The sequence below is a fragment of the Aedes albopictus genome, chromosome 1 (genome assembly GCF_035046485.1).
Source record: "Aedes albopictus strain Foshan chromosome 1, AalbF5, whole genome shotgun sequence".
NCBI classification, from domain to species: Eukaryota; Metazoa; Arthropoda; class Insecta; order Diptera; family Culicidae; genus Aedes; species Aedes albopictus.
Genome location: NC_085136.1, coordinates 336035791 through 336096738, shown reverse-complemented (window position 1 = coordinate 336096738; position 60948 = coordinate 336035791). Strand labels below are relative to the sequence as shown.

Sequence of the window (60948 nt, the reverse complement as noted above, 5' to 3'; positions counted from 1 at the left end):
CGCTCCGGTGGCAAAGCAAGTGACCTTCCGGACGTTGCTGACGATCGCCAGCCAGAGGAAATCCATTGTCAAGCGCGTCGACGTCAAGACTGCGTATCTGAATGGCGAACTGGAGGAAACGATTTACATGCGGCAGCCGGAGGGGTACGCTGCCGGTGACGACCGCACCTTGAGTCGTTTAAGGAGGAGCCTGTATGGATTGAAGCAGTCCGCTCGCGTTTGGAATAGGAAGGTGGATTCCGTTTTTAAGGCCATGGGGTTTGAGCAGTCCAAGCTGGATCCGTGCCTGTACATCCGCAGAAGGAACGGCAAGACTGCGTACATCCTCATTTACGTCGATGATATGCTGATCGTTACGTAGACCGAGGAGGAGTTCAAGTCAATTTTGAAGAGTCTTCAAGCTGATTTCACCGTGTCAAATCTCGGTGGTATCCGTCACTTCCTGGGAATCGAGGTGGAGAAGGGCGAAGCCGGGTACAAGCTGAACCAAGCGGCGTACATCCGGAAGCTCGTTCGACGGTTCAACATGGAGAATGCGAAACCATCGAAGACCCCTCTGGATCCGGGCTACTTCCAGCATAAGGAGGAGATGGATCGACTGCCAGACAACAAAGACTATCTGAGTCTGATCGGTGGTCTGCTGTACGTAGTGGTTCAGACGAGGCCGGATATCGCTGTCAGTACGTCTATCCTAGCGCAGAAATCGAGCTGTCCAAATCAGCAAGATTGGAATGAGGCGAAACGGGTTCTGCGCTACCTTTCCACCACAAGCTGCAACTAGGTTCCACTACGGACGGACTACAAATGTTCGTTGATGCTGACTGGGCAGGAAACTACCGCGATCGGAAATCAAACTTCGGTCACCTGCTGTTATTTGGCGGCGGCGTCGTTGCGTGAGGATCGCGAAAGCAAAATTGCGTGGAACTGAGTTCCACCGAAGCGGAATTCGTTGCCCTATCCGAAGGATGCCAAGAGCTTTGCTGGACCAGAAGATTGCTTGAAGAAATCGGAGAAGCTCAGCGTCCAACAATAGTGCTCGAAGACAACCAGAGTTGTATCAAGCTGGTGGAGAGCGACAAAATCGAGCGGCGCAGCAAGCATATCGAAACCAAGTACTTCTTTGTTCGTGATCTGCAAGAAAAGAAAATCATCAGTCTACGCTATTGTCCGACGGAATCGATGCTTGCAGATATGCTGACGAAACCTCTTCAGCGAGTTCGATTCCGGCAAGCCGTGTTGGCATACCAGCAGTTGCTTTAATACAGCTTCTAGCAGTAATGAAATTGCATAACGGCCTTCAAAGCGCTGCTGGTTTGGGGATTTGTCAGTATAACGAACTGTACTGTATAGTAGCAGCTGTTTTGTTAGTGGGGAGTCTTATTCGATTTGTTCAAGTTTTCCCATCACCCGGGAAATTTCCCGGAGTTGGAATAGAGTGGAGTAAAGGCAACTCCAGTGACAAGTGATGGATTTCTGAAAACCGAGTTTGGTAGCTGTATGGTGCTTGTTTTGCAGTCGTGTATTAGCTTATGATTTATATTTGACTAGCTTCCTTTTTATTCAGCGTTGACTGCTTTTATTCAATGATTATACAACAGAAAGCAAATGACTGAAGCTTCCCAACTAACAATCGCCAGCCACAAACAAGCATGCATGCTGAATTGTTGCTTTATAATAGTAATTATAGCTGAACTATAATTATGCTGTACACATTACTGTACAAATGCTATTCCAATTGAAAAAGTAGCCAATGTATAACTTTTCGTATTGGTATCAACAATGACAACTTAAAACACTTTTCAAGCGTTTAATAAGATTTTTATTCGACTCGCAGTAATTCCGTTACAACATAGTTCAACAAGACTTTTTTCTGCTTCTTGTTAAGTTCGTGTACAAATTATGACATGTATTTGTATAATGTGTTTTTCACAAGTCAAATAAGCGCTTTCGTTTCATCCTACTTCGACTTAGAGTACATGATGAAAAACACGTGTTTTTACTGAACAACAGCTGAATTAATCTGTTGTTCAGTCGTTAACCATAATGTTGTGCTAATTCACCACTGCTGAATAGGAGTCGAAGTCTGATCATTATTAACCCTTAAAAGCGCAATGTTGTTTTAAAACAACATACCTAAAAACGCTCCAAAATAATTGAAATTCACTTTTATTATTAATTATTAATTTATTTTTTAAATCAGTTTTTTATTGTCGTGCGCCTTTAAGGGTTAAACCACGGGAAGTTTATGTTTTGATTTGAGCGCTTCAATTCATCATCTCTAGGATGGCGCAGATAGGAAGGCATGCGGCTGGCAATCTACGAGTCTCGAGTTCGAATCTGGATTTAGGTAAATTTATATGTAGTTATTATTCCACAACATTTGTTCACAGCATTAAGTTCCAATCATTTACTCTCGTGGAAATTCCCTGCCCTTCGGTTCAGAAAGGGGTATGGGCGCGTTCTGCCAACTTGGTCGAGGCAGATTTCATGTGAGAACAAGTTGCATACGGACATTCAAAAGTGCCTGAACGAAAGATGCTGCTTGTGAGGATCACTTGAAGATCAGATGGAAGATCATTCTTTTTTTTTTTTTAGAATATTCGCGTTCGTCTATTTGTTGCTCTTCGTGTTCGTTTATTTCAAGTTTCATCTTCAACTGAGTTTCATGAACGCTGCTAGTCAGCAGGGATGATCTTCGCATCTGCATCCGTTGAACCATTCTGAATGGCCGTCGTGAAAGTATCACCAAAAGCGCTACTAACATTTCTTTTATATTTTCATGTATCTGAGTATCATGAGTGATAGCAGTAAGCAGGGATAGCTGTGAAGAATGGAAGTAATGCAATACGACGGTGGTGCGATGCTGGTTAAAAATATCGCTGGAGATGAGCATTGTTTGTACTCAGCCATGTCTAAGACGTGCTCCGAAGTCTCAGGAAAGGAAGCATGCATAAAGCACTAATCTACAAAATCCCGGGAAAAAGTTGAAAGACTTTATTTCATGTGGAAATTCAGCGGTAGACAAGAGGTAGATATGGACGGATGTTCGTTGGAATTGGAAGGACATTGGTAATGACAGCCGAATTTAAGAAAGCGACGAAGCGATTGTAGCAGGAGATGGTGAAGTTGGACTACGAAGACGATTTGCTAGAAACCGCAGGCAGCAAATGACATAGGCTTATCGTATTTCGATGCAGATGGCGATGAGGACGAAGCAGCATTCCAAGAACATAACCAAAATTTAATTACAACTACCTACCACAAAAAACAACACGATCGAACGAAAATAGGAAAGAGCAACCCAGCAAAACCAGCATGTATGTTCAAAACGCTTACCCCAAACAAGCGACCCAAAGGTAAATTACGTTGACCATTTAACTAACAACACATTCTCTTACAGCTCAATACACCACATCGATTTCCCACCTTTCCCAATCCTTAAGGCCACGCAAAACTTAAAAGCCGCAGAGCTAAAGAGGTTGCTATGCCTACTCCCAAATTCAAAGGTGTATTATAAGTTCTCGGACTTGCATTGGAGACTTGGCCCTATGACCCCCTTGTGCATCAATAAAATAAAATAAAATAAAATAAATCATTTACTCTCGTGGAAATTGAAAAATTTTGCTTTTTTTATTTTTAATCATTTTTGCTAAAGCTGAATAACAGCTTTACTATGTTGTAAAACGATTTAACAACAAACAGTTCAGTTGGTACACAACACTATGCTTTAAAGTTTCTCCAAATTTGTGTGAATAAAACCCGAACAAAGGTTGTGCCTGAAAATTATACAAATTTTATTCAGCATCATGCTGAATCAATTCGTCGTAAAGGTGCTTGTAAAATGATTGATTGTTAGTTGGGTTATAGCGCTGAAAATGTTAGTTGGGAAGGTTGTTGAAGATTTTTTGGAGTAGACGAATCCAGGAGCGGCAGATCTAAAATGGGCGATCGGATGGTTTGGTTCCCGAAGTTGAACGGCTCGAATTTCGACAACTGGAGTTTCAAAATGAAGTTGCTTCTGACCAAGGAAGGTTGCTGGAAGGTCGTCAATGAACCGAAGCCGAACCCTGCTCCTGCAAATTGGACCGAAAAAAAACGAGCAAGCCCTAGCGACAATTGGTTTAGCCGTGGAAGACAGTCAGCTCGTCCATATTAGGAAGGCCAAGACTGCAGCTGAAGCCTGGAAAAGTTTGGAGAATTTCCATGCGAAGCGGACTCTGAGTACCAAGGTCTCGATCATGCGTAGGATTTGTGTGATGCGATTGGAGAATAACGGTGACATGGAGATCCATATCGGAAGATTGGTGAAACTGTTCGACAAACTGAACGGACTTCAGCCCGACAAGGTCCTGGATGAAAGTTGGCTGGTGGCAATCATGTTCAGCAGTCTCTCTGAAGAATACGTTACGCTTGTGACTGCATTGGAGGCTAGATCTGAAGACGATTTGATGCTGGATCTTGTAAAAGATAAGCTAGTTGACGAGTGGAGCAAGCGGAGAAATCGTGGAAGCATTGAAGACTCAGAAACGGCGCTTCAAACCGGTCCAAAGGTCATGAAATGTTTTTTTTTCTGCAAGAAACCCGGTCATCAAAAGGCGGATTGTCAGAAATGCAAGTCCTGGAGAGAAACCCAGGAGAAGAAAATGAAAATTCCTAAAAGAGAAAGCCAACAATGCGCATCAAGGCGACGATGACGAGTATTGGGGATTCTGCGTTGAAGATTCAGGCGCTCCAGGTGAACGTTGGATCCTGGGCTAGGTTGCTACGTGTCAGATCGCAAACTACCGGAGTTTTTTTATTCGATTCAATTGATGAAGGTATACGTGAAGGTAGCAAACGGAACCAAAGTGAAGTCCACTGGCCGTTGATCTGGAAAGCTTGAACTGCTGGATCAGGCTGATAAGAAGCAAACGGTTACGAAGAAGTTGATTATAGGCGAACGGCGTGAAGTACGGGAGGTGCGACTGCAACAGTGAATGTGAAGTTTGCATACAAGGAAAAAAGGTACCGTCTCCCGTTCCCGAAGGAATCCCAGAGCAAATCAAGCGAAATTCTGGAATAAGTGCACAGTGACGTTTGTGGTCCCATGCGAACTATAACTCCAGGAGGAAGGAGAATTTTTCTAACGCTGATAGACCATAGCAAGTATACAACAGTTGATGTTCTGCGCAAGAAGTCAGAAGTACTATCGAAGCTACTGAAAGAGTTAGTAGAAATGACGAAGACTCAGTTTGGACGAAAACCCAAGATCATGCGCTCGGATCGAGGCGGCGAGTACATATACCGGACATGATGTGAAAGCCTATCTGAAGCAAAATAGGATCAAATGTTTCAGTACACTGCACTCCGAGTAGAATGGAACAGCAGAACGTAAGAATAAAAGTATGGTCGAGATGGCAAGGCGTATGTTGATCGAGACTGGTTTGCACAAACGTTTTCGGGGAGAAGCAGTGATGACAGCGAATTATCTACAAATTCGCCTACCGTCAAAAGCAATTGAATTAGAAACAATGGTTCGGATCGAAACCAAGTCTTAAGCACATCCGTCGTTTTGGTACTGATGGGAGGAGATATTCATGGAACAACAAATTTGAAGTCAAGAATGCCGAAAACAAGGTTTGTCGCTTGAAGAAAAGCTTATACGGATTGAAACAGGCGGCCCGTGCCTGGATTCAACGGCTTCAAGAAGTATTGCTGTCCATTGATTACCAACAAGGCGAAGCTGACCCATGCTTACATCGGAAATGCGCGAATGGCAAGTGGAGTTACGTGCTTATTTATGTGGATGACCTCATAGCGGCCAGTGAAGATCGGACGATCGTAGATATCGTGGAAAAAACCTTGAAGAGCGAGTTCGAAACTAAAAGGCTTGGAGATAATCGATGGATGTAGAACGTAATGAAACGGGCGATTACTTCATCAGTCTTCGCAAGTACATAGCTGATGTAGATCGATGTGCAAGCCTTCAAGAAGCAAAGCATTCGGGAAGTATTCGGCTGGGTCCTAATTACAAGAAACATGATGATCAAGGAAATCCACTCCCGGACAATCAGTTGTATCAACAGATCATTGGAAAGCTTGTTTATTTGGCAGTGAACTCAAGACTATGGCACTATGGCAGCAACGTTTGCTCAGAGACGTCGAAGAAAATATATTGTCGGGCCGCCACCAAACCGGACGTCGCACAACTGAGTTGCGACGCGACCCGACTCGCGACGTTTTCCGGAACATTTTGGAAGTAGTGCGCATCTATCTCTTTGTCATTACAAACACACGGCACTAGTCGCAAAAAAGCTGTGTAACTACGAAGACTTACAGGGCTACAGGGCTCCCAAATTACTCCCGGACAAACTCAGTAGCATGAGACCCCTCGAACTGGGCCTCAGGGCCGGCATGCTACTCGGTAATCGGAGAGGTTTGCCTTCCTTCTTGACGTAATCGGAACAGCCCAGGACGATACCGGAACGACCGTACCGAGAAAGGTCCTTCCATGGCGATTAGGGCCAACGGCCTGAGGGAATCGCCCGGGAATGGACTATGGCGGATCCTTTGCTATTACGCTCGAAAGCTATCTTGACTCCCGAGTCGCCGAGTGTGGACCCTTCTTTACAAACGGATACGAAGTCCTATATAAAAGGAATTAGAACACCATTTTGTTCGGAGGTGTAGGATGGCCGCCTCATAACCTGTAGCTTGCGTCCTGTTTGACGCTCGGTCATAGACTTGCCCCAAACGCTTTGCTTTTACGATCCAGGAAATAGAGGAACATTTTCCGGCTCGCATCGTCGATGAAAGTCATCACGTCACGGTTGTCAGCGAGAGATGGAACTTCGATGGGTCGAGTGTACTAAGTCCAATAGCCCTTGGGCTCGCTGAATATAGGAACGAGAAGGATTACGTACATTCTTACCCTCGATACAAGCGATACACTCCGAAATAGCGCCATCTCGCAATTCGAATTCGTCCGCCATTGCCACCAACTTCCGCAAGCTTTGGCGATTCAGACGACCTAGCCACCTATGCCAGATAGATGCGTTTGGTGTCATTCACTGTCATAAGCGCCCGATCGTTGTTCCGGTTCAGCTTGTCAGGCCACCCACGTGTGTGCCGGATGCGAACATGTTTCCATGTTCCCATCGTTCTAGCGGACTCCGCATCGAAAAACACCGTCAATCGCTTCTGACAGATTTTGCCGATCGAAAGGAGATTGGTGGCCAGTTCCGGAATCGCAAAAATGTAGCCAGCCATGAGTCGTCCAACTTTAAGCCGATTCCCGCAAGTTTGTGTGCAGTGGATATCAGCTCATCGACGTGCCTTTTTTTCCATGGACTTTGTGGCGTATCTGCAAGTTCGGACGTTTTGCTACGGAACAATCCGTCATAAAGTCCTGGGACATTATGGCCTCGGAAGTTATGCTACTGCGCCGTACGATTCCATGCTTCCGCATTCCAAACGAATCGAGGTTAGCTTTCTTCACAAAAAGCCGACTTTCCTCGTCAGGCCGTTGTCGTGGAAAGCATTCCGCAGCTGCTCCCAGGCTTCCTTCGCGTCTTGCACCAGACTGTTGTGCGGTCATCTCCAGGTTCAAGCAAATCGTGGCCAACGCTCGCAAATTAACCTCCTTGTCAATTTGTTGCCCCGCCGGGGGCGATACCGCTTACGAAGTGCCTTCGCGAATGAGCGTCATTTTCTTCGCAAACGCCCACGTGGAGTAATTTTTGCGTCCTTTCAGCTTCTCGATGATGGGCATAGCGTCAGCGCTGATACGTCCACTCCCCAAACAAACGGTTTGGTTCGTTGACTAAAGACTTATGAAATACATTTTATTTCAATTTAACCGCGTACTCGTGACTGGGCGTTGCTATGGTTACAGTATGTACTGTAAAGCTAGTTCATTGGTTGACGTGGGTTATACATACACTGGCTTTGGGACATTTCCCCGAATTCCATTACCCCGAATGACATTACCCCGAATTCCATTACCCCGAATGATCCATTTCCCCGAATGGCCCAATATCTGTATGATTTATCCACAAGCCTACCACGATACCTGCCATGGGTAATCAACGGTACACCAAGTGTTTCACCACATTTAAAAAAAAATCCTTCTTTTAGCATATGTTGTTCTCTTTGACCTTACTATTAAAGAGATTCTAACTACTATGTGTAGGGGTTGAGAGAGATAGAGAGAAAAAGATTAATAGGGCATATAGCGTCAGTTGCGGTGATGCACCACCGGAAAAACAAAGCAAACGATCAACATGAAATGAAACGTCAGTCTTGTAAAGCATTTTGTGCGAGAAGGTATCACTCCTCCTCGTTAGCGTGCGTTTGGCTGCAGGATTCGGCTGGTGTGCTCGGAAGTGTCCCTCCGGACACTACAATGGCACAGCCGGTAGGTAAGCTCCCGTGTTGTGGTTTTGTGGCCTCGAGAAGGAGAAGTGGCGGCGACTGAAAGCGGGACAGGGTGTCCGTTTGTGTTGTGGACTCCATTCGCCTTGACGGAGGCTCTCTGAGAGAATTGCGCTGTGCGTGAAATCAATTTTTTTTAACATGGGAAAGGATAGGAGCTGCATTTTCAAATGCTTCTAAAATATTTTAGGGACTTCAGATTGAAAAAAGTGTTAATGTTTTGCAATATACTTTCAATTAGCTACATTATAACTGGTTTTAGACAAAAGTTTTTAAATTACAATGTTATGTCTATAATATAGCGTATCAAAATCTCATTCGATAACATTAAGAACGTTTTGCTTGAAAAAAATTCTATAAAGAATTAGAAGCATTTGAAAATGCAGCTCCTATCCTTTCCCATGTTAAAAAAAATTGTTTTCACGCAAGCGCAATTCTCTCAGAGAGCCTCCGTCAAGGCGAATCCAGTGTTAATTTGGCTTCCGTAGCTGCAGGTATGTGCCGGCGGCGTGTGGGGCTGGTGCAGTCGGTGCAGTACGGGTGATTTTTGTTTTGTTTGTTGATTGACGGAGCTGGTCTGGTCGATGAGACAGTGACGGGTTGCGGTTCCGTCCTGCTATGATTGTTTATTTGTCATTTGATGCTTGATGGGCTGGTGAACGGTTTTCTTTATTAATTTTTTTCACACCGAATTCAGGCATTGGTTTCATGGCGTGACTTTGGTAGCGGTCGGCTAGGGGCAGGACAGATCTAACGAGAGAAAATCTGTGCTCGAAATGTTGTTCAGAATTCCTCACAGTTCCTCAGATTTCCTCCCATTTATACCAAAGTGTGATCTGGCACCAATGTCAAACTGCAAAGTGTTGCGTGTGCTGAATGAAAATTGCAGTTTTGGGGATGTCTTTCAACAAATTTTGTCGATCATCGACAGAAAGAGTTACTCAGAAATTCTCAGAGTTGCTCTCGTTTGCACAGTGTCTTGCCCCTAGGCGGTCGGTCACCGAGTGGTCGCTGGATGTTCTCTGGATAGGAGATGTTGGCAATTATTTGGCCCACTGTTATAATTTGCATGTGGATAGTGGATGGAGATGACAGGATTTGCAGCTTCGTTTTCATTTGGAGCATTGCTAGGGGCAAGACACTGTGCAAACGAGAGTAACTCTGAGAAATTCTGAGTAACTCTTTTCACCGATGATCGACGAAATTTGTTGAAAAACACCCCTAAAACTGCAAGAAAAGCTAGATATCGGGCAATATTGTTTTGATTTTGCGATAAATCAGGCAACACCCAAGCAAAAACGGGAGCAATCCAGAGAAATTCTGAGCAACTCTGTGAAGGAAAATGTACTCTCCAGCACAGTGTCTTGCCCCAAGGAGCATTGTGTTAGTTTTCGGTGGTTTGTAGGTGTAAGACCGAATGGCCTGTTGTAACAGGATGGAGTGGGGTTGGTACATTCTATGTATAAAGAACACATAGAAAAGGTCCTTCATGTTTTTGGTGTACTTGTGTATATGTGTATGAAGTTTGATTCAAGGCTTTATTAGTTGTAATTACCGAAGAAGAGCGGCAGAAATGAAATAATTGGCAACAGAAAAGCGAATTCCCCCGAGAGGGTAAGCTTACAGTGTATTCCCCTGAGAGGGTAAGCTGCAACAGTAAAGCGAATTCCCCCGAGAGGGTAAGCTAACAGCGAATTCCCCCGAGAGGGTAAGCTGCAACAGTATAGCGAATTCCCCCGATAGGGTAAGCTGCAACAGTAAAGCGAATTCCCCCGAGAGGGTAAGCTAACAGCGAATTCCTCAGAGAGGGTAAGCTGCAACAGTAAAGGGAATTCCCCCGAGAGGGTAAGCTGCAACAGTAAAGCAAATTCCCCCGAGAGGGTAAGCTAACAGCGAATTCCCCCGAGAGGGTAAGCTGCAACAGTAAAGCGAATTTCCCCGAGAGGGTAAGCTAACAGCGAATTCCCCCGAGAGGGTAAGCTGCAACAGTAAAGCGAATTTCCCCGAGAGGGTAAGCTAACAGCGAATTCCCCCGAGAGGGTAAGCTGCAACAGTAAAGCAAATTCCCCCGAGAGGGTAAGCTGCAGCAGTAAAGCGAATTCCCCCGAGAGGGTAAGCTAACAGCGAATTCCCCCGAGAGGGTAAGCTAACAGCGAATTCCCCCGAGAGGGTAAGCTGCAACAGTAAAGCGAATTCCCCCGAGAGGGTAAGCTGCAACAGTAAAGCAAATTCCCCCGAGAGGGTAAGCTAACAGCGAATTCCCCCGAGAGGGTAAGCTGCAACAGTAAAGCGAATTCCCCCGAGAGGGTAAGCTAACAGCGAATTCCCCCGAGAGGGTAAGCTGCAACAGTAAAGCGAATTTCCCCGAGAGGGTAAGCTGCAACAGTAAAGCGAATTTCCCCGAGAGGGTAAGCTAACAGCGAATTCCCCCGAGAGGGTAAGCTGCAACAGTAAAGCGAATTTCCCCGAGAGGGTAAGCTGCAACAGTAAAGCGAATTCCCCCGAGAGGGTAAGCTAACAGCGAATTCCCCCGAGAGGGTAAGCTGCAACAGTAAAGCGAATTTCCCCGAGAGGGTAAGCTAACAGCGAATTCCCCCGAGAGGGTAAGCTGCAACAGTAAAGCGAATTCCCCCGAGAGGGTAAGCTAACAGCGAATTCCCTCGAGAGGGTAAGCTGCAACAGTAAAGCGAATTCCCCCGAGAGGGTAAGCTGCAACAGTAAAGCGAATTCCCCCGAGAGGGTAAGCTAACAGCGAATTCCCCCGAGAGGGTAAGCTGCAACAGTAAAGCGAATTCCCCCGAGAGGGTAAGCTAACAGCAAATTCCCCCGAGAGGGTAAACTGCAACAGTAAAGCGAATTCCCCCGAGAGGGTAAGCTAACAGCGAATTCCCCCGGGAGGGTAAGCTGCAACAGTAAAGCGAATTCCCCCGAGAGGGTAAGCTGCTACAGTAAAGCGAATTCCCCCGAGAGGGTAAGCTAACAGCGAATTCCCCCGGGAGGGTAAGCTGCGACAGTCAAGTGAATTTAGGTTGAAGGATGTTTATGATGATAATGTAGGGTGGAAGATGTAGAAAGGAAGATGAAGGATAAAGGATGTAGAATGATGGTGATGATGATGATGAAGGATGAAAAAATGTAGGATGAAGGAAGATAGATGTAGGATGAAGAATGAAGGATATATGATGTAGGATGAATGATAGAGGAAAGTTGTTGGATGAAGTATGAAGGATACAGGATGTGAGATAAAGGATGTAGAATGATGGTGATGATGATGATGATCAAGGATGAAGAATGTAGGATGAAGGAAGAAAGATGTAGGATGAAGACTGAAGTATATAAGATGAAGAATGTAGGATGTAGGATTAAGGAAAATGGTGATGATGATAATGATTATGATGTTTATGATGATGAAGTATGAAGGATATAGGATGTAAGATGAAGGATAAAGGATAAAGGATGTAGAATGATGGTGATGATGATGATGAAGGATGAAAAATGTAGGATGAAGGAAAATAGATGTAGGATGGAGAATGAAGGATATATGATGTAGGATGAAAGATAGAGGAAAGTTGTTGGATGAAGTATAAAGGATACAGGATGTGAGATGAAGGATAAAAGATAAAGGATGAAGAATGATGGCGATGATGATGATGATCAAGGATGAAGAATGTAGGATGAAGGAAGAAAGATGTAGGATGAAGACTGAAGTATATAAGATGAAGAATGTAGGATGTAGGATTAAGGAAAATGGTGATGATAATGATTGTGATGATTACGATGATGAAGTATGAAGGATACAGGATGCTGGTGATGATGATGTGAATGGAAGATGAAGAGTATAAAGAATGGATGATGTAGGATGAAGGATGAAGAATTAATGTTGTAGGATGAAGGATGATGAATGTATGATGAAGGAAGATAGATGTAGGATGAAGAAGGAAGGATATATGATGTAGGATGAAAGATAGAGGAAAGTTGTTAGATGAAGTATGAAGGATAGATATAAGATGAAGGATGTAGGATTAAGGAAAATGGTGATGATGGTAATGATTATGATGATTACGATGATGAAATATGAAGGATACAGGATGCGGTGATGATGATGTGAGTGGAAGATGAAGAGGATAAAGAATGAATGATGTAGGATGAAGTATGAAGGATGAAAGATTAAGGATAAAGAATTAATGTTGTATGATGAAGGATGAAGAATGTATGATGAAGGAAGATAGATGTAGGATGAAGAAGGAAGGATATATGATGTAGGGTGAAAGATAGAGGAAAGTTGTTAGATGAAGTATGAAGAATACAGGATGTGAGATGAAGGATAAAGGATGTAGAATGATGGCGATGATGATGATGAAGAATGTATGATGAAGGAAGAAGTATGTAGGATAAAGGATGAAGAAAGAAAGATATAGGATGTAGGATGAAAGATGAAGGATAAAGGAAAGATGTTGGATGAAGTATGAAGGATATAGGACGTAAGATGAAGGATAAAGGATAAAGGATGTAGAATAATGGCGATGACGATGAAGGATGAAGTATGTAGGATGAAGGATGATGAAAGATGAAACATGAAGGATGAAGTATAAAGGATGTAGGATGAAATGTGCTGGGATGAGTGATGAAGAATGTAGGATGTAGGATGAATGATGATGATAATGATGATAATGAATATGATTATGATAATGGCGAAGGATGAAGGATAAAGGATGAAGGATAATGAATTTATGTTGTAGGATGAAGGATGAAGAATGTATGATGAAGGAAGAAGGATGTAGGTGTAGGATGAAGGATGATGATGATTAAGATGAATGATGAAGGAATGATGAATGAAGGATGAAGCAAGAAAGATTTAGGACGAAGGAAGAAGGATATACGATGTAGGATGAAAGATAGAGGAAAGTTGTTGGATGAAGTATGAAGGATATAGGATGTAAGATGAAGGATAAAGGATAAAGGATGTAGAATGCGTGATGATGATGCAGGCTGAAGTATTAGGATAAAGGATGATGAAAGATGAAGGATGATGATGATTACGATAATGGTAATGAAGTATGCAGGATAATGGTTGAAGGATGAAGGGTGAAGGACTAGGGGCAAGACACTGTGCAAACGAGAGCAACTCTGAGAATTTCTGAGTAACTCTTTCTGTCGATGATCGACAAAATTTGTTGAAAGACATCCCCAAAACTGCAATTTTCATTCAGCACACGCAACACTTTGCAGTTTGACATTGGTGCCAGATCACACTTTGGTATAAATGGGAGGAAATCTGAGGAACTGTGAGGAATTCTGAACAACATTTCGAGCACAGATTTTCTCTCGTTAGATCTGTCCTGCCCCTAGGTGAAGGACGCAGGATGAAGAATGAAGGATGATGATGATTATGATGTTGATGAATGATGTAAAATGGAGGATGCAGGATGTAAGGTGAAGTATGAGAAATGACGAATGAAGAATAAGTAGCATGATAATGATGATGATGGAGGATGATGATCATGATGAAAAACTTACTTTAAAGGATCTGAATAACAAATGGGCTTTTTGGACAGCTAACTTACCCAAAGGTCGCAAAAAGCTTATAAAAGATTTGCATAACAATGCCAATGTGGCCAAGGTTTAAAATAAATATAAAAAGATTTAATCAAGGTGTCGAACAAATTGGTTGGAATTAAGAAAATGCAATGATGATGATCAATTTTATTACTTTTGCTTTCTAACGAAAACAATTATAAGTTTTGCTTCAATAAATACAGGTTTATAATGTTGGTAGAAAGTCATACATTTTTTATTGTTTTTTATTCTTACTTTTTGAATTTTTAAAGCAATTAGAGAGTAGGACAGGGGGAGAATGTAGGGGTTGAGAGAGATAGAGAGAAAAAGATTAATAGGGCATATAGCGTCAGTTGCGGTGATGCACCACCGGAAAAACAAAGCAAACGATCAACATGAAATGAACAGGGGTAGAAGCTGACTGTCAACTGGGAACGAATTGCGCCTACCCTCTATCATGTTTTAGAACCAGTAAAAAGACGTAACTGCCAAACAAGAAAAGTTCAATATTCGATTGAAAAACTGATGTTAATACCGTTTTATCATGCTAAAAGCAAGTCAGTATGTGATTCAAACATAAAGAATGTTATATTCAGCATATTAGATTGATCAATTTCATTCCGAAAAAACAGTATTTTGTTTTCACCATTATGAAATATTAGCCTCTACTCTCGTTTGTTTTTGTTGTTGTTTTGTTTGAAGTGCGAAAATCGACTGAAAATTTAAAACTCCCTGAACGATTATTTGTCTCCAATGTGAGGATAGTTTAATACTATGACTCAAGAAATGTCGGTAATTACCGAAAACACTGATCATAGGCATCAAAATTGAGAGAAAAACACTGATGTTTGTGCTACTGTTGATGTTTATAAAACCATTAAACAAAAGATGTTTACAAATTAGAACCAACAGTAGATGGCGCGCAGGTGGGCATGTTTGGGTAGGCGTAAAGGGTAGGATCTTCTACCCCTGGAAATGAAACGTCAGTCTTGTAAAGCATTTTGTGCGAGAAGGTTTCGCTCCTCCTCGTGAGCGTGCGTTCAGCTGCAGGATTCGGCTGGTGTGCTCGGAAGTGTCCCTCCGGACACTACACTATTGTCGTTTTCGTTTTTGCGGTGGTGCTACACCGGTGTAGCACTTTTGCACCGAAAGTGTTCGTTTTTGATTTTCGTGCTGCACCGGTGTAGCACTTTTTCTGCACCGCTCAAGATAGTGCAGCACTCAAAAATTCGAAAGTGTAGCGGGTGTACACCGTGTCCACCAATCAACGTTTGCAAAGTTGTAAATATTTTGGTTTTTATTCACACACACCAATGCAACTGCACCGAAAATGTTCGTTTTTGTAGTGAACAGTGTAGCACGAAGCGGTGTAGCACCGCCACAAAAACGAAAACGACATATGTGATCATCAAATATGTATCCTTCTTTCAAACATAGGCTATTCTTTCTAATCATCAGTTTAAGCAATTTGTTGGCGTCGCAACTGTTATTATTTTTATCACAGATTTTCCCTTCTTTTAATCATAGGCAGTTCTTTCAAGTTATACTGTTATATAGAAGAGTGAAATGATCACATTAGTTTATTTTTTTCGTCCATATGATTCGAAACCAATTATTCAGTAGAGATTTTTTCCTTCTTTTGGTTATTGCCTGTTCTTTTAATCATACTGGTCATGGATCTGTTCAAAGGGTCCCAGGAGATCGTATGCTTGGGTATTCTCACCGCAAAAAAATAGGCAGAATAAAGGTTTATCAACCAAGCTAGTTCGTTCCGGGATAAACGTCATGATTTTCCTTCGTATTGGAAAATACGAAATTTATAGTTGAAAAAAATATTCGGGGAAATGGGTCATTCGGGATAATGTCATTCGGGGAAATGTCATAGAGTCGCAACTCGTACCCACAACCTAATTGGTTCTAGGTTTACTCTATTTTTCCTCCTTATTTTGGGTGCTGCATTACTGAGTATTGCAACGATTCCATATTATTGGCGGGTAGTGTATGACTACTTCGATTACAAAAGTTCATTCAACAGAAGTTTACGTCATGTAGACGGTCGTCCAACGCGTCTTCCGATTGTTTATGAATATGTGCTATTTACTGACTGAGCGTTGCTTATTAGGTACTTATTTTACTCTACAAGGAATGGTCATCGAAACAAAATCTTCGTAAAAGTGGTAGTTGCTATTAATCTTAACTTTTATAACTTCTAACAGTTAAAAAGCAATGTTCCAGCCACAATGTCCTTCACTGCTAATATTACACTTTAGACTTAGTATTCCTACGTTTAGCAGCGTTGTACCCAACCGACCTACGCATCCTCGTAACCCTCGGTCTTCATATCGTTCAAGCCGAGTTCCTCGTTCTGCTCGTGCGACCGATGGTACCGGATTATCCGCAGTGCGTCGTCTGGCGTTCCGTCGTCATTCAACGACTGCACATAGCTGTTCCCGGTGGGGTCATCCAACACAATCGTCAACGGTTTGTCCCCGGCGATGGCCGCATCCAGCTGTGCAAAGAAACTGTCCATCCGGTGCTGGGTGGCCTCATCGTTCGAATCCATAAACATTCCGGTGCTTTCGACGAGCTGGTCCTTGATGGCCGTCAGAAGGCCCTCGATCGTGGTGAAGCGTCCCCCTAGGGCACCGGCACCGACCTCACAGTCCAGTTCCCGAATGCGTAGATCGCACGATTCGGACTTGAGCACATCCCGGGAAAAGTCCACCCTTCCGCGGACCGTTATTTCGATCCGGACGCCCTTCTCCTCGATACCTCCACCGGGCTTGACTTCGTTCGTCCTCACGCCGCAGTTCTCGCACACCGTGGCCATGATGACCACCTCCTTGAAGTGCGGAATGTTTGTCACCTTCATGTTGGTCTCGCAATCGGCCGCACATTCCGGACACTTGGTCTGAAACTGCAACACTTCACCATGAAGTTCCTCCAGTGGCCAGGCGCCCTCGGATATCATTTTTAGCATGTTGTCCTCTTCTTCCGGGATGGGTGCAGGTTTTGTCGGTTTCTCGTCCGCCACCTCATCGTGGGTAAATATTCCCAGCAGATGGTTCTGGTCTTTGTTCCGCACGAAGTGCGAGATGGTCGTGTTCGGATCCGGCTGCGGTGCCAACGGATTCTCCACGAAGCTGTTCCCGGAAATGTCCTCGATTGTGACCGTAAACGGTTGCTTCATCTCCTTTAGGTCTTTAAGTCGGCCTACGAAGGCGTCGATCTGTTCCGCAGCTTCCGGGTGCTGTATCCGGCGAACAGGCTGATCCTGTTCCAGTCCCCTCACCACCCGGTCGATGATTCCCTCCAATGTGGTCACCTCACCCTTCTGCGACTGTGCCGGAATGTCGAAATCCAGCTCCTCTATCCGCACGCTGGAAAAGTCCGATTTGACGACGCGCCGGTTCAGGTCCTTCGGCGTTTCGATCTTTACACTGATCCGGATGCCCTTGGGTGCCATCTCACCACCCGGTTGGATCTCGTTGTTCTGGAAGCCGCAATTATCGCAACTGAACGACATCAGGACCACCTCTTTGTAGAACGGAATGGACGTCAGCAGGAGACGGGTTGTTCCCTGAAACCAGAAACCAGTGTTAAGGTTCAAAAATTCCTCAAAACATCCCAACTCACATTCTCATGGCAGTTCATGCACATGGACTCGATCTCGGTGGCGCCCAACTCCGGTTCTTCCTCGACGTTCAGCTTCGGGAAGATCGGTGTCGCTTCCGTCGTCATGATTCCTCTCGTTGCACAAGCTAGGGCTACACGTCACGCGGGAAGTAGGTAATCACTTCGAATCCTTTCCGAATAAAATCCTCTAAAATCGCGGAGAAATTCGCCAAAGAACGTGGTGCACGACCGACCGACTGCAGTGAGACGAATGTTTTGTTTTTATTCGCTTTGACAGTTCGGGATGTTTCTCGAACACACCCACACAGAGAAAGAGCTGCGCTCTCGGCGCTCTCACGCGCAGTTTCGTTCAGTCGCGTCCACACCGGTCTAAACCCGGATGAACAGTTTTCTGGAGTGAACCAAAACATTCGGAAAAATACTCGCAGGTCGGAACGTTGATTACTCCTAAAATTGCGCGAAAAGTGCGTAGAAACGCTTGATTATTGGTTCCATCGCGTTCCGGAAATGGCGATTAACCTGGAGATACGGTTGAGACGACCGAACAAAATCTACTACGAAGGGGTAAGTGCAAAACATGATTTTGAAGATTTTGGAATCCATACGAATGAACTGCGGTGACCGACGGACAGTCGGTGTCCCAGGGGTCATTTTGAGGGTGGCACTCAGTGAATGAATCTTAAGGTGAAAGGCTGTCGCTCACTGGAGAACATCGTAAACATTTACAGAATACTTTCGATAACTGCAAAATAAACCGCAATTGACGATTGTTATTATATTGAAGATTTTTACAACACGTGTTGGAATTTTATCTAGGCCCCTGACACGGCCTATATCAATGCATTGGAATCATGGTAGACAGGATGTCCTGGGCGCTAATAAATAGCGCCCACTGTCAAATGCGAAAACATCTACATTTTTTGTTTATGGCCCGTTTACATATTTGCTAATTCTACGCGACAGTTCATTTTCGAGCAGTATTGGCGTCAATTTAGCGCAATGTAAACACTTTTTAGCAGACAATAAATTTAGCATGACAAAATCAGAAGCTTCTGAATTCGATGCTAAAACTAGTAGACAATAATGAGGATATTAGATTGTCCGACACAATTAGCATCATGTAAACGGTCTGCTTGACGAATTGTCAGCTAATTATGCCATCACGCCAATTTTATTGGCAGATAGGGAAGTGTTTACATTACGATAGTTTGGTACCAACACAGTCGGACAATTTATTGTCCCAGATTTAGCAGCTAAATTTTTAGCGGCAATGTAAACGATACTAGCGTGGAATAAATTGTCCGACAGAATATTGTCACGTATTATTATCACATATGTAAACGGGCCATAACGTTTATTTTGGTTTGTTAATCAGTTTTTTGGAATCATTTTTTCCACCTCTTATGATCACAAAACACTTCAAACTTGTAGGAGATGACGACGTGAGGCGCAGCATGCCATGATATAATTTGAATTTATAACGGTAACCATGGTAACGCGCATGGTGCGCATAGCATTAAGATATAGAAATAAATTTTCACTTTCAAGTTGTAGCTCATAGAACACACACGTGTTTTATTTCGCTGTCCGATCTACGGCCACTCCATTCCAATAGGTTATGGGCCATTCGGAAGTTTTAAAAGTATAAGTTTTCTTTTTCGGTCGCGAGTAAAGTACCGGAAAACCGGATAGTTTTGTTTGAGGACGCGCCGCAATTGGATTTGCCGGTCACCGACGAAATGGAGAAATTCAGCATGGAGAGACTCGGAAGCGACAACTACGAGAGCTGGAGTTTTCAGTTGAAAAGCCTGCTGATGCGCGAGGAATTATGGAGGTACGTTACCAACGACGCGCCAGAACCGGTCACGGAAGCGTGGACAAACGGAGACGCCAAGACGCAGGGGACGATTTCGCTGTTCGTCGGAATCAGTCTTGTTAGAGATCACAGTCATTGACACCTTTTCGTCGATATTCGGCCTCCTTTGTCTCCGACATTCGCAACACAAGCAATCAAACTACCGTACGAAACAAAAATGTCAAACGAATGCGCTTGACAACGATTGCGGCTTCGGGAGACGGTTCGGCTTTTGCTATTCCTGTCTTCTTCCACAATGAGAGCTGTGTTGGCCATATGTGTGCCGTATTCAATTCAACAAGCAAGAATAAACTAATATTAACATTCATAATCGGAATTGGCTGAAATCCATGCGAAAAGCTAGAATTAGACAAATGTCATCGTGTCAGACGACATTGGTTTGACCTTTGTTTATCTTTATTGATCTTCGTCCTACCGCTCGTGTTGTGTGTAAGAGGTAACGGTAGCGCATGAATGTAACAAAGCAAGCTGACACCCGACTGCGGCACCGAAATGAAGGTAGTGAAAAGTGTCGAATGTTTACAAGACTGGTCGGAATCACGCAGCAGTCTTTGATCCGTAAGTGCACCACCGCCAAGCAAATCTGGGAGACGCTGAGGGACCACCACCAGAAAACCTCGCTCACATCGAAGGTTTCGATTTTAAAGCGGATTTGTAACCTCACTTATTCGGACGGCGACGACATGGAACGCCATGTACACGAGATGGAGGATTTATTCCAACGGTTAGCGAATGCCGGGCTGGAATTGGGAGCCACGCTGACAGTTGTGCTCATTCTGCGAAGCCTGCCGGCATCATTCGAAACGCTGACGACCGCATTGGAGAGCCGCCCCGAAGACGAGCTGACGATGGACATCGTGAAAAGGAAGCTGCTGGATGAAGCCCTCAAGCGAAGCGAGAGATCCGGCCGAGGTGAGTCCATTTTGCGCGTCGAAGCCAAATCCATCGTGTGCCACCATTGCAAGCAACCCGGGCACGTGAAGAAAAATTGCCCCACGCTTGGACGAAAAACCGACCCGAAGCAGAAGGACGTCGCTAGGCAACCAAAACCGAAGGCTCGCGTTGCCCAGGGCAACGACATGGTAGTGATGACGCCGTTCGCGTTCGCTACGCACCCAACGTCTACTGCGATGAAACCAACGAACTGGATCGTCGACTCGGGAGCATCGAGTCACATGTGCAGTGACGAAGCGTTCTTCAACCAACTGAAGCCAATCTCGGGAATGTCCGTTGCACTCGCCGACGGGCGCGTGGCCGATGTCGCCGGAAAAGGAACCGGCAATCTCTTCTGCAAGGACGATAAAGGTAAGAAACAAGAAATTATCTTATCAGATGTGCTCCTCGTTCCAGAGTTAGATGCGAATCTCATCTCTGTGGGACAACTGACCGACAAGGGTGCGTTGGTCACGTTCGACGCCAGCAAATGCGTCATCCAACACAACGGTAGCGTGGCGGGAGTAGCGGCCAAGGGTGGTGGGCTGTACCACCTGAATGTATGCAGTCACGATTCGAAGGCCGCCGCCACCAACCATACGAAAAACTGCTTGCACGACTGGCACCGCAAGCTTGGGCACCGTGACATCGAAGCGATTCAACGGCTGGTACGCGAGGGGCTCGCGACTGGCGTTTGCGTGCGCGATTGTGGTGTCAGCGCCGCATGTGAATGCTGTTTGGAAGGCAAACTGGCGAGGCTTCCGTTCCCGAAGCAATCTGGTCCGCAATCCACCAAGGTGCTTGATTTGATTCACACCGACATCTGCGGCCCGATGAACACCGTGACGCCAGGAGGAGCTCGATACTTCATGACGATGATCGACGACCACAGTCGGTTCACGGTGGTGTACATCCTCAAGCGCAAGTCCGACGCCGTCGAGAGAATTGAAGACTATGTGGAAATGGTGCACAATAGTTTTGGCCGATACCCAACAGTCATCAGGTCCGACCAAGGAGGGGAATATAAGTCCAAACGCCTTGGACGATTCTACCGCTCGAAAGGGATCTCTCCACAATTCACGACCGCTTACACGCCGCAGCAAAACGGCGTCGCAGAGCGGAAAAACCGAACGTTGGTGGAGATGGGACGCTGTATGCTGCTGGACAGTGAGATGGGATACCGTTACTGGGCTGAGGCGGTCAACACCGCTGCCCATCTGCAAAACATGCTGCCAACGAGATCGACCGAAATGACACCATACGAGGCGTGGTACGGCAAGAAGCCGGACCTCAACCATTTGCACGTTTTCGGCACCCAACGTGCATATTCCGTCGGAGAAAAGGTCGAAACTGCAACCAAAGGCTGTGAAGATGACGCTGGTAGGGTACTCCGACTACCACAAAGCATATCGCTTTATCGATCCATCTAACGACAAGGTGGTAATCAGCCGAGACGCACGTTTCCTGGAGGGAGAGAAGCCACCAAAGCATTCGATCAAGCCAACCGATGTCATCGAGATCGAATCGCCGCTTCCGCGTGGCAGCCAGTCCGTTACCGAACCAGACCGGCTTGATGCGATGATGTCGATGTGGATTCGGATGCGGAATATGAATCTGGTGAAGAATCTTTCCACGAAGAGCCAGTTGTGCCACCCACTCCGGTACGCATATCGGAACGCACCACGAAGGGAGTCCCACCTGCTCGGTTCCGGGAGACAAGTAGTCTGGCGCACAATCTTCCACCTGAGCCAAGAACGTACGACGAAGCAGTCAACGGTCCCGAAAGCGCGCTGTGGAAGGCAGCAATTGAGGAGGAGCTCCAATCGCTCCGTGCAAACCGCACGTGGGAGCTGACAGACCTCCCAGCCGGTCGGAAAGCGATCGGAACCAAATGGATATTCAAGCGCAAGCAGGACGAACACGGTGACGTTGTGCGCTATAAGGCTCGGCTGGTGGCGCAGGGATTCACCCAGAAGTACGGCACCGATTTCGACGAGGTCTTCGCCCCAGTGGTCAAGCAGGTCACCTTTCGTGTTCTGCTGTCGGTCGCTAGCCAGAAGAAGATGATCGTCAAACACGCCGACGTGAAGACGGCGTACCTGCACGGTGTTCTCGGGGAAACCGTGTACATGCGTATGCCGCCGGGTGTAACCACGAGGGACGATGGCAAGGTGTGTTTGCTACGCAAAAGCCTGTACGGGCTGAAACAATCCGCCCGCGTTTGGAATCAGACGTTCGATGCCGTCCTGAAGCAGATGGGTTTCGAGCAGTCCAAAAATGATTCGTGCCTCTACGTCCGCCGATCCGGGAAGAAGTGCACCTACTTGGTGGTGTACGTGGACGATCTGGTGATAGCCTGTGAAGAAGAAGCAGAATATGAGCAGATCATTCGAGAGCTGAAACAACATTTTCAAGTGACGTCGCTGGGAAACATCAAGCATTTCCTGGGCATCGAGGTGAACCGATCCAGCAACGGAGTGAGCTTGAACCAGGCAACGTACATCCGAAAGTTGTTGGACCGTTTCGGAATGTCAGAAGCAAAGCCTTCGAAGTTTCCTCTTGATCCCGGCCACACCCAATCAAAGGAGGAGAATGACGCCGACAAACTGCCGAACAATCATCAATACGCCAGCTTGATTGGTGGTTTATTGTACGTGGCCGTGAACACGCGTCCGGACATAGCAGCCGCTGTGTCCATACTGGGAAGGAAAACCAGTTGCCCAACTCAAGCAGACTGGCTGGAAGCAAAAAGGGTGTTACGATACCTGAAGCACACGCTGCACGACGAGTTGGTTCTCGGCGTAGATGGATCACCACTGAAAGTGTTCGTCGACGCCGATTGGGCAGGTGACTCGAGTGATCGGAAGTCAACGTCCGGTTACCTGTTCCGTTTCGCTGGTGGATCGATTAGCTGGAGCTCGAAGAAACAAACTTGCGTCACACTGAGCAGCACAGAAGCGGAATACGTGGCGCTTGCGGAGTGTCTTCAAGAGTTCCGCTGGGTCCGTCGAATCCTGGATGACTTCGACATCAAGCTGTCCTCGCCGGTGGTCGTGTTCGAGGATAACCAGGGGGTGATCAAACAATCGAATTCGCCCACTATTAGCCGCCGTTCGAAGCACATCGAGACGAAATTCCACTTCGTTCGAGATCTGCTGCAGAATGGGGAAATCGACATCCGCTACTGTCCGACTGATGCGATGGTTGCGGATATGATGACGAAGCCGTTGCAGTCCGTCAAACTGAAGGGTTTCCGTGAAGCTGCTGGAGTCCTTCCGTCGAGGAGGAGTGTAGGAGATGACGACGTGAGGCGCAGCATGCCATGATATAATTTGAATTTATAACGGTAACCATGGTAACGCGCATGGTGCGCATAGCATTAAGATATAGAAATAAATTTTCACTTTCAAGTTGTAGCTCATAGAACACACACGTGTTTTATTTCGCTGTCCGATCTACGGCCACTCCATTCCAATAAAACTCGCTTTAATATTAATGTACGGTAAGAGGAGCATGCGATTATTTGAATGAAGCAACCCAACAAACACCAAGGGGAATGACATATCCTTTTCTAACCGGAATATCCGCATTTATCCGTTTCTAACCGTCGTTAACCGCGTCTAACTGCTGCTCACTTAGCAACGGTTAGCGACGGTTAGAAACGGATAAATGCGGATATTCTGGTTAGAAAAGGATATGTCATTCCGCTTGACAAACACGCATTGTGAATGTGATTTCGTGTGTGGCTCACAACATCAAACAAAAGCTGCGTTTGTTGATTACACGCTCGTTTCAATTTGCACGAATATGAGTATAAGGCAGTTGGATGATGGCTACGATAAATTTCATTGATGCCAGGGGCCTGATTTTATCCATCGAAGGCTTATCAATAGAGTGGGTCAACGTTGTATGGAGAAACTATAAATTTGATCGTATCAACCCGGAACAAAGCTTTTTCGATTCCTTTTATTGTCGCGCTTATCTTAGATTCTCAGCAAGGTGCGTTCGAAACGCGCAGCCTCAGATAGCGCCAGACCGCGCACGTATGATTTGTACACGGTGTGCACCTTGGCTAAAACTGTTTTGCAGCCGCCGGGTGGAGCTGTCAGCCGCCGTGTACAAATCAAACGGGCGCATTCTTATGGCGGCTGACTCAGATCAGCAGGATCTGAGTGATTAAGCTAGGATGCACAATATACCCCAGACAGACATGTGATACGAGTGTGATACACGTACAACGATACTCACTGTCAAGAAAATTCTTGACAACAGACTGACTTGAACGGAGAGAATTATCAGTGTGGCACTCATTTCAAGCGCAATTGTACAGTGATTCCTGTATCACACTGTATCCTGTATCCTGTGTCATAAGTATTAGCGTTTAAAATTTGGGAGCGATTGATTGCTTCCCCGTATTCCGCATTGCGATTGAAATTTGTATGGAATTTAGTATGGGAAAACGTGCTTTTTTGCTTTTTTCTCATAAATTGAAATTCTTTGTCTAAAACGATCTAGCTAATGACCTAGTATAGCCTAGGATATGCCGAAAATCTTTGCCGAAGACCGCAAAGTTATCCGACGCTTGTTAACAAGTTTTTCGCCTGGTAACTTACACTGAGCGAAAAATTCACTTAAATTCTACTGGAAATCTTAAGTAGATTTTTTCCATCTAACTAAACATTTAAAACTTAAATGATTAGTAAGTGAAAATATTCTACTGAAAAAATCCAATAAAATTTAAGTGAAATTTTTCACTGCCAAATTATATGAATTTAAAATATTTTTTTAGTTAAATTTTACTAGTTTTTGCTCTTATTATTTATACAAAGGTAAATTCAAAAATTTGGATCATCTCCGTGCCATCGGAGACCACCAAATGGTTTCCTTGATAAAGAGGAAACATCTGAATTCACAGAACATATTGCCATCATCACACTCATGTATGGTTCGTTAGTGATGGCTGACAACTGCATGCTTATATTTTGTATACTTTCGACTGCAGTAAAATCCACTTGAAAACCATATACAATTTATAATACGATACAGTGCGAAATTTACAATAACTTTCCATTGGAGATTCACTATACTTTCAAGCGGGTTTCACTTAGCTCATGTGAACTCACTGAAAAATTGATTTTGTAACGGTTACTGGACTTTTTCCAGTGAAATCAAAATGAAATTTCCTCTCAGTGTAGGCCAAAAGCAAAGACAAACAGACGTAACTCTTAAGGAAATTCATCAAAATCTTTTGCCCGGTGTCTTTTTCATGAGCACTCTGCCACCTGTTGGTATAACCGCGAGAGACACTCAGCCATGATGGATTTCGATTTGACGTTTGCTAACACGCACACTACTACACGAATCGCCTATAATTCTCGTTTGCATCATTCAGCAAGTGTACACTGGCAAACGTCAAAGCGATCGAACACTAGCGCATCTGGTGGAACGATCGCGCAAATCAAATGAAATTTGATTTGATCGTTAAATGCATGTGCCAAGCCGTTTTGAAGAGTGTTACGTCTGTTTGTCTGTGCCAAAAGTTTCAGAGATTTCATTATTGATGTTATTCCTTGGGGCAAGACACTGTGCTGGGGAGTACATTTTCCGTCACAGAGTTGCTCAGAATTTCTCCGGATTGCTCCCGTTTTTACATAAGTGTTGCCTGATTTATCGCAAAATCAAAACAATGTTGCCCGATATCACGCTTTTCTTGCAGTTTTAGGGGTGTTTTTCAACAAATTTCGTCGATCATTGGTGAAAAGAGTTACTCAGAGTTACTCTCGTTTGCACAGTGTCTTGCCCCTAGTGTTACAGTCCCGATTCGTTAGTTGGCGGCTCGTTAGATGGGCTGTCTCGATGGTTGAATGTTCGCTGGTTGGGGCAAACCCCAACTAAAAAGCACTGTCAATGTCAAAATCAATGTCAAAACGAGTTTGACGTCTGACCGCCGTCGCATCGCAGCTCCTATATACAGAACGTTTGTGCAAGTATGTGAGTGTTTCGTGACGTATTTCTCGTCACTTGCTTGTGTCTAAAGCATTTTGATCAGTTGTCAGCTGCCCGAACGAACACGATTCGCTAATCGGGGCGCAGTCGTGACCCAACCAGCGAATCCGGACTGTATTCCTTTACATACATTAAATGCTAAACACCACCGGGCAATCTGTACGTTATAACTGGTATAACGATGATGATTAACCTGGGCTTGTTAGGGGAATATCTGTAAATAAAAAGAAAATCGCGTTAAGTACTGTTCCTTTGAATTCCACTAAGAATTTGCATCCTTTGACAGATACGTATTTCGACCTCAACTGTAAGGTCGTCTTCAGTGTCTTGTACTTGACTCGACTCAAGTACAAGACATTGAAGACGACCTTACAGTTGAGGTCGAAATACGTATCTGTCAAAGGATGCAAATTCTTAGTGGAATTCAAAGGAACAGTACTTAACGCGATTTGCTTTTTATTTGGTATAACGATTTATTGAGTAGGCTAACCTTCTCATTTGGAACTGCAAACCCCTCAGGTTGGACCTAGGGGCAAGACACTGTGCAAACGAGAGTAACTCTGAGTAACTCTTTTCACCAATGATCGACGAAATTTGTTGAAAAACACCCCTAAAACTGCAAGAAAAGCGTGATATCGGGCAACATTGTTTTGATTTTGCGATAAATCAGGCAACACTTATGTAAAAACGGGAGCAATCCGGAGAAATTCTGAGCAACTCTGTGACGGAAAATGTACTCCCCAGCACAGTGTCTTGCCCCAAGGGTTGGACCATGTGAAGTTCCTCCACCTTGCAGAAATGCGGTAACCACGTTGTTAGAAGCAACATGGCTGGGCACACTGCGCGGTACATATTGAAAATGGGAAATGTCTCGGAGATGTCGAGATGACGTGTCCAATGGGAGGAAATGTCAACGAATGACTGTACAAGAATAGAAGAAAAATAGGGAGATACGGTTGTGAACTAAATCACTGTTAGACAGCGTTTTTCTTGAAAATTGTTATAATTGAATATCCTAAATTTGAAATACTATACTAAAGTGAATTCGACCTGAATTGCAATAATACTATGCACAACAGACTAAAAGTGGGGTTAAAATCTACATTGGATTAAAAAGCTAGATTCCTACGCAGAGCCGGTGTCAACAAAAATAGAATTGCCTGTGCCATTCGAAAGAGGTTTTCGGATTGGAAGACTAATAATTCTTTGATCGACCGTAAAACAACGACGATTTCAAGGACTTATTAAAATATAATCCGAACACACGTCCATCTAGTCCACATCCAAATCGCCATTAAATACCGAATTGTGGAAAACCGAACTACAGAGGTACACATTCCCGGTAAGATTCGCGGCATTTGGGAACATTGCTTAACGACGAGCCGTGCCTTGTATCGTTCCAAACGTAACCCATTTGTTCCGGATATGTTGGAAATAAAAACAGGCGAGGCTTTCTGTTTCATATATACAATTTATTTCCATTTACCTACCAGTTGATACCTAGTTCTCAACTGAGCTGTGTGATGCACCTCCAAGGATGTACCTACCATTCAACAGGGATGGGAACACTCACTTGCTATTTGCTCAGCTCAGAAGTGTGCAATCAAAATACAATGTATGGATGACTTTTGCCATGTGGTTTTGTCTCAAACTTTGTCGAATGGAGCAGGGGTCGCTCACGAATCCCAGAGTCGTGATAGAGTTGTGAAAGCGACTCTCTACAAGGTGTGTGTAAATTACATTCATCTCGTGGAGAGTTGCCATCGCAGCTCACTCACGAGTTCGGTATGCGTGTGCGACCCCTACTCTATTCGGCAAACTTTTAGACAAAATCACAAGGCAAAAGTCACCCATACATCGTTTTTTGATTGCACGCTTCTGAGCTGAGAAAACTGCAAGTGAGAGTAACTCTTTTCAAGTGAGTGTTCCCATCCTTGCCATTCAACACTCCTCCTCATCACACACTCAGATCCGACGCGTCCCGAGCTTCACCTGGCCACCGTACTCCTCCAGCCTACCGAGCTCCTCCTTTGCAACCTAGCTACCAGACTCCTCCTGGCTTCAAGCAGATTCTGCTACCAGGCTCCGGCTCCAAGCTACGTCTGCTACTAAAGAGGCTACCAACACAGACAAACAGACGTAACTCTTAGAGGAAATTCATCAAAAACTTTTGCCCGGTGTCATTTTCATGAGCACACCGCCACCTGTTGGTAGAACCGCGCGCGACACTGTCGGCCATGATGGATTTCGATTTGACGTTTTGCTGACACGCACACTACTACACAAATTGCCTGTAATTTTCGTTTGCATCATTCAGCAACGTGTACATTGGCAAACGTCAAAGCGATCGAACACTAGCGCCTCTGGTGGAACGATCGCGCAAATCAAATGCAATTTGAATTGATCGTTATTGCACGTGCCAAGCTGTTTTGAAGAGTGTTACGTCTGTTTGTCTGTGCTACCAAGCTCCTCCTGGCTCAAAGCGTCTTCCGCCTTGTAGTGTTCCCATCAAGATACCCACACTTTTCGTTTCGGAACAATCAAGATTATTCTGACTTTTGATTACTTACCCGTACATTAACCAAACTCAAGACCTTACCAAACTTACTTTGCTCCACGTTCACATTTCAAAATCTTCTGTTCACAAATAAACAAACATTCATTGCATTTTCGTAATTACAAACAATCTATTCACAAAACAAAACTAACCGTACTTTTTGTCCACGTCCATTCGCGTCAAATATCGTTCACAAACTGCCGGTTTACAGTCCCGCTGCGCTTCCCGTACCGGTTTTCCTCTTCATTCATTCGCCTTCCATTCATGCTCGCCTTCCCTTTCACCCGTCCGAGTCGTCGTCGTCGCACCGTCGAGCCGCATCGCGCTTTTCCAACACGCATCGTTCTTGTGGACTCCAGATTGCAAGGCTCATGTTCGAAAGCTCATGTGTTGCAGGTACGGTACACCTAGGGGCAAGACACTGTGCAATCGAGAGTAACTCTGAGAAATTCTGAGTAACTCTTTTTACCAATTGTGGTGACCGGATCCTTCCATTTTCCGGTTAGCCGAATTTTCTCCGCGATGAACGGCGAAGCTGCGAACGGGTCAGCAGAATTTCCACCTTGTCGGACCGCGATACTACGAACGTCCGTTCGTCGCAAAATACGTCTAAAGAATGAAGACCCACTCGCACGCAACAGCGTGAGACCGCGCGTAGCTATAATTCTCTCTCTCTCTCTCTTTTGTAGTATCTTTCCTTGCTTTCCCAGTCGATCACTCTATTCCGCTCTTTCTTAAACTACTTACCGACAAAAGAATTTCTCTCTTTCTTTATTGCAAAATTTGAGTGCGAGCCTTCCAGTAACCTCTCTCCGAAATACTTCTTCTTTTTTTTGTTTACTTCCTTGGCTTTCCCTTTCTCATTTCTGTTGCACTACCGTGATGCCAGACATGCCAAGGGATGAAATAATTCCTAAATTAATAAAACCAAAATCATTTTCTCTGCAAGATTTATGCAATGCATTTCTACTCATTTTGCAGCTATGATTTTAATATTTGTAATATACATTTAGATTTCTAATTTTTTATATATATATATTTCCTCATTAATCCGCCTAGGATCACTACACCAATGATCGACGAAATTTGTCGAAAAACACCCCTAAAACTGCAAGAAAAGCGGGATGTCGGTCAATATTGTTTTGATTTAGCGATGAATCAGGCAACACCCAAGCAAAAACGGGAGCAATCCGGAGAAATTCTGAGCAACTCTGTGAAGGAAAATGTACTCTCCAGCACAGTGTCTTGCCCCAAGCGGTACACTCAGATAAATGAGAGTGGGTAAATTATGTGTATTAAAATCAAATATTTTCAACACCTCATTCATATCACTACACGCCTCAAGTACATTTGGCCATCTAGCTCCAGCGTCCATCGATCAGCCAGTACCCTCTGCCTCTTGGTTCCAGCGCAGGTCTCACACGGCTATCAATCCTCACCGAGTGTTAGTCCCCTCACCGCATCTTGGTGTCTCAACGAATATTAGCACCAGACCTCATCGCATCTTGACACCTCATCGGGTATTAGCCTCCTCATCGTATCTTGGATACCGCATCTTTGTCTCTTCGCTTCCCGAACCACCACCAGGGCGTCCCTGGGCCCATAACCAGTTAGAAATAAAAACACAGGCGAGGCTTCGTTCTGACATCGACATGGTGTTATGGCATCGAAGAATGGGTCACTTGAACAGTTTGAAGCGGTTACGATCCTTAGCAGGAGGCATCGATTTCGGACTCCACCATTCCAACGATTGCAACGTGTCTTCAAGCGAAGACGGCTAATAACAAGACAGACATCTACCCTCTTGCTCCATATACTTGGGGAGCTACAAGCACACTAGCGCCGCGAACGACTTCAGGGAACAACATCATGAATGAGTGTGCATGCGATACTACAACACCGACGAACCGACGTGACAGCTAGAACCTAGGGGCAAGACACTGTGCAATCGAGAGTAACTCTGAGAAATTCTGAGTAACTCTTTTTACCAATGATCGACGAAATTTGTCGAAAAACACCCCTAAAACTGCAAGAAAAGCGGGATATCGGGCAATATTGTTTTGATTTAGCGATGAATCAGGCAACACCCAAGCAAAAACGGGAGCAATCCGGAGAAATTCTGAGCAACTCTGTGAAGGAAAATGTACTCTCCAGCACAGTGTCTTGCCCCAAGGCTAGAACAAACAAATTCAAATTTGTTATCCGCGACGCCATGATGAAAAATAGCCGAACACTATCGCCACCTCTATAACGGTTCGCGTTGGTTTGCTAGCTCGACCCAAAACCCCTGTATGTTTATATAGAACGAGGTGCGCGTCTGCGCTGATTTGACAAGGGTTCGCTCGCTTTGCTGGCCGACCGTTAAATTGAGGGGGACAGTTTTGAAACACCACTGTCACGTCGGTTCGTCGGTGACTACAATTTACATGTACGTATTAGCATGTACACGCACACAATCATGTTTTAATTTTCCTGTGAATCGTTGAGGGCGTTCCAACCATGTCGCCTGCGACAGGGTGGGAGCTGTCTGTCTTGTTATTAGCCGTCTTCGCTTCAAGGAAAGCATAGTTGTCAACCATTCAAAAAGCGAGGAAACAGATCAAGCGATGTACTCCGTGGCAATCCAGGAGAACCCCACTGGACGGCAGCAATGCGTAATTTGCACTATCTCAAGGCAATGCTCGACACGAAGCTGGTGTATCAGAAAAAGCCAGACAGTCTTTTCGAGGGCTACAGCGATGCAGATTACAGGATATGTGTTCCAATGTGCAGGCGGATCGATATCATGAAATTGCAAGAAACAACTGACTGTGGCGCTGTCGACCATGGAAGCCGTGTCTGCAGCAACATAAGAAGCTGTATGGTGGCGCGGTCTACGAAGAGAACTATTCGGTTTTCAAGATGCAATTCCTATATCTTGCGATAAACGCAGCGCGTTGTGCCTGATCGATAAGGAAATTAGCTATTCACCTCGCACAAAGCACATAGACATACGGCACCATTTTGTAAGAGAGAAACTGAACGATGGCACTCCAGCATGTCGGATCGGATTCCCAGAAGGCAGATGTACTCACAAAGGCGGTCCCGATTGTGAAATTCGTTGGAGCTGCAAAAGAATTAGGATTAGTTCAAATTCCTGATTAAGGCGGGGATTATTCACTCAAATTAATTTACTGATAGAATCTAAGTGCAGAAAGCACATAAATTGAGAACGAGAGAGAGAAAAATCATTCTATGTGCAACAAATGAAACTTAAAAGTTGCATTATTAAATTTCATTTTTACTGTAATATATTTAGAGTGCAGCATAATAAAAAGCAACCCTGTCAACATAAAATCCAAATACAAGCATAACAATCATGGAACGAACATGGCGCGCGCAGAAAACACACACTTTGTCGTGAAAAATTTCATTTTCATACGTGGTGCTCCGTTGACCGAGTTGCTTGCTGTTTATGAAGGTAAGAAGCCAACTTAATATTCTGACTGTACAAACTTTTTCAAACTACACATCCCTTTTGTATTTTCTGTAGATAATTGCACTACAATGTTGGCTGCTTCGCCACCCTCACCAAGGACGATTTCGTGAACGATTTGGGAGCTGCCGGATACAGCTGCGACTGGAAGCTTGCAGTTGCGACCAGAGTTTAAAATTTTCATTTTCAATGAATGAAATTCAACGTGAATTATGAAAATTATCAATTGAGGGATCAAAATAAAATTCATTTTGGTGAATGATTTTTTTCACCTATTCATTCATTTTTCTGTCACTGACAATTTTCACTGAGATTTAAAACTGGACCGTAACTCCCGATTATACTTCGAATCACCTCAAAACTTGTGAATAGTAGTTAATTAGAATATTAATTATGTTTCCTATTTGTTCATTAAGTCGAATTGTGCGTCTGTTAACAGAAATTGGACATTTTACAACGGGGGGGGGGGGGGGGGAATCGTAGTTATCTATGAATTTGTTTAGTAATAAAAGATCATTTGTTCTATCCCCTGCTACAAGCTAGACGTGTATTCATTATTTTTGCTAATTATTGACGAAATTTGTTTAAAGATCTTGACCTCTGCGGGCTCTTGGACCATGCTTTACGGTTTAAACTAAGAATCTATAGATAAGGATTTGGAAATCTGCGGGTTCTTGGACCATGCTTTACGGCTTAAATTAAGAATCTGTAGATAAGGATTTGGAAATCTATTTTAGGGTAATCTAGGGTCTTCAGTTAGCCTAGTGGTTAAGGCTATAGATAGATCGCCAATCCGGAAACGGCGGGTTCGATTTCCGTTCCGGTTTCTCGTCCCTGAGTATAGTGTATCCACAGACAAACAGACGTAACACTTCGAACATTTTTCGATTCAAATCATAGTCACGAAAACATTCGCCCAATGCTAAAAGGCCTATGTTTGGCCGACCACCAACTAGGTGGCGGTAGTGAGCAAACGTCAAACTCGAACAAAAACGATGCGAGCGCCACGGTTGGGCCACAGACAAACAGACGTAACTCTTAAAGGAAATTCATCAAAAACTTTTGCCCGGTGTCTTTTTTATGAGCACACTGCCACCTGTTGGTATGACCGCGCGAGACACTGTCGGCCATGATGGATTTCGATTTGACGTTTGCTAACACGCACACTACTACACAAATTGCCTGTATTTTTCGTTTGCATCATTCAGCAACGTGTACACTGGCAAACGTCAAAGCGTTCGAACACTAGCGCCTCTGGTGGAAGGATCGCGCAAATCAAATGAAATTTGAATTGATCGTTAAATGCATGTGCCAAGCCGTTTTGAAGAGTGTTACGTCTGTTTGTCTGTGGTTGGGCAGTTGGCCAACTATCAAATTTTGAAAAAGACCGTTAAATCGGTGTACGATGTGAATTATCAGAGTGTTACGTCTGTTTGTCTGTGGTGTATCATTGTACTTGCCACACAATATACAAATTTATGCAATGGCAAGCAAAGAAAACCCTTCAATTTATAACTGTGGAAGTGCTCTAAGAACACTGAGTTAAAGAGAAGCAGGCCAAGTACCAATGCGAACATCGAGTCATAAAGAAGAAGAAGAATCTAGAATATAATAAAAGAACCACAGAATGTTCTGTTATATTACTTACCTTTATTTTTTTAGGAAACAATCAGCGGTGTGGTTCACATCTCATCTCCAACAGAAATAAAACACGATGGAATTACTTTATGCATGGAAGGTCAAGTAAGTAACTTTTATTAACGTTATATTATCACACGTGTACCATACACTGAAGGCCACTTTGCGGTAAAAAATACTACAGATGAACAACTGTAACCTCCATCGCTCAAGGTTAACCTATGTTGACCATGGTTAATATGTTTTCTGGCCGTTATCACCAAAAAGCGGCGTTCAATGTAAGAATTGGGAAGTGCCTTGCATATATGATAAGTTTTTGTTTTTCTATCAAACTTAAACACAGAGCTCATTATAATATTCCCTTCTCTTCATAAGGTGAACTTGACGATCAGCAATAAAAATGTCGGTATTTTCGAAGCTATGTATAACTCGGTTAAGCCGATCACCCTTCTCAATCAATTTACTGACCTAGCTCCGTCTGGCAAACTACCTTCCGGAACCACAGAAGTTCCCTTCGAATTGCCCTTGATTTGCACAAAAGAGCCGAAGGTCCTGTACGAAACCTATCACGGAGTGTTCGTTAATGTCACCTACCTACTGAAAGCCGAAATAAAGCGTAGTTTCCTGGCAAAGAGCGTAGCCAAAGCTCAACAATTCATCATCCAGTACCGGCCCAGTCAACCGCCGGAGAAGAAAACCGAGGTCAACTTCTCGATCAGCCCGGAAACGCTGCAGAAAACGGCCAAAGAACGTATCTCGATTCCGCGCTTCCTCATAACGGGGTTGCTGGATTCGACGGAAACTTGCGTGACGAAACCGTTTACGGGCAGTTTGACCATTCACCACACGGAAGTGCCGATCAAGTCGATCGAGATTCAGTTGGTCCGCGTGGAGACCTGTGGCTGCGCGGAGGGTTACGCGCGCGATGCCACCGAAATCCAGAACATTCAGATTGCCGACGGGAACGTGTGCCCCAAGGTGCAGATTCCGATCTATATGACGTTTCCGCGGCTGTTTACGTGCCCGACGTTGATCACGAAGAATTTTAAGATCGGTGAGTGTGACGGGGATTGATTAAGGTTTGAAATGAATAATGGCTATATGTTTGTGTTCATTGCAGAGTTCGAGGTGAATCTCGTTGTGGTCTTCGGAGATGACTATTTGGTAACGGAAAACTTCCAAATCGTGCTGAACAGAACTGCCTGACCCGTATAAATGAAGTGATATATGTAACATCGGGGCAGTTTCCATGAAGAAACATATTCGAAATTCCTTGAATATGGTCTTGTTATTACCATTATTATTATCAAGGTGAGTATTGCATGCGGATATATAAGATCGGTCTGTATGATCAAGTATACTGTGATGTCGTCGATTGTTCTGGTGATCAAACTGAAAACATGCTTCACTCCGTTACCAAATGAAAATCAACATAGTTTTGGTAAGTAGCTTTCAGATTAGGGACCAAACGTGGAACACAAAAGTGAGTTTAATCCTTTTCGGCGGGTGTTTTGCAATCAACTGTGTGTACGTTCAGAAATATGGCTGGTTTAAATCTGTGGTATTAAGCATATTCTCCGAGCTACTCAACTCTATCAATATCAACTGTGACATATGTGCAGCTACACGAATACCCCTTTTGTTGCGAACACTAAAAGCAACACCAACATTTTTGCTCGGGCACTGCCGACGCCCGACGTCGATTCAACCGTTGCGACCACGTGAACGGGTTGCCGTGGCAACGAACGAATTGCGCGAGCCGCAATCGCAGCAAGCGGGATCAAATTTGAATTAGAAGAGGTAGAAGTGAAAATTTTCTCGCGCAAGCAGAATGAGCTGTGCGATTGTTTGAATTTGTAATTAATTTGTAAATGTGTTTCGTATTAAATTAGATTTGAATGTATGAAATTAGTAATAAATTCAATGTGTAATTCGTGAATTGTTAAACTCTCTGAAGTTACGTAGCTTTTGGTGACGTGACTGTGATGCTAGTGCGTTGGAAACTGAGCCGAAGCAGAAACTTGTGCTTCCCCCGAACACGCTATCCTGAAACCAAGCGTCCATCTACAGGTGAGCGATTTTGTCGGTCGATTCCGATCCAGCCATGCTGTAACATTTGGTTCTTCTGTCCGTCTACAGGTGAGCGATTTTGTCGGTCCATCCTGATCCAGCCACGCTGTAACATTTGGTCTTTCTGTCAATCTACAAGTGAACGATTTTGTGGGCGATTCTGATCCAGCAACGCTGTAACATTTGGTCCTTCTATCTGTCTACAGGTGAGCGATTTTGTCGGTCGTTTCTGATCCAGCCACGCTGTAACATTTGGTCTTTCTGTCAATCTACAAGTGATCGATTTTGTGGACGATTCTGATCCAGCAACGCTGTAACATTTGGTCCTTCTATCTGTCTACAGGTGAGCGATTTTTTCGATCGATTCTGATCCAGCCACGCTGTAACATTTGGTCTTTCTGTCAGTCTACAGTTGAGCGACTTTGTGGGTGATTCTGATCCAGCAACGCTTTAACATTTGGTCTTTCTATCCGTCTACAGGTGAGCGACTTTGTGGGTGATTCTGATACAGCCATGCTGTAACATTTGATCCTTCTGTCAGTCTACTGATGAGCCATTTTAATCCTATTACCTATATTAACCCTTGTAATAAAATCATACAGTGCGTTGTAGTGTGAACAATAAACTAGTACGCATGCGGTATTACCGTGATATCAAGAAGTCTCATCAACAGTGAAACACAATACTGTGTATACCTTGATTACTACTATATTCAGAATTCAAAACGATGACTGATAGATTACACGTGACATCGTCAAAAGTATCAACAATGACCAGAACCGTCATAAAACTCTCTTCCTCTCTACAGATAATGCTTTTATTGATATTCTACAGAAGTATCTTAAAAAATACTTTGTAGCGATACATACTTAAACTTCTATTTTCGTTTAAGTGTTATGTAATAGAAAGCACTGTGCATCTTCTAAGTTAGAATGCCTCTTCAACTTAAGCCTTCTCCGGTTGTCCAGCTGGTTGTTGCGGCTGCTGACTATCGCTCTCCTCCCGGATTACCGTTTCTCCATCGAGCTTTCTCAACGACAGCAACCGTTTGCTTGCTTCCGCACGCCAGACGCTCTCCTCCATGGATTCCACCAAAGGATTTCCGGCAAACAGCAAATCCTCCAGCATGGGCAAATCGGCCAACCGGTTGAACTCGACCCAATCCTTCACCAGGTTGTTGCTCATGTACAGCACCTTGAGCTTTTTCAGCACGTTGATCCCCTTCAGTTTCTCCACCAGGTTGTAGCTGATCCAAAGCTCCTCGAGGGTGTCGCTCACTCCTTCCAGTCCGGAAATGGCCTTGATGTAGTTTCTGCCCAATGAGAGAACCCGTAGGTTCTTCATTCCGCTCAGGCCGAAGATTTTGTCGATCATGTTGGTCGAAAGCGATAGTTTCCTGCAATGAGATCTCGGAATAATAGGCAGCTCATTTGCTAGAACATTCCAAGCCTTACTCGCAGGCAACCAGCGTGGAGAAAGTGGTGTCCATCTTCTCTATCGGAGGCCACTGGAAGCACAGATCGATTTCCTTATCGTCGCAGGAGTTGGTCTTCGTTCGATCCTCGAGTCGTTTGAGGGCTTCCTTGATTGTGGTAGCTTTGGCTGTCATTTTCGTGGAATATTTGAAGAATGCAACTTGGGCGTAGAATTTCAAAACTTTGAACTACGCGATCGAATAGATTTTGCTATTGATGGAAATAAACAATTGATCGGTTGTCTGTGGTTACCGTTCGTATTTAGTAACGGACATGCTCAAAAGAAATGGTAACACGTGCATTGAATCAACAGGTGGAACAAGATGGCCATCGTAGAAGAACTTTCCGTATACGTATGAGGAATATGGAGTAATAACAAGTATATAGCTATGCTACCAACTAGTTCACATGATATGTTTATTTTCGTTCGTTGCTATCAATATTCAACAATTTGTCACCATGTCATCCAATAAGTTAAGTTAAAACCTAGATTAAAACATCTTATCCTAGTGTAAGTACGAGTTTGCACTGGAAATTTCCTAAAATTCTAAACTGGAATGTCTTCTTTTAAAAGCAATACGACCGATCCGCCTCGCACTTGGCATCGAACCAATGGCTCATCCATCGGTTTTTGGCACTCAGATCCTCCGAGTGCTGCCCGAATATCCGCTGGTCCGCTTTTGGCACTGGAAAAATTCGCTTCATGTCCCCTCGATTCAGGTGTTCCCTGTACGCCGCGTGCAATTCACGTAGATCTCCTCCGCTGAGACAACTTACGCAGAGTGCACATTCCTCGGGAGCGCACGATTCCAGGCAAGGAGCTTCCGTACAACGGTTTGGCTCGACTACGATGTTTTTCAGAGAGGAAATCATTGCTTCGGTGTCGGTTGAATGCTTTCGGAAAGATTCCCGGCGAAGATCCGATCCTACTCCGATCATTCTGAGGAAGTTGTAGATCACCTGTTCATACAGTAGGCGGTTCGGCTTAAAGTGAGCTGACGAGAGATTCGGACTCATGTTGGCTTCCATGAGAAATACGCGGAGGTTGTTGTCCACTACCAAGTCGAAGCGCATCATTTCGAAGAAGTTTCGCTTGCTGGCGTACCGTGGTAGGACTCCGGCAATAAGAGATTCTTTTTTGAGTATTGCTAATCTGATGGCGTCCTCGACTTGTTCCCAGATTGTTGAAGGATCACGTCCAGTGCTTCGTATATAAGCATCAAACGATTCCTTCATTCCGAAGCCTTGTTTCGTATAGTAAGGCTTCAACGCTGGGACCTCCCAAGTTGGTAGATAATCGTCGCCCACTATGTACTTGTCCAAGTTCATCGGATCGAACGGATAGTACTCGACAGGACAATATCGGAACAGGATGTCACCTTTGTAGATGTAGACCCGAAGCGGATCAATCGAAGTAATAACCGTGTACACCCCAATGTCGAATTTGTAGCCATCTACCAGGAGAGGATCGTCGATAAATTCTTGAATAAAAGTATCGTTGCTCTCGAAGTCGATTTCTTCGATCTTCTTGATTTGGATATGTCGATGTTGGTTGTTCTTCTGGACGAATCGCTTGTTCGGGTTTTCTTGAGCATACTTCCTAAACTTCTCCTCTTCGCTTGGTAGTTTGAATGCCTTTGGGATGTAACTCATCTCCGTTGTTGATAAATCAACCTTATTCGTAATGTACCCTGATCCTGGGAAGTGGTTGACCAATTGATGTGGTTTTAAATGATGTAAGTTAACTTTCCTGAAAGGATAATCATGGGCCCAAAGTAGATCCCAGTCTTCCGTATCATTCCCCACCTGCTCCACTCCAAATCGCTGGAGAACATTCTTCACGTGTATCAAATGATCACCACTGGGATTGCGACCATAAATCCAATATTTTGGCCGACTCCCATCCCCTCCCGGTATCACCTTTTCAACTATTCTAACCTCGGGTTTACACTGCACGTTCGGTTCATGGTGGCGAGTCTGAGATTCCTTCACCTGAAAAATACTCGAAAGAGCATCCTTTGGAAGACATTGAGTCAGAGTTGCGGCCAATATGGTCACCGTGAAGAATAGAATCTGACCGCGCTTCGTCCGCAAATCGAAGAAGCAATTCAGCTCTTCGACTCGCTGAACAACCTGATCGACTTGATCTTTTTCCACTACCCTGGTTTCCGGTTGATGTGATGGTTCTTGCGTTGCTTCATCTCGCTTAAAATAAATGTGTTATTTTAGCGTTCAAACTTTCAACAATAGACGCAAACGTGTTAATTACCTTTTTTCTATCGGACTTTCGCCGCTCCATGCCGCACTATTTAAGTAGGTCAATGTGGACACTGGCTGGTTTAAGTGTGCTGCTACATACGCATGAGATGAATTTTAAGCGCTTGGTGTATATGGAAGAAACGACCTAGCACTCTATGGAGATTGCTTTGTATCACAGATATGATATGTGGTGTCTTAGATGCTTAAATGCTTGAAGAAGATCGAATGATATAGTTATTTTTTGCTGTGTGACGATTCCAAAATAATAAAACTTACTTTTGGTGGACCTGGAAGAATGTGAAAGACGACCAGCCCACTTCTGCAGCGTCCAGAAATGGAATGAATAATTCACGCCGCAAATTTGTTGTCAAACGTCACGGCTGGGTGAGCGCATATCCAAGGTAGTTGGGCGCCACGCTGGAATGCAAGGTTTTTGGAAAATATGTTTTGAAATGAATTTGAGTGATTTAAAATTTCTTCCGAAGGAATTCCAGGAGGAATTCCCGAAGAAATTCCAGAGAGAATTCCCGAAGGAATCGATTATTAAAGCTAACTTTTCCGCTTCTACATCAAAACAAAAGCGCCACCGTATAGAGATAAGTGACATTTCAACACACGAACACTAGCGCAAATTTTTCCTCACACAAAAGTGCACGCCGATTGAAAGGCTATTCAGATTGCATATGCAAATATTACCCAATCGAATTGGGTAAAACGGGTAAATAATGATAAAACTAACGTCCGGGGCAAGAGTGCAAATATTTTCCTCGCAGTTTCACAACTACATCTACTAAAAAGGCACGCATACATTTGAACGTGATTACCTCTATAGACGAGTGCACCGATGAACTGAATTCATCGCGGTCCGAGAATTTTGACACTACAGCGGGGTCGCTTCCAATCAGAAGTGATAAATTTCCAATCAGAATTGAACAATTCTGATTGGGAACGACCCCGCTGTAGTGTCAAAATTCTCGGACCGCGATGAATTCAGTTCATCGGTGCACTCGTCTATATGGATTGTAACACAGTGACAGCAGTCGAGTTACGTCAAACACACAAAGCTACGGTGGCGCTATCTGTTTATTTCATAGCGACCGTTTTAGTTATTTTAGTGATCCATTCCAGGAGGAATTCCCGAAGGAATCCCCGAAGATGGTCTCGAAGAAATGCCAGGACAAATTCCCGAAGGAATTCCATGGAAATCTCCATGCACATTTCGGAATTTCGGATGAATTCCAAGCGAAATTCCATAAACAATTTCCATGAGAAATTCCACAGAATTCCCAAAGAAATTCCAGGAGGAATTCTCGAATGAATTCCAGGAGAAATTCCCGAAGGAATTCCAGGAGGAATTCTCGAAGGAGTTCCAGGAGGAATTCCCGAAAGAATTCCAGGAGGAATTCCCAAAGGAATTCCAGGAGGAATTCCCAAAGGAATTCCAGGAGGAATTCATGAAGGAATTCCAGGAGGAATTCCCGAAGGAATTCCAGGAGGAATTCCCGAAGGAATTCCAGGAGGAATTCCCGAAGGAATTCCAGGAGGAATTCCCGAAGGAATTCCAGGAGGAATTCCCGAAGGAATTCCAGGAGGAATTCCCGAAGGAATTCCAGGAGGAATTCCCGAAGGAATTCCAGGAGGAATTCCCGAAGGAATTCCAGGAGGAATTCCCGAAGGAATTCCAGGAGGAATTCCCGAAGGAATTCCAGGAGGAATTCCCGAAGGAATTCCAGGAGGAATTCCCGAAGGAATTCCAGGAGGAATTCCCGAAGGAATTCCAGGAGGAATTCCCGAAGGAATTCTAGGAGGAATTCCCGAAGGAATTCCAGGAGGAATTCCCGAAGGTATTCCAGGAGGAGTTCCCGAAGGAATTCCAGGAGGAATTATCGAAGGAATTCCAGGAGGAATTCCCGAAGGAATTCCAGGAGGAATTCCCGAAGGAATTCCAGGAGGAATTCCCGAAGGAATTCCAGGAGGAATTCCCGAAGGAATTCCAGGAGGAATTCCCGAAGGAATTCCAGGAGGAATTCCCGAAGGAATTCCAGGAGGAATTCCCGAAGGAATTCCAGGAGGAATTCCCGAAGGAATTCCAGGAGGAATTCCCGAAGGAATTCCAGGAGGAATTCCCGAAGGAATTCCAGGAGGAATTCCCGAAGGAATTCCAGGAGGAATTCCCGAAGGAATTCCAGGAGGAATTCCCGAAGGAATTCCAGGAGGAATTCCCGAAGGAATTCCAGGAGGAATTCCCGAAGGAATTCCAGGAGGAATTCCCGAAGGAATTCCAGGAGGAATTCCCGAAGGAATTCCAGGAGGAATTCCCGAAGGAATTCCAGGAGGAATTCCCGAAGGAATTCCCGAAGGAATTCCAGGAGGAATTTCCGAAGGAATTCCAGGAGGAATTCCAGGAGGAATTCCCGAAGGAATTCCAGGAGGAATTCCCGAAGGAATTCCTGGAGGAATTCCCGAAAGAACTCCAGGAGGAATTCATGAAGGAATTCCAGGAGGAATTCATGAAGGAATTCCAGGAGGAATTCCCAAAGGAATTCCAGGAGGAATTCCCAAAGGAATTCCAGGAGGAATTCCCAAAGGAATTCCAGGAGGAATTCATGAAGGAATTCCAGGAGGAATTCCCGAAGGAATTCCAGGAGGAATTCCCGAAGGAATTCCAGGAGGAATTCCCGAAGGAATTCCAGGAGGAATTCCCGAAGGAATTCCAGGAGGAATTCCCGAAGGAATTCCAGGAGGAATTCCCGAAGGAATTCCAGGAGGAATTCCCGAAGGAATTCCAGGAGGAATTCCCGAAGGAATTCCAGGAGGAATTCCCGAAGGAATTCCCGAAGGAATTCCAGGAGGAATTTCCGAAGGAATTCCAGGAGGAATTCCAGGAGGAATTCCCGAAGGAATTCCAGGAGGAATTCCCGAAGGAATTCCTGGAGGAATTCCCGAAGGAATTCCAGGAGGAATTCCCGAAGGAATTCCCGAAGGAATTCCAGGAGGAATTTCCGAAGGAATTCCAGGAGGAATTCCAGGAGGAATTCCCGAAGGAATTCCAGGAGGAATTCCCGAAGGAATTCCAGGAGGAATTCCCGAAGGAATTCCAGGAGGAATTCCCGAAGGAATTCCAGGAGGAATTCCCGAAGGAATTCCAGGAGGAATTCCCGAAGGAATTCCAGGAGGAATTCCCGAAGGAATTCCAGGAGGAATTCCCGAAGGAATTCCAGGAGGAATTCCCGAAGGAATTCCAGGAGGAATTCCCGAAGGAAGTCCAGGAGGAATTTCCGAAGGAATTCCAGGAGGAATTTCCGAAGGAATTCCAGGAGGAATTCCCGAAGGAATTCCAGGAGGAATTCCCGAAGGAATTCCAGGAGGAATTACCGAAGGAATTCCAGGAGGAATTCCCGAAGGAATTCCAGGAGGAATTCCCGAAGGAATTCCAGGAGGAATTCCCGAAGGAATTCCAGGAGGAATTCCCGAAGGAATTCCAGGAGGAATTCCCGAAGGAATTCCAGGAGGAATTCCCGAAGGAATTCCAGGAGGAATTCCCGAAGGAATTCCAGGAGGAATTCCCGAAGGAATTCCAGGAGGAATTCCCGAAGGAATTCCAGGAGGAATTCCCGAAGGAATTCCAGGAGGAATCCCCGAAGGAATTCCAGGAGAAATTCCCGAAGGAATTCCAGGAGGAATTCTCGCAGGAGTTCCAGGAGGAATTCCCGAAAGAATTCCAGGAGGAATTCCCGTAGGAATTCCAGGAGGAATTCCCGAAGGAATTCCATGAGGAATTCCAGGAGGAATTCCCGAAGGAATTCCAGGAGGAATTCCCGAAGGAATTCCAGGAGAAATTCCCGAAGGAATTCCAGGAGAAATTGAAGGAATACGGTGTGGGGAGGGCTGGACGGAATGAACAGACGCGGCTCAAACAACAACGAACAACCCGCATAGAAAAATACCATTCATGCCATCGTTCTTATTATACAATATCCATTGGTGAAATGATAACAATACAAGCAGTAATCGTTTTATGATAAAATGATTTGGATTTAAAAAATCCAATCATTCAGAATTGTTTAAGGATCATTGAACATATCATAATGATACGTTGAATAATGTTTGAATAATTTTTGTTATTCGGATGAAAAAAAAATCCAGCGAAAAAATACTGTTTTTGACTGTTTGTTCACTATATGTACTCGGTATTTAATAGTTAAATTAGGACACCATCATGTTATTATTCATTGTTATCTTATTAACAATGCCGATGATTGGCATTTTTATGTTTGTCACTTTTCTTCCACTAAGGTTGCGTGCATGTACCATAACTTTCTTGATCGCGAGCGGAGTTTCGAAACCCCTTGGAAGTTTCAGTTTCTAGCCATTTCGGGAATCAATATCACTTGCAGTGTAGTTTAAAGAGCCGAGGTCTTAAATAGAATAAAATATAGAGAAAGTATACGTTGCTCTGCTGGTACCAATGAGCCATTTTACGAGACGTTTCCGATCAGCTGATCGCTCATTTCATGAATGAAAATTTGACAGGAGGTTGCGCCCAAGCCCGTGAGTGTTAATATCAATATCAACACTGTTGTCGTTTCGTAAAATAGACTATAACGAAACTCGGCACACAAAATAATTGTAGCGCTGGCTGTTTCAGGCTCAAATTGTGACAACTGATAACTATGCTGCGATTACTGGTTCCGGCGAGCAGTTGCATCCAGCTAGTCATTGTAGGTCACTATATAACTGACCTTCCGATGCGGTCAATTCTGGTAAAACAAGCAGATTCTTTCCTCTTGTCCGGCCGTCCGGCCACCCACGTTCAAGTCTACAAACTCAGCAGGCTTTTATCTTTTAGAACTTGTACCACTTTAACGCACTCGTGACCACCAATTCAATTTGGTCTAGTACGGAGACACCGAGGCACCGCGCGACGAACAAGCATCAATAATACGGTTCGATTCCAGATCCAGCAAACTAAAAACACCGCAAATATAAACAATTATTCATATAATGATACAAAAACTTGACAGTGCCCGGCAAGTGCTCGCAGGGGTGTGTATTTTTTTCTGGTCGATAAAGCAGATTTGATGAAATATTTCAATATTGTTTTAATTATTCACTGTATCGTAAAAAATATGATAAAGTGATTATAAAATGAATAATATCGGTAAAATTTTGTTCGAGAAAATTGGCATTTTTGAATGGTAACGATACTTAACAACCCATTCGGTCTATCATAAAATCCCTTTGAATGATAACTGCTATCATGGATATGATTCATTGTATCATTGATTTATAATCCTGATTATGATAATACGAATGATAGGAAAATTATATTCTGTATAATTGCTGTATGATACCGTTTTATTCGGGAAGTTTTATTAATCGTAAAAAGCTTCTGTACACTTCGGTGCCTTGGTGTGGAATAAGGTTGAAAATTTTCAGGAGTGTCAAAGACAGTTATCCAACGCCTACCTCGTTAACACCCCCTCTCGTTTGGATATTCCTATCTCCTTCCGCAGTTCCTCGAATCGTCCAGTGTCCAAGGATTTCGTGAAGAAGTCTGCTACTTGATACTTGCGTCTTCACATCCATTTGGTGAAAATGGAATCCTCGTTGAACACCGACGGCCAGGACCATTCGTATCGTCGTCAGCTTCGCAACAGGGGCATACGTTTCGTGGTAGTCAAATCCAGATTTTTGCAAGAATCCCTTGACGACCAGTCTTGCCTTTCGCCGCACAGGATTTCCTTCCTCATCTTCTTTGGTACGAAAGACCCACTTGGATTGGAGGGGTTTGACGCCGGCTGGACATGGCACCAGTTAAAAAGTCGAAAAACTTACCTGGGAGCTTGCGCTCCCGTTCACTACGCCTGGTGTTAGACTCCGAACAGTCATTTGTGCTCATTCTGCGAATGGAGTGACGTGAGAAAAGTCGGAGTCGTATATCGAGGTGAGAAATCTCGACTCGAATGAGGTGACTCTCCATTTGATTTACACGGCGAGTCACTTCATTCGAGAGTGGATTCCTCATCTCGATATACGACTCCGACTTTTCTCACGTCACTCCATTCGCAGAATGAGCACAATTACCTCTCAATTGTGAAGGGAGCGCGCCAGGGTTTTCGAATTGATCGTCAGATTCAACTTCAGCTTCATCTCCGTCGCCACTCGATACCGGAATCGGATCTTCCTGATTAACCTGCTGATCAGTCTCCTCGGCCGGATACACCGTCGGAATCACCAACGGAACTTTCGATTCTTCATCATCTTCTAAAGAGTACGGTAAAGAGTTTTCGTCGAATTTGATGTCACGGGAAACGAAGACCTTCCTCGATGTCCTATCCCAGTGTCGATAGCCGTTGGGTGCATAGCCAATCATCACTGCTTCCCGACTCTTGTTATCTAGCTTCTTCCTCAGTTGACCAGGCACCCAGGCAAACGCCTTGCATCCGAAAATCCTCAACTTGGAAAGGTCAGGTTTGGCACCGGTCCAATACTCAGCAGGTGTACGATTATCAGGAACAGCAACAGTAGGGCAACGATTCAGGATATACGTACCAGTAAGCACCGCTTCGGACCACATGTACTTCGGCATATTCGAGTCAATCAGCATTGTCCTCACCTTTTCAACCAGGGTGCGGTTGAATCTCTCCGCAACACCGTTCTGCTGCGGCGAATACGCTACGGTTGGTTGGACTTGAATTCCCTTCCGTCTGTAGTACGCTTCTTGTTCCTTCGAGCAGTATTCCCTTCCTTGATCTACTGTAAGTTTGCTGATCCATTTTTCAAACTGGGCAGTCACCTTGGCAGTCACCATCGCTTCATACTCTTGAAAACGACCAAATACTTCAGACTGTAATCATCGATGAAAGACACAAAGTATCTTGATCCGTCCCAGGCCGGGGGATCTATCGGCCGGCCCGCAGACGTCCGAGTGTATCCGCTCCAGTAAACGTCCAGTTCTTTCACGAGTTCCATCGAAGGGCTCTCGGCATTGCTTGCCAAAGACACAGGTATCGCAGAATCCAACAGCATTGACCTTCGGCCCGATTCCTTCCGCCATATTGTACCGCACCAACGTGTTCATCATGGTCTGGCTAGCGTGACCCAACCGACGGTGCCAGAGGTTCCCAACATCCATGGCGCAAAGATTTGCTGAAGCGCCTGCAACATCCAAGTCTAAATCGAGCACATATAAATTACCTCTGAGATTTGCTACTCCGACAACCGAGTCATCTTTCTTCATGATCGCTTGATGCTTTCCAACACGGCTTGTGAACAGCACATCGATTCCACCTTGGGACATTTTCTTCACGGACAGCAGGTTTCCTCTCAGCTCGGGGACGAAGATTACGTTTTTCATCTCGAAGCGCACACCTTCTTTCGAAAGCCCGGTTACTTCTCCTTCGTACTTTCCAACGATCGAAACGCCGTCCTTGGCCACATCTATCACGAACGGTTCTTCAAGCTTCCTGACTGACTGCATACAATCCACGTTGTTCACGGGATGATCGCTACATCCGGAATCGACTACGAAACTCGACTGCTTCCGCTCCACTTGCGCCGGCATCTTGTTGACCATAAACGAAACCGATTTGCTTCCAACAGCAGCATTGACCTTACCTTCGGGCTTCTTTACGCGACAATCCTTCTGCATGTGGCCTTGTTTGCCGCAACGATGGCACTTGCCGGAAAACGTCTTAGATTTCTTGCTTCCTCCTCCGACAAACGCAGCGCTTCGATCCTGACAAGAATCTTCCATCCGATCAGGTCTCTTGGATTCTTCTGCCAGCAATCGTTGCTTCACGGTCTCCAACGTCAGGTCGTTTTCACCGATGTTCTCCAATGCCGTTACCAAAGAGTCGTAGCTGTCGGGAAGGGTCAAAAATAACTGCGACACCGTATCGTTCTCCTCGAGTTTCGCGCCAGCGGTCTTGAGTTGTCGCACGATGTCGTCGAACTGCTGGAAATGATGCCGCATTGAAGTTCCCTCCTTCATCCGAAGTCTCGCCAGCTGTTTTCGTAGTAGTGTCTGACTTGCAACAGACTTCTTCGCGTAGGTATCTTCAAGGGCCTTCCACATATCGCGAGCCGTCTCCTTGTCCCGGACTATACCAAGACACTCATCGGAAAGGAATCCAACCAAAAGAGATTTCGCCTTCCGATCTGTCTGCAGGAACTTCGCTCTTCCAGCATCCGCTTCACCGGAGACTGGCTTCGTTAGGACCTCCGAAACTTCCGCTGCATCCAGATAGAGTTGAACACGAAAACGCCAGTTCTCGAAATTCGTTCCGTTCAGCTGCGGAATTCCGGAACCTTCCTTCGTTGACGAGCCCATAACCTGAAGGAATACGGTGTGGGGAGGGCTGGACGGAATGAACAGACGCGGCTCAAACAACAACGAACAAGTTTTATTAATCGTAAAAAGCTTCTGTACACTTCGGTGTCTTGGTGTGGAATAAGGTTGAAAATTTTCAGGAGTGTCAAAGACAGTTATCCAACGCCTACCTCGTTAACAGAAATTCCCGAAAGAATTCCAGGAGGAATTCCCCAAGGAATTCATGAAGGAATTCCAGGAGGAATTCATGAAGGAATTCCCGAAGGAATTCCAGGAGGAATTCCCGAAGGAATTCCAGGAGAAATTCCAGGAGGTATTCCCGAAGGAATTCCAGGAGAAATTCCCGAAAGAAATTCCGGCAGGAATTCCCGAAGGGATACCAGAAGGAATTCCCGAGAAATTCCCGAAGGAATTTCAGGAAGAATTTTCGAAGGAATTTCAGGAAGAATTCCCGAAGAAATTTCAGGAAGAATTCCGGAAGGAATTCCAGGAGGAATTCATGAAGGAATTCCAGGAAGAATTCCAGGAGGAATTCCAGGCGAAAGAATGCCAGGAGGAATTCCCGAAGGAATTCCAGGAGGATCTCCCGAGTGAATTCCAGGAGGAATTCCCGAAGGAATCCCCGAAGAAAGTCTCGAAGGAATGCCAGGAGAAATCCCTGAAAGAATTCCAGGAGGAATCCCCGAAGGATTTCCAGGAGAAATCCCCCAAAGAAATCCAGGAATACTTCCCGAAGGAATACCTGGAGCAATTCCCGACATTCCAGGAGGAATCCTCAAAGGAATTTCATAAGAAATTTCCGAAGGAATTCCCGAAGAAATTCCAGGAGGAATCTCCTAAAGAATTCCAGGAGGAATCCCCGAAGGAATTCCCGAAAGAATTCCAGGAGAAATTCCCGAAGGAATTCCAGGTGGAATTCCCAAAAAAATTCCAGGAGGAATTCCAGGAGAAATTGAGGGAATTCCCGAAGAAATTTCAGGAGGCATTCCCGAAGGAATTCCAGGAGGCATTTCTGAAGGAATTTCAGGAGTCATTCCCGAAGGAATTCCCGGAGGAATTCCCGAAGGAATTCCAGGAGGAATTCCCGAAGGAATTCCTGGAGGAATTCCAGAAGGAATTCCAGGAGGATTTTCCGAATGAATTCCAGTAGGAATTTCCGAAGGAATTCCAGGAGGTATCCCCGCAAGAATCCTGAAGAAATCTCCGAGGGAATTCCAGTAGGAATCCCCTATGGAATTGCAGAAGGAGTCCTCGAACAAACTTCAAGATAAATCCCTGAAGAAAGTCTCGCAGGAATTCCAGAAGGAGTCTCCGAAGGAAGCCTCGAATGAATTCAAGGAGGAATTCTTGATGAATTCCAGGACGGATTCCCGGAGAAACTCCTATAGAAATCTTGGAAGAAACTCTTGGACCAATCCCTGAATAAACTTCCGGATCTCTGAAGCAACTTTTGTGGAGTCTCTGAACTCTCATGGAGGTATCTTTGGATCCCTCTGAAAGAATCCCTGAATGAATTTCTGGAGAGATCCCTGCAGAAACTCCTAGAGACATCTCTGAATGAAATTTCTCTAGAATAATCTTTGAAGGACCTCCTATGGGAATTCCTGAAAAAATCTTCAGGATGAACATAGGAGCAAGACAGATCTAACGAAAGAAAATCTGTGTTCGAAGTGTTTTTCAGAATTCCTCACAGTTGCTCAGATTTTCTTCCACTTCCGTTTTTTGGATAAACTCATGGACCATCTAGAAGTGTCGCGCCCCTCTCGACTGACCACACACATCGGTTCACCGCGAGTTCATCCGCGTGCGATCAACTTTCACGCGCGCACTAAACGCGCCCCAACTGTCAAACTCGGCACTCACACCCTCGCGTTCGCGTGCGAGAGGGGCTCGTTCGCCTCGTAAACAAAAGCAAAACACCGCGCGGTCTGGTTGTTGGCTTATCGCTCAGTCGGAAAACACAAAATTTCACATCGTTCGTGTTGCACGTGCGCGCGTTTTTCACGGAAAGAAACAACCCAGTCCAGTAATCCCACCCGATGGTCGTGGAACAGTGGTAGTTGCCACGCCAGCTGATTCAATTATCAATCAATCAACCACAGTCAAGTGAAACAGCTGATTGTTAGTTTCCTTTGTGTCGTCGGCGGTCCACAGTCGAGTCGAGAAAGTGACTGAACCTGTAGCAAGATGTTCTACGTGATTGGTCTCGGATTGGGAGATCCCAAAGATATTACCGTCAAGGGTCTGGAGATTGTGAAGCGGTGCGAGCGAGTCTATCTGGAATCATACACTTCGATAATGACCTGCGGGCATGAGAAACTGGTGAGTATTCGTGTTCGTTCTCGCAATATGGATTGGACTTGTTTGTGCATGAATGGACTTGTGATTGTTTCGCATTTTAGGAGGAATTCTACGGTCGTCCACTGATTCTGGCGGACCGGGAGCTTGTGGAGAGCGGAGCCGATGATATCCTACACAATGCCCATTCGGTGGAAGTGGCGTTCCTGGTCGTGGGTGATCCCTTCGGTGCCACGACCCATACAGATCTGTTGATCCGGGCTAAGGAGAAGAATATCCCCTATCAGGTGATTCACAACGCATCGATCATGAACGCCATCGGATGTTGCGGATTGCAGCTGTACCACTTTGGCGAAACGGTCTCCATCCCCTACTGGGACGCAAACTGGCAGCCGGACAGTTTCTTTGACAAAATCATTGCCAACCTGGAACATGGATTGCATACACTCTGCCTGTTGGACATCCGGGTCAAGGAACCGACCCTGGCCTCGTTGACCAGTAAAAAGCGAGAATACGAGCCACCTCGGTTCATGAGCTGCAGCACGGCCTGTGACCAGTTGTCTCAATTGATTCACAAGCGCAGACTCAGCGGAGAGGCCAAGCATCATCTGTTCAACGATCGGAACGTGGTGATCGGATTGGCCCGGGTTGGTCACGAATCCCAGGAAATTAAGGCTTGCACCCTGAAGGAGATGAAGCAGTCCGACCTGGGTGATCCGCTGCATTCGTTGATCATTCCGGCCGAGATGCACCCGATGGAGGTGGAGTTTTTGCAGCAGTTCTGCGACGAAGATCTGAAGGAGCTGCAGAAGAAGGCGCGGCGCGATGAGCTGACCAGCATATTCAAGCTGGAGACGACGCTGGACAGTACGAGCAATTCCAACAACTAAGTCAACTCCGGGGTAACGGTAAGACCAAAGGTCGAGCGAAGCTCACTGCTATTAAAGTTGTTCTTTTTCTATTGATTTAATCATTTTTAACAATGATGAGTGTTGCGCTTATCTTATGTGCTAATATACATACTGTGTGAAAGTTACTCTATTGTTCGTTTTGTAAGAGAAAGCCATTTTCAGAAGAAACATTTGCCTACTTGTTGAGAAGGCAGATGTTAATTAGAAAAGAGAGAACAGCAGGCACCAAGAATTTTCATGTTTCGGAGTCCCACAATACTGTATGGTCATAACTGCAAACGACAAACCTTCTTTATAAGCTCGTAATTGATGGAAATCGATATCAAATTGATACTTGTTGATTTGGTTAATTAGGATTCATAATTGTCCGGTAATTGTGCATAGTGGGTCGCATAAAAAAGCTAACTTTATTACTTGCAGTACCTAGCTAGCTTGCTATTTGATGAAAACATTCGCGAAATGATGCGATTTGCTTTCGACAACGAATACGTTTTCACCCATTCTCGCTTTATTCAATCAATCTCCCATACGAGTAGCACACGAACGGACTCAACACTGATCAGCATAGCTGACTCTTCCTTTTCGCCGTTGAGCCGTTGCGTTCTAGCCAAGCATCTCTTTTCATCGCTTTCGATGCTTTTCGACAGCTTATCGCGAAGCATCGTTGGCTGGAAGCTTTATTAGTATGGTACATGCGAATGTTGCTTCTGTGTGCGTGTCGAGCGTTCGTGCCGTAGCTTCGCAAACCAACCTATTCGGTATGGTTCGGCTGTTCGGGCGAGCGTGTGGCGGCACAGTCAGATGTGTGCAAAATCGTTTGTGATTTACATCATGTTCGTTTTGCCACCTCTTTGCTGCTGGTCATCGCTGATCAGTGCACAGTTCAATCGCACGCGATAAATATACAGTTGATGAGTTGTGATGAGCACTAGTGAGGTGATAATTTGCATCATTGGTACCTACACGGAGAAGAATCGGTGTAGTTTGAAGCAACCAACACGTTTGTTGAATTTCAAACTACATAATTAGTTGTTTTTAAATGAAATTTTGTTGCAATAAACCAAAAAATGTCGTTTGAAACAAACTGGCAAGTTAGTTGTTTTTACCTTCAGAAACTATCACAGAACAACAAACTCAGTCGGTTGTTTTGACCCCAAAATAAGTTATTTCTAACTAACACTTCAGTTTACATTTACTAATGTCCGGGTTGTTTCGATGCGACAAACCAATTAAAATACTAGTTTGATTCAACAAACTCGACAGTAAATTCAACTAATATATTATTTGGAGAAAAAACAACAACCAAATTGGTTTGCAAACAAACTGCAATTTTAGTTTGTTTCATTTTCTACTTCACCATCACAAAGTCCACCATTCTCCGATATGCAAAACATTTCTAACGTGACGAAACAAGTTTGCTCCGCGTGTTGTAGTACTTCTAGTGATTAAAATGTTCAAATTGTGCCTGAACTATTGCTCTTAGGTAAGTGAAATATATTTTGCATGCCACAAGGGTGAACGGTGGTTAATCCTACATTTTTACAGCAATTCGTCAACGCTGCTCTTCACAGGAAAACTAGTGCGGAGCATACAAAACTCGTGAACCATGATATTTTTCCTTCACAAATACCATTAAACCCTGAAACCCACCACGACACCAGCAGGCCAGCAGCGCCGGAAGAACCCTCGCAAAAGCTCACCGGCAACTGAAAGACCAACTGATTTATTTTAACAGCAGTCTTCCTGAACGACGCCGCATCACACCGTAGGCATGATTGCCATACCGTTTGTTAGAAGTTGGTGATTGTGTACAAGATTTTGTATGACTTACAAAAATAAAAGATGTTTTAAAAAATTGCAAATTAGTTTTATAAATATTGCATCATATTTTTTTTGGAGAAAATTTTAGGAACAATAAAGGGTGAAGAAGAGAGGGGGGGGGGGGGGTTGAACGGACTGGTTTGTAGTTTCAACCAAGTATTTGGATTGTTCTAAACGGGCATGACGGTTAGAAACAAACCAATGTTTAGTCAAAACAAACTGTAAACGGCAGTTGAAAACAACAAACAAAACGGTTTTCTCGTCTGTCAAAATAAAACAACCGACGGAATGGTATTTTCAAACGGATGTTTGTAGAATTCAACGGCTGAATTACCGGATAAACAACCAACAATATTGGTTAGAAATAACTGCCCGAGGTAGTAAAATCAAACCAATATGCTGTTTGTGCCCAATTCAACATAAAAATCCGGTTAAATCAAACTGAAATTTGTTTGTGTTTACTAATTATTTTTCTCCGTGTATAGTAGTTTTTAGCAGATCTAGATAAATCCGGTAAGCCAAATTCGTAACAGCATTTTCCGAAATTCCAGCAGTTAATTTCTGGGACATCTTTCAGGATTCCTGAATTCCGGCCGACATTCCATCCAGGATTTCTCTTCTTTTACGGGATCCCACAGAATTTTATCCCACGACTTCAGTCCATTGGGAGATTTCTCCAGGAGTAACTCCTGTGTTTTCTCTAAGAATTTTTCATGGGATTTCTCCCAGGTTTAATTCCGGTATTTACCCAAGACTTTCTTCCAAAGTATTTCTCAGAGTTTGACGCGGATTTTGTCTTAGACTTTCTTCCAGGATTTTTCTTGAATCTACTAAGTCTACGTTTTACATACATTTCGATTTTTTTCCGGATCGTTCAGCAGATCAGGTCTTGCAAGCTTCCGATCTTTATGCCGAACTCTTTCTGAATCATTTGCTGAGCATGGCCATATCAGAGTTCCTCTTTTTTGTGAAGGCTAGGGAAGACTAGGGAGCTAGAGAACTGTGCTGCGGATATTGCAGAAGGTGAAAGCGTAGAAGATCAATGGAGCGCCATCAAGAACGCCTTCATCACTACCGGTGAGAATAATTTTGGTTGGCTACGCACCCGTAGAAAGCAGTAGATCACAAATGACACCTGAAGGAAGATAGAGGAGCGAAGGAACGCCAAAGCCGTGATAGACCGAGCGAAAACACGAGGAGCCAAAGCCGTAGCCCGTCAACGCTATTCGGCTGTCGAGAAGAAAGTGAAGCGCTCATATAGGCGGGACAAAAGATTAGAACGTGGGCGGAGTTCCTAGCCAATGAAGGCGAGACACTCGCAAATACCGGTAACATCTGTCTCCTCTACGATGTCCCACGTCGCCTTAGTGGGACCAATATGAATGCTACGATGCCTGTGAAAGACACGTCTGGACAGTTACTGACCGACCCGTATGACCAGTCGAAACGCTGCGGTTCGAGCACTTTGGATACCTTTTTCAAGTGTCGGCCACGCTATCCATACCTCAGCATGACACGCCAAGGGTTCGACCCGTGTCAACACCGAAGCTCCATCCATTTGGAGCAAATCAATGAATTCCAAGAATCTGATACCTGGTGGTGATCGATTACGAAAAAGCTTTCGACTGTCTTAATCATGAAAACATCTGGGGAGCCATCAGTTTAAAAAAAGGCCTCATTGAAGCACAGTACGAGGCATTTTCGTATAGAGTACTGTGCAACGGTGTCTTATCCGATCCCAGCCGGGTCGTTGCTGAAGTGAGGCAAGGATGTATATTATCACCGCTACTGTTCCTCATCGTAATCGAGGTACCAAATCGTGGGTTGCTGTGGTAGTCCATTACCATGGAGCACCTAAACGACTTCGAACTGGCTGATGACGTTGCTCTCTTAGCTCACCGGTGCTCTGATATGCAGAGTAAGTTCGATGCTCTTACCGATCGCTCCTCGGCGGCAGGTCTCACCATCAACGTCAACAAGACCAAATCGTTGGATGTAAACACGGTCAAACCTTCCAGCTTTACATTATCGGGTCAAGCAGTGGAGAATGTTGAAAGCTTCCAATATCTTGGTGGTCAAAAATCTGAATTTTCAACTCGAACGTGAAATCCGTACTGCTGTACGCCAGTAAAACTTGGTGTGTATCAACGGAGAACACTCAACGGCTGCAGGTCTTCATCAAAAGATGCCTGCGGTATATAATTCGTGCATGGTGGCCTCACAATTGAATCTCCAACGTGGATCTCCATCGTCGATGTCATCAAAAGCCGATAGCGATACAAATTTGGGAGCGAAAGTCAAGGGTCAAGGCGATGGCTAACAATCGCCCAGGATGGAGATCTTTAATGCACTACCATGGGTGCTCAGGACTGAAAGTAAAGTATTGATGTCAGCCGGAAGTATATTATGCGTTGCGCGAAAATTTGTACGCGCAAGCGCCCATACATCTCCGCCTGTAAGAAAAATCATTTCGGTATTTTTGGCGCAGTATTCCTTGGCCAATTCGCGCACTTTTGTAGAAGACACCATAACGATTAAACATACCAGCGGAGGTCTATTAGCGATTTTGCACCTTTTTCGCTCGCTATTTTCTTGCAACGGGTAGGGTGGGGCGGGGCAAGATGGGTCAGTGCCATTTTCGGGCGCATTACTCATGTTTTGATTATGTTAATAATTTTGTTAGATGACCAGCATGAATATACAAAAGTTTGGGGCATTGATTGAAAAAATATTCACTCTCATTGGAAATAAAAAATAAAATGCTTTTTAGCCATTTTTCTTATGCGATACATTCCATATATTCTCCATAAAAACGGCCGCGGGGCAAGATGGGTCACCTTCAATTTTGAACGTATTTTTGGAGCATTCAAAAGTTCTTTATTTTGTATTACAAGACTATCTCATAAACGACTTCAATCAAGCGGAATGAATGCTCAAAATTATAACATAAAATTATGATAATTTTTTAGTGAAAACATCGATTTTCAATCGCCTTTGAACCACTCAAATCGTAATTTTTTTATATTTCACATAATTTTATAAAATGATTACTAGTAGCTCTTGTTTGCTCAGTATGGATATGGAGCATATATGAATGCGGAACAAATCTTATATTTTGACGTTTTTCGTTGAGAAAATGTGAATTACTTAAAAGGTGACCCATCTTGCCCCGCACTTTTTTCACGGCGCAAAATCGATCACTTTTTAAAACTGCTTGTTTAACATCATATTTTGTATTTAATGAACTTTTTATCGACTTTTAGCATAGCTAACTAGTGTATTAAAGAGTAGCGGACGAATACAAACCAATATGATTCGTATTTACAAAATTATGGTGATCTATCCTTAAGCGACCCATCTTGCCCCGCCCCACCCTAATACTTTTTGAAATCCGGATGAAGATAAGTCATCCTGTCGCCTTCGGAACAGAAAGCTAGAAGCTGAACTGAAGGGCATCGGTCTCGATCGTCCAGTTTTGATCCCTGTGTTTTACTATCACGTTGGCGGCGACCAGATTATCGTTATTGCAGTGTATGTCGACGACTTCCTGTTGTTTTCAAAAACTAACTAAAGGATGGGTTAGCTACGTGAAGGATGGTTTGATGAAAAGGTTCCGAATTAAAGATCAAGTAAGAGCCGAGCATGTATTAGGAATGCGAATCACTCAGGGGAAGAATTATACCATGGTGTTGGACCAGCAGCGGTAAATTGAAGATCTGCTGCAACGATTCCAGATGAATAACTCTGTAATGCGAGCCAGAGTCCCTGCGATTTAACACAGAAGCTATCACGTACTCCATAGATTCCGTTAGCGATTAGGTTTTTATTAGACCACCCAAACCATGCAATCCTTGGCACGGTAAGCATTTAGCGGCATTACACCGTAAATTGGGGGTCACCTGTTAGGGGTCCAGCTAGCTAGAGCAGTAATTCAACAAGACCATGCTGACGGTGACGGGAATCATTCCCGTTTGCTCCAGAAACTTTTCCTAAACGAAGTTATCTTAACTTCATTGGGCATAGAGTATTTTGGTGCCTGCCACACGATATACACATGTAAAAATTGATCATCGGTAGAGGAAGCTCTCAGTTAATAACTGTGGAAATGCTCATAGAACACTAAGCTGAGAAACAGGCTTTGCCCAGTGAGGACGTTGCGTCAACAAGAGGAGTGTTACCACCGGAACAAGCGGTCTGTAGTGTTACACAACTGCTGAGCAGGAAAAGAAGCTAATATTAATGACCAACTTCATACGGGCCCGAACTGCCTTGAAAAAGATTCTGCACAGACAAACAGACGTAACACCTTGAACGATTTTTATGGAAATCCATCGCCCAGTTCACACTACCATCACCTGGTGGAAAAGTTGCACGAATCACTGTGTCGTGCAATATCGTCAACAGAAGGCGCTAGTTGAAACGTCAAACGCATAGAAAAACGATGCGCGCGCCTCTGGCTGTGAAAGCCACAACTATGAAAATTAAAAATGGTCGTTAAAACCGAGGGGGGCGACACATCTAAATCTCCGAAAAGATGTAAACGAAGATGCATCTACCTTTTTAGATGAGTGTGATATTTGCCAGATTTTCGCATCTACTTTCCACTGCATCCACTTTGAAATCCTGCCAAGCGCTGCTTTGAGATGAGAGGAGATGTGAATGGATAGGGTGTAGATAAGCGAAGATCAGTCGCGCACAAAATATGAAAAGGGTTTAATTGGTTTTTATATATAACGACGTTCTGGGATTTTCTTAAATTTTTCAACTTCATCCACGCAAACTAAGTTCATGTGTGCATTAGATATTTATCAAAGTATTTATCTACATTTTATGCATGTTTAGTTGCATAATTATATCAAAAGCGCCATAAAAGAAACGTGGCGCAAGCTGGTACAAAAAAAAAGTTAGGCTCTGTTCAAATGTGTGAGGCAGCAGTGCAAAATGTAAATAATGCCTAATCATTTCCAGTTTTTGTTTTCAAAAAAAAGAACTGCAGTTTTACAGTTCAGCAGCGAAATCTTCTAGCAACTTCTACCGGGAAACTCCTGATTATCTCCGACCAGTAAACTGCCGTGAATCGCAAGTCAGTCCCCTATGTAAAAAGTAGGCATTGAGAAAATGGCCTCTGAAGTTTTCAAATTCGATTTCTATGTGGAACTCTAAAAAATCGCCAAGAATTGAAAACTTCTGCGATCATCATTAAACTTTCACATATTGTTTCAAACGTGAAAACGTAACAGTGAAAAATATAAAACTGGCTAAAATAGTATTAGGTTTGGTACTGAAGGGTGCACAAGTTCGTAATGGGACTGACTTGCGATTACTTTTCATCATGGGACAATCTGACTTGGTGTTGTTTTTCAATTTTACTGAACAAACTATAAATTTTTTTGCTCGCAGCTAAAAGATCATCCGAAGAAAGCTCGAAAACGGCCATTTACTCATTTTTGTCTAAAATGCAGATGGGACTGACTTGTGATTCACGGCAGTAAAACCTTCAGCAATTTCTTACTGAGAATTTATTGCTTTTTTCACTGAAAATTTTCCTTGCTTCGCTGAGCAACATGACGTTTTCTTCCAGCGAAGGCTTACGCGATACAGGAAATCACTGAATTTCACACTAACACAGCAGAAAATCTGTCAACAAGGCCTCAATACACATGCATTTTCAGCGAAAAGCTCTATTTGCGTGACAACAATCCACTCCCGTGACTAACGGGCGACCGCCGTCAAATATCAGGATTGCCAACTGCCCGGCGACTGCTGTCAGCTCTCTTTGTCGCCGAATCTGGCGCTGGGTCTTCGGCGCGGAAACCCAAAGGTGGGAATAAAATTTTGGGGTTTGCGCGCAATATTCTGAGAAATTCTGCGGTAATTCGTGTCCGGGAACGCTCCAGCTACTCCTTCCGATGAATTTTCCAGAAGTATTAAGTATATTAAGTTCTTTCTGACCGGAGAATTCTTCAGTTTGTAACTTACGAGAATGCTTAGGCCAATGGGCAAATATTGCCGATAAACCTTGAGTAATTTCTTCCTGAAAAATATTTTTTTCGGAAACTCCTTCCAAAAAATGCATTATTAATTAGTAATTTACTCCGGGAAATTCCCAATCTTTCACAGATTACAACTGTCATTACTTCCGGGCAACCCATTATAAATTCCTTCCAGTCAATCATGATCCGGAGAAATTATTGTAGGAACTCCCGGAGGACTTCCCGATAGAACTCCTGGAAGAATTCACTTGATGAGTTCCTAAATAATCCTGATGCAACTTCTGAAGCGATCCCTGAAGTAACTGATAAAAAGATTCTCACTCCGGAGCCCCAAGATGAGTAATTTGATGCATCTCTGGGAGGAACTTTTCATTGGAGGTATATCCGGGAGAAATCAGGCCAAACATGTCTAAAGGTCCTATCTGCAAAAGAGAGGCTCTCTTTGGTTTCCCTCTCTTTCGTTAATATTTCAGCTGTTTATTTGTATTATGATTGTCTCCTTGCATTGAACGATGGTCAAAACAATCGTCTTTTGATTTGTACTGCAAAAATAGTTGAAAAGTGTATCATTACCAGGCTTCCCAAAAGTACTGCATCATGATAGCATTTTGATGGCTGTCACACTCTTATTCCCATGACAGCCTTGCGAATGCATGATTCATGACAGCCCACAGAATAAAACTCATGCGACGTACAACATCACTGTCGGGAACTGCTCACATCGTCTGCTTTCGCTGTGCGTTCGTTTGCCGATGACAACCTCGGCTCTCACCCAAACCGTCTCTCGTTAGCTGTACACGAAGTGACGAAAATCGCTGCGCTCCGCCCGAGCATTTTACGTCTGTTGAACGTGTCGAGTATCGTGGTATATCTCACGCTCAAAATTTTCGACGCATTTAATGTATTATGTATTTTTTCAAATAGAGAATATGTACTTGTAAGTCTTGTTCTAGTAGAGTATTTTGCATAGCATTATTTTTTATTGGCATGTGAAATGCACTGCCATGTTTTCAATATAAAAGAGAGTTTAATTTCACATCAGTGGTATATTTTAGACAGATTACAATTTTGAAAAACGCTTGCACAAACTCCTTTCCGCCCCTGGGACATCTTGTGAAAGGCACACCATGTTTGTAAAAAAATACTTATTGAGCACATATTTTGTGAATAACTTTTAGCGTTAAGCCATGTGCTCCCGTGACAGCCTATGACACCCTTTATGCGACAGCCTGGTTGGTTAGTCGAAGATTGTCATCGCCATGCGGCCAACAGTACTCACGACGTTTTCCACTCGGCTCGAGACAACTCGAGTATGCAACTGTCAGGCAAGCAGCCGAAGCAGCGGCTGTTTCAATACATCTTTCGCTCATGCGTGTGCGTGCTGTTGGCGATACATTTCTCACTGATGGTGTTGCATACGGTAACGAGAGATGGTCTGCACACATAAGAGAGTATCGATTCAGCCTTGCGCGGGCTGTTGCGAGAAGGCTGTACATTTGGAAAGCCTGTACATTGCAATAATTGAAAGAGAAAGTGAACAAAGAGAGCCTCTCAAATGCAGATAGGACCTATTGAAATGTTTGGCCTGAAATATATGTAGGCTTGCTGCTCCTTGCCGCCCCTAGCCATTTATTCCAGGAAAACTTTCATCTATCCTTTTTCACTCTTTCAGCAAATCCATTGTGGAATCCCTTAGG

At 44.3% G+C, this 60948-nt stretch overlaps 5 protein-coding genes across 5 annotated transcripts; 2 read left to right on the top strand and 3 right to left on the bottom strand.

Moving 5' to 3' along the window:
* Positions 1-16143: 16143 nt before the first annotated feature.
* Positions 16144-17862, bottom strand: LOC109403855 (zinc finger protein ZPR1). The gene is made up of 2 exons (XM_019676753.3): positions 17605-17862; positions 16144-17548 (listed from the first exon to the last, which is right to left on the bottom strand). The coding sequence occupies exons 1-2, from the start codon at positions 17707-17709 to the stop codon at positions 16280-16282; spliced, it is 1374 nt and encodes a 457-aa protein (XP_019532298.2). The 5' UTR covers positions 17710-17862; the 3' UTR covers positions 16144-16279.
* Positions 17863-17981: 119 nt separating this feature from the next.
* LOC109403860 (vacuolar protein sorting-associated protein 26C) lies at positions 17982-35320 on the top strand. The gene is made up of 4 exons (XM_019676760.3): positions 17982-18168; positions 34114-34194; positions 34465-35143; positions 35210-35320. Exons 1-4 carry the CDS (start codon positions 18112-18114, stop codon positions 35293-35295), a joined length of 903 nt encoding a protein of 300 aa, XP_019532305.2. The 5' UTR covers positions 17982-18111; the 3' UTR covers positions 35296-35320.
* Positions 35321-36956: 1636 nt separating this feature from the next.
* LOC109403859 (dynein axonemal light chain 1-like) lies at positions 36957-37951 on the bottom strand. Its single transcript, XM_019676759.3, has 2 exons — positions 37614-37951; positions 36957-37555 (listed from the first exon to the last, which is right to left on the bottom strand). The coding sequence occupies exons 1-2, from the start codon at positions 37766-37768 to the stop codon at positions 37105-37107; spliced, it is 606 nt and encodes a 201-aa protein (XP_019532304.1). The 5' UTR covers positions 37769-37951; the 3' UTR covers positions 36957-37104.
* An 82-nt stretch (positions 37952-38033) lies between these two features.
* LOC109403858 (probable tubulin polyglutamylase ttll-15) lies at positions 38034-40309 on the bottom strand. The gene is made up of 3 exons (XM_019676758.3): positions 40170-40309; positions 39904-40103; positions 38034-39839 (listed from the first exon to the last, which is right to left on the bottom strand). The coding sequence occupies exons 2-3, from the start codon at positions 39931-39933 to the stop codon at positions 38202-38204; spliced, it is 1668 nt and encodes a 555-aa protein (XP_019532303.3). The 5' UTR covers positions 39934-40103; positions 40170-40309; the 3' UTR covers positions 38034-38201.
* A 9818-nt stretch (positions 40310-50127) lies between these two features.
* LOC115264229 (diphthine methyl ester synthase) lies at positions 50128-51562 on the top strand. Its single transcript, XM_029867760.2, has 2 exons — positions 50128-50550; positions 50631-51562. Exons 1-2 carry the CDS (start codon positions 50416-50418, stop codon positions 51414-51416), a joined length of 921 nt encoding a protein of 306 aa, XP_029723620.1. The 5' UTR covers positions 50128-50415; the 3' UTR covers positions 51417-51562.
* Positions 51563-60948: the final 9386 nt, after the last annotated feature.

Coding starts and splice junctions, on each gene's coding strand:
- LOC109403855 (XM_019676753.3), bottom strand. CDS start 17,709: ATGACGACGGAAGCGACACCGATCTTCCCGAAGCTGAACGTCGAGGAA. Junction 17,549..17,604: donor GCATGAACTGCCATGAGAAT/GTGAGTTGGGAT, acceptor TTCTGGTTTCAG/GGAACAACCCGTCTCCTGCT.
- LOC109403860 (XM_019676760.3), top strand. CDS start 18,112: ATGGCGATTAACCTGGAGATACGGTTGAGACGACCGAACAAAATCTAC. Junction 18,169..34,113: donor ACAAAATCTACTACGAAGGG/GTAAGTGCAAAA, acceptor TTATTTTTTTAG/GAAACAATCAGCGGTGTGGT. Junction 34,195..34,464: donor CTTTATGCATGGAAGGTCAA/GTAAGTAACTTT, acceptor TCTCTTCATAAG/GTGAACTTGACGATCAGCAA.
- LOC109403859 (XM_019676759.3), bottom strand. CDS start 37,768: ATGACAGCCAAAGCTACCACAATCAAGGAAGCCCTCAAACGACTCGAG. Junction 37,556..37,613: donor TCCACGCTGGTTGCCTGCGA/GTAAGGCTTGGA, acceptor ATCTCATTGCAG/GAAACTATCGCTTTCGACCA.
- LOC109403858 (XM_019676758.3), bottom strand. CDS start 39,933: ATGGAGCGGCGAAAGTCCGATAGAAAAAAG. Junction 39,840..39,903: donor GAAAGTCCGATAGAAAAAAG/GTAATTAACACG, acceptor ATTTATTTTAAG/CGAGATGAAGCAACGCAAGA.
- LOC115264229 (XM_029867760.2), top strand. CDS start 50,416: ATGTTCTACGTGATTGGTCTCGGATTGGGAGATCCCAAAGATATTACC. Junction 50,551..50,630: donor CCTGCGGGCATGAGAAACTG/GTGAGTATTCGT, acceptor TTCGCATTTTAG/GAGGAATTCTACGGTCGTCC.